Here is a 64,376-nt window from a genome sequence, read left to right on the forward strand (position 1 = left end):
GTCACACAAGATGAGGGATGGAGATGGCTCAAGCAACTTATTAGAAAGATAAGATAGCAAAATCGAATTAGAAAATTTTGAAGAAACACTAAGAATGGGTTGGAGGAGATCTTCTCGTCCTCATCTATTTATCTTAATCTAAATTTATATTTTTTTGTTACATCTAATATTATTTTTTAAATTAATATTATCATCAAGACCATTAATTAAGGTCTTTGACTTCTTGTGATCACTTACACAAATGCTACCAAGAAAGCACTTGAACAAATGCTACCAAGAGACATACAGTGATGCATGCACTTTGTCAGCATAAAGATTTCGTAATCCACTCTTACAATCGGACAAGCCATGATCACATGCTAACACACTGTAGAGAGAGAACCGTATGCAAGAACAAGCATCGCCTTCCTACACAGCAGTGTCTTTGTTTGCACCCGACACAACATGCACTTAGTAGCTTATGGCTTGGGAGACGTAATCTTATCTTCCCCGGTCTCAGACTCCATGGTCATTGTTCATCATGAAGAGATGTTAGCTTAGAGGATTAAACTTAAACTACGTGCACGCATTTGCCCCTCAAACCCTTACAAGAACACATAAATCCATATTGCATGTCATTTAAAACGCCCTCTCAAGTAACCACTCTGGGGCCCACATTATTTTGAGTTTTGGATCCTGTAAAGATCTTATGTGTCGGACCTGTGCTGCATTTGATGTTCCTTGAAACATGCATTAATTACATGAGCAACACGCAAGCAATTACTTTGACTTAATCGAACAATAGGATAAAGACAAAGCTAGTTTGTGCATATTTATGATAATATCGAAGGTGATGCCAACCAATAAGCTCGATTCTGTCATCATCAACAAGATACTAAGAGATAGTTTGAGCATTTGAAGCGTCGTCTACCAACCAATATATTATTACATGCAACTTAAATTCTTAAATATAATATGTTTAGAAATTAGAATAATCTTTATAAAATTTATGGGATACATGTCATATGGGTTTTTGTTTTGGCTTGTAGCGGATAAAGGAGCCAAGGAATGGAACTGACTTGAAGTTTCTTTTACCTTAGCCTCGACTGGCGGCTTAGTTAAGTGGAAGTAGAAGTAATTTGGAGGCCCACCACATGTTTCCTTTGCTTACGGCAGTGGCTAATGGGCATCCACTAAGGAACTGCGATTCACGCCCGTGACCATTGCTGTTTTGACATTGTACGTGTGCCCTTTGATGGTGCAATGCGAAGCTGATACTTGTATTCACTTCCGTCATCCGGTCTGGTATCGTGATCGTAGGTGGATCCACCAAATATGTTTCCATGCAACAGTGCAATAGACAGTAGAATGAGACAAATATGTTCCTTGCGACACTGCCTATTTAAACCCCCTCTCCCTATTCCATTCTCTCACCGGTAAAGAAGAAGAAGAAGAACAAAGACATGGGCAGGGTTAGCGTGAGGGGCTTAGCGACCACCGTCCTCCTCGTGGTGTTCGTTGCATGCTCACGCTTTGCTACCAGTGGCGCGACGAGAGACCTGACCACCTGGTTGGCAGGAAGGAGAGGGAGTGGGAGGTCCCGCCGACCAACGCCGAAGCCGAAACCAAGTTCAGGTCCGTCGCCAAGCCCGAGGTCGTCTCCGCCAGCTCCCCAAGGCGGGGGGGCGTTCAACGTGCTGGATTACGGAGCCAAGGGCGATGGGGTAACCGATGACACCAAGGTGATCGTGGGGCCATTCTTTTTCTTCCATGTTGCAGCAGCACTACCGGATAAGATTCATGATGTTGATGTATCGTTCGTTGCAGGCATTCCAGGCTGCATGGGCAGCTGCTTGCGAGGGATCGCCGTCGAGTGTACTTGTTCCTGCAGACTCGGACTTCCTCGTCGGTCCAATCTCGTTCTCGGGCCCTTGCAAGTCCAACATCTTGTTCCAGGTAAATTGCATCGCTTAAAGAAAGCTGCAAGGAAGAAAGCGGATGTTAAGTTTCCTAATCGACGATCGGCTTATCCAGCAAAGAGTGAGAACTTCTATTATGTCTTGCAGTTGGATGGCAAGATCATTGCTCCTGGTGGTAAAGCTTGGGGCTCGGGTCTGTTACAGTGGCTCGAATTCAGATCGCTGAAAGGTATCAGAATTCAGGGCCAAGGCATCATCGAAGGGCAGGGCAATGCCTGGTGGAGCAGAGACGATCCGGTGAGTCCTCCTCCTTCGCAAATGCCTGGATTCGCAGCCAATTACACCGTGATAACGATCTTGCATGGTGATGATTAATTCCTAGCAGTTCGGCACCGAGCTCAGTGGACGATTGCCGCACGTCAAACCGTCGGTAACAATTCTCCCGATTCATATCTTAATTTCTTGATGATAGATATGGACGAGCCGTCGTCGAATGACTTCTTGGCTCGTATATCGTATATCAGGCCGTGAGGTTCTATGGGAGCTCCGATGTAACGGTGACCGGCATCACGATTCAGAACTCGCCGCAGTGCCATCTCAAGTTCGACAGCAGCCATGATATTCAGGTCTTCGGCGTCACCGTCTCTTCCCCTGGAGACAGTCCCAACACTGACGGAATCCATCTCCAGAACTCCGTCGGCGTCTCCATCCATGATACCAACTTGGGATGTGGTAATTCTAAAGATCAGTACCGGTAGTGAGAAAGGCACAGAAAAGAATGAAACAAATGGAAGATGATTAAATTGTTTTATTGGTGCATGGTTTGTTCCACAGGTGACGACTGCATATCCATCCAAACAGGCTGCTCCAACATCATGGTGCAGAACGTGAACTGCGGGCCAGGTCATGGGATCAGCATCGGAGGGCTCGGCAAGGGCAACACGCAGGCTTCCGTATCCAACGTCACTGTTCAGAACGCCAACATGGTCGGCACGATGACCGGCGTCAGGATCAAGACTTGGCAGGTGATCCACATCTCCTCTGTTCTCGAGGTACAACAATTCTTAGACCTCTTCGGCATCCTCACACGCGTCCTCTTCGTTCCTTGCTGCAGGGTGGATCCGGCTACGTCAAGAACATACGATTCTCAAAGATCAAGCTCTCGCGGGTGGCCACCCCGATCGTCATCGACCAGTTCTACTGCGACCAGAGCAAATGCCGGAACCAAACCTCCGCGGTGGCGCTGTCGGACATCACCTACGACGGCGTCGTGGGGACTTACACCGTCCAGCCGGTGTACTTGGCCTGCAGCGACACCGAGCCTTGCCGAAGCATCCATCTCGACGGCATACAGCTTGAGCTGCTGAAGCAACGTGGAGCTAGCTACGACCCTTTCTGCTGGCAAGCCTACGGCGACCTGCAAGGCCCCACGGAACCTCCCATCACCTGCTTGCAGAATGGAAACTCCAAGTGATGCATCTATCAACGTCTCCATCCCATTGACACGTTACCTTTAGTGTGCGACTATGTAGGATATACAGTAATCTACAGTGGATTTGCATGGTATAGGAATGCAGGAAAAGCTGCTTATTTAAAGGCAGTATATCTACGTGATGATTCATGTAAATATAATTCAAGTCAGCGGCAGTCGCATTTTGCGTTCGTCTTCTTCGTTTGGATCAGATCTCCTGTGTGTTTGAAGTTGGAACAGTATGCACCAACTCCGGTTTCCCCATTCGCGTCGGGTCAGGCCGGACCGGTTCGGATTAATGGATAATCGATTTGGGTCGTTGGGACCCACCTGTTATCCAATCACAAGGAAGGTAGGTCGTTGTACTAGGGCTGGCCTCCAGGTGATGGACGCGTTTAATGGAGCGGGTTTGCTAAGGTATAGGATCCGAAATATAATCCGCAACAAAAACGGGTTTGGTACTCTACCCGTTATTACATCCCTTTATCTCCCTCCTCTCTTTCCGTTGAAAAGAGAGGGCTCGGGCGGTCAGTAACGAAGCAGAGAGCTTCCGAGGTGAGGGTTCCTCCGCCACTTCCATCCCCCCTTTTCCTCGTTTCCTTCTCACTACTTCGCTTTGATCCGTCTCCTTCTCACTTCCTCGACACCTCCTTGTTCTCCTCCAGCATGTATCTCTTCTCTGGCAAGTTGGAACCCTAGTTTCGCTGGCCGCTGATCGTGTTATTCTCCCGTTCGCTCAGGTCTTTGATGGTCTGACTCAGATCGGCTACTCTTTCCAGGATGCACATAAAGAAGGTATATGACATTTCCCGAGTCCGTAATTTTGCTGTTTTCCTGTGGTGTCGAGTCAGTTCTCTCTTCTCGACCGCTCTTTAAGATTTTTGGTGATCTGGTTTGATTTCTATGTTAAATTCGTGGGGTGTACCTCTGAATAATTCTTGGTTTAGGTTATCATCGAAGGTTTTAAGAGCTACAAGGAGGAGGTCTCGACAGATCCCTTCAGCCCTAAAGTAAATTGCGTTGGTAATGCCTTCTCCCGTATCTTTTGTTGAGCTTGTTCTTCCGCGTTTCCTTCGTTCTATTATGCTCTAGGGAGTTATTCTGGGGAAAGCCCTTCATGAGGAACACTTTGCCTGTTCTGGTTCATACTATATATGTCTCTTATGAAAGAAAGGGCAGAAATGGATTTGTTTCTGTGGTGACTTACTGACGAAATGAATGTGTGGTAGCTGAACTCAAATCTCCAAAGCCTGAAACCAAATAACTTTCTCTTGAATATGGCTTACAGTTCTTACTGACATATGTCATTTCCACTTAAAATATTTTTGTTTTCCATGCATATGACTAAGATTTGACATTTTTGAGATGTAAGTAACATGATGTAGTAAAATTTGGATTGAAAATAATGTAGTCACTTGCTGCAAAGAATTGCTTACTGAATTTGCATTTTTTTTGTGTGTGTGCATGTTTGTGTGTCTTTTCAGTGGGTGCCAATGGATCTGGAAAGACAAACTTCTTTCATGGTAATAACTTCAATCATCTTTAGTGTCGTGTTGAACTTTAAGTTAGCCAGTTTTAATTTTATAACTTATGTTTGTTCCTTATCATGCTGACTTTTGCTTGGTTTACTTGATTTTTGAAATGGAAATGCATCTAGCTATACGATTTGTCCTTAGTGATCTCTTTCAAAACCTGCGCAGTGAAGACAGGCATGCTCTTCTCCATGTATGCATTCTTTGTTCTTTCCTTCTCTTTGTTTTTTTTTTTCTGGAACCTGGTGATGATTTATTCTTTCTGCAAAAAATGAACAGGAGGGGGCGGGCCACCAAGTGGTGTCTGCTTTTGTTGAGATAGTTTTTGACAATTCTGACAACCGCATCCCAGTAAGTTTTCCACTGATCATTATTGAATATAGGGAATTTCTAAGATTATGCGATGGTCTCAAGCTAATGTATCCAAGCACCTTGGACCAGGAAAATGGCAAAAACATTATGATTATGCATAATTTCTTCTTGTTATTCCATAATTTTGTTCTTGTTGCCTGGTATGATAGTTGGTGATTAAGACTCTGTTTTGCTACTGAGCACTAGTGAATAATATGATAGCTCTTGGATGAATGTATCTCATCGATCAGGAGTCAATAAGGAACTGATTAAGTATAGCTAATCTGAAATATTTGTGTTCAGGAGTTGTTGTCATGTTGCTACTGATTTTTTCTCTTGTATTTTGTTTATTTTCTTATAAATTATGGGGCTGATATTTAAATTAGTGTAAGATTGGTGTTCTTAGCAATGTACAATACAACCAGGGATTTAGTACTGGTCCTGACAGAGTACAGGGCAGCCTGCAGACTAATATGGTACATTGCCATGATTTATTATTGCCAACAAATAGTTTGAGAAATATTTTGTCAGTAGATGTTGGTATGGTCAGTAGATCCTGTACCAGTTTGACCTTGGCTTGTGAATACAGACCAATATTTGAACGAATGACACAGCATTAGGAAGTGCAAATTTACAAAGAAAGCTATCATGATCTCCAGGTAGCTTTGTTAAACATGAAATTAAAGTGTGTGAAAAAAAATATTACATGAAGGTTATTCTAGACCTATCATCATGAACAACTTTGATCCTTATTTTTTTTCCTACTAAGAACTTCTGCATCAGGTTGATAGAGATGAGGTGCGTCTACGGAGGACAATAAGTCTTAAAAAGGATGAATATTTCCTGGATGGGAAGCATGTCACGTATGTATCCCTAATGTTGCATTTGTCACTTTAAGCATGATATTTCTTTTCAGAACCAAATTAACTTTCTTACGTTAATGTGTTAGAAAGACAGAAGTAATGAATTTGCTGGAGAGTGCTGGTTTCTCTCGCTCAAATCCTTATTATGTGGTTCAACAAGGGAAGGTAAACAAGCTGATAGTTGGTGTTTACTTTATTTCTTATGTTTATATAATTGCCGTAACCCCTAATTCTTTTCTTATCTTTGTAGATAGCTTCTCTTACCTTAATGAAGGACTCCGAACGCCTTGATTTATTGAAGGAGATTGGTGGGACCCGTGTGTATGAGGAGAGACGGCGTGAGAGCTTGAAGATTATGCAAGAAACTGGTAAATTCAGATATATAGTGCTCAGAAGGTTTTCCGCTATACAAATTTTCCTATCTTTACATGTTTCTGTTCTCTTCTAGGTAACAAGAGGAAACAAATTGATCAAGTTGTTCAATATTTGGAGGAGAGATTAAGAGAACTTGATGAAGAAAAAGAAGAGCTCAGAAAATATCAACAGCTTGACAAGCAACGAAGGTCGCTAGAGTATACCATATATGACAAGGAACTTAATGGTGTCAGACAGAAATTAGACGAGGTCTGTTTTATTTAGCAAATATGACAAGAATGCAGATTACTTGTCAAGTGCCAAAGATATAGCTCGTCTGTCTTCATTGCAAAGGAATTTGGCAGTGGGATACAACATTTTGAATAGAATTATAACCATCTGCTTAAGTTGTTGGATACAAGTGGATGAATAGGAAAGTAAAATAACACTATCTATTTCATGAAAAGAAGTAGATCCTGAAAAATACATTTCATATGCTTATGAAAGCAAATTGCTATTCTCTTACGAAGCTTGCTTTTTGGAAGAAATAATGACAATAACCAATAAAACCATCACAATAGTAATGATGTCAGGGATAGAGAACACATTTATTATTATCAGTCTCATGTTTCTTCTTTTCCATCCCTCTCCCTATGTAATGCATCATCATCATCACTTCTATTCTGTTTCCCTGCTACACCATACATACAACTCATTTTCCTTCTTTTTATGGTTGCCTCATAATGCAGAGACTCCACTCCTCTACCAGCCAACGTTGCATATATCAACCATTAACCACTTAGACATTATCAGTTATTTCCCGTCAGAATAGCAACTTAGCTATACATGTAGGCCAAATGTCAAATGAAATGTTTACACCTCAATGATGATTGGAAATCTTAATGATCAGATAGTAGATTAGGTGCTGCATTTTTGTTTGTTGATTGTTCAGCCTTTTTTTCTTTTTGATCTTTGAGAAATAATATTTCTTACTTCTTTTGTAGATTGAAGAATCACGAAAGAAAGTTTCTGAGAAGTCAACTAGGATGCACAACAGTGTGCTAGAAGCGCATGAGAATCTTAAGTTATTAGAAAAGGAGTCCAAGGTTTTAATGAAGGAATTACAAAGTTTGAACAAGGAGAAAGAAGATACAGAGAAAAAACGAACTGAAGCATTAAAAATGCACACACAGATTGAACTTGATTTAAGGGATCTAGAAGAGAGAATTGCTGGAGAAATGCGATCAAAGGTTTGTTTTTGATTGATTGTTAAGTACATAAAGTTCATTGGTTGCAGCAGAGAATATGTTCAGTTAACTGAGTTATATTTGTAGGAAGAAGCTGCAAAGCAGTTGGAGAGCCTGAGGAAAGAGATTCAGGAATCTAGAGACGAACTGAATACAATCAGGCCCTTACACCAGTCAAAAGTGGCTGAAGAGGACGAGATCACCAAAGGGTATAATTAGTGAATCCTTCCTCTTGTGCTTTTAATGTACTATTATTTTCTCAGGAATAAACTAACATTGCTGATTTTCTTTTGAGGATAGCATAATGGAGCGTGAAAAGCAATTGAGTATTTTGTATCAGAAGCAAGGACGAGCTACCCAATTTGCTAGTAAAGCTGCTCGTGATAAGTGGCTTCAGAGGGAGATTGATGATCTTGAGCGTGTGCTTTCATCAAATGTGTTACAGGTAATTCAAAAAAGTTATAGTTTGTACTGAAATTGTTGCAGGTGAAGCTAAATTTTCTATTGAGAGTTCCCTTGTATGACCTAAATCTGTATTCCTTTTATGTGTTTAAACTGTATAATCCATAGCAAGGTATTAGCGTATTGAGCGATATGTTCTGGTGTATCGATCGGTGTGTCTATGTGTGTGTGTGTGTGTGTGTGTATACATTATATATATATATATATACATATATATATATATACATATATATATATATATACATATATATATATATACATATATATATATATATACAAGTTAAAAAAAAAGGGCGATGTCGCCTCGTTTCGCCTCCTCGCAAAGCCTTGGCGACGTCGCTGAGGCTTCTTCTCCCCGTGAGGATGAGGAGAAAACGCCGATGACGTTGAGGCCTCGTCGCCTCAGACGAGGAGGAGGCGACATCTCATCTGTGGCATTCGGCGAGGGAGGGCGGTGACGGATCAGGATCATCGAGGGAGAGCAGTGTCGGATCTCCAGGTTCTTCGTTTTCTTCTCCCTCTTCTTTTTTCTCCCTCGGCTAATACTGCTCGATAGCGGGCTGTCACGGACAAACTTCGAAACAGGGTGTTTGATGTAATGCTTATGTATGTCCGTGTCGTTTGGCATGTTCATGCCTTGTACAGAATGTAAAGGGGCGGCCGAAGGCTTAATAGTCCCATTTTAGTTGGGTTGGTGGCCTATTTAGGCTTGTAAATAAAGGTTGTGTCATGTAGACACGTGCGAGAGCTTTTCGGTCTGTAATGGATCATTTTACCCTTTGTTGTGCCACTGTTCAGAGCTTGTAAAGTCTGTTTGTAATTTGCTTTGTCTATGAAGTGTTTTTCGGACATGTTTGCTTGTGGATCCCGTTTGAGGCGTTCTCTTTAACCCGTTCTCTCTTTTGTTGGTCCTGAGGGACAATGGGAGGCTTCGGGGAGGCTGACCTTTGCGGACGGACGCGCAAGGGTGCCGCACGACTTAGGCAAAACCAGCTAAGTCCGTGTCATATGGTATCAGAGCGGGACAAGCACTCATAGAAACACTTGACATGCAAACGTGGGGGACCTAGCGGGGCTGCATGGAGGGCAGTCAGCAACGCGCGACCGTTTGAGGGAAAACGGGCATGGAGATGTAGGGAAAAGAGTCGCTCAGAGGAGCGGGCATCTAACATTGGCATTCAGAGGAATGGCCAACCCTTCGCGCAAGAGGCACCACGAGAACAGGCAAGCTTGGAAGAATGCGGAGCGCACAAAGGTTGGGATGGCTGAGTTTGAGCTACGGCTCAACGTTGACAACTATACTTGATGGTGCTCTAGGCAAGCGAGGCGCTTGGCAAGAATGAGACCATGCAAGGTGGAATGAGTTGCTCAACGACCAAAAGAGTTATGCAAAGCTCACAGAGGTGAGGGGAATTGCTAACTCGAAGAATTTGGTACTCATGCATGGGCTTGTATGCGGACGATGGAATGTTCGTGGCCATCCCAAGGCGACCGAGACTCGGCGCCATGGAGCATTAAAACTTTCTCTTCGGCTTGTGAAGGATACGTCCGTAGGAGGCTGAAGTGTGCAACGAGTTCAGCATGTTGCTAGGCCTTGAGGGGCACAGTGGGGGCTGTATTGACGGGGAGGTGCAATCTAGCAAGTGCGTTTGCAGGAGGCAGAACAATGCACAGTTTGTTCAGCAGATCGGAGTAGTCCAAGGGGATGGTGGTCTTCGAAACGAAGAGAGATGTTGCTCAAATGAGATAGTTATCCAGGAGGGATAAGTCCCGGCTCTCCAGAGGGAGAATCATGTGCGACGGACTGCACATGTTGAGGAGGAGTACCTCAACAAACAACAACTCCACGAAGCTCGATGGACTGAGCAAGTGGCGAGGAGTCGTCGCATGATCTCGCTTGAGAGAATGCATTGGTGGATGCATTGCGAGATCAAGTGGGGGAGCGACCCATAGCAACTCAAATGAAGGCACACTTAGAGTCGATATGGAGATCGGACTCAAGGGAGGGCTGACCCGTGGAATGGTGGGTGCGAGGGCCACCATCGACTCAATGCAAAAACGAGGAGCGGAGCAACTTGGGTGTAACTTGGCGAAGTACCCAAGCCGCATGAAGGGAGCCAGCATAGAAGTTGGAACATGGAGCAGAGGCACAGCGCTTTCCCTAGACAGAGGTCAAGGACATGAACTCTTGCAGAGGCAGGAGTAGAATCATGCTGTTCCATGGGTCCTTCATTCTGACAGAGCGGACTCATCTTGCATGGTGCCAAAGACGAAGGGAGCTTCGGGGCACATGCACCTTATCTTGGAGGAGCATTTGATGGAGGAACTAAGGCGACTCAATTTGCGGAGGCGGAGTTGAGTTCAGAAGGCCTTAGCACGGGGCAAGAGGACGCAGAGGCGGGTACTCTTGAAGAATATGCCACAGTGTTGTCATTCAAGTTGCCATGAGGGAAGCGGGGCGCAGCGGAGATTGTGCTAGTAGGGGCAGAGGCCCAGGATCCAGACAATGGTGCACAAATTACAGTGAAGTCGGTGGACTTCGGGAGCTACTAGGCGACGGACTGTCCTAGAGCGGTGCTTCATCTAAGTGTGACCCAAGAGTGGGTGGATGAAGGTCGATTGCCAAAGGAGCGAACAAAATCGAAGGTGGTGGAGACCCTGCGATGTATTGGCAGAGGCCACACATGGAGGGTTCACAATTCGAGTTTATTCCACAAGGATCAGAATGCAATGGAGATGTCACCAGGAGGCGACATGGTGCAGCGGATCGTGGTGGAACAGTTCGTGGCAATGCGACACACACGACATATGTCCCGTGAGGGATGAGATCATATGGAGGTATGATCGGGAGCTACTGGGAGCTCCACTTCGGTGAACAACACGACGGCAAGAAGGGCTATGGATTCAAGGAGTGAAGGCCATGGTACCGCAGAGGCGGGTCTTTCGGGCGTGCATCGAATTTTGCATCGGATGAAAACCTTGGTCATCAGCATATGGGGGCTGTGTTCCACTAAGGGAAAAGTTCGAATGCAAGTACCAGTGAGTTCCATGGGAGGGACTTGATCATGCAGAGGTATGATCGAAGCAGCTGGAGAGTTGGACTGCTCCAGAGTTTATATTCGCTTAAGGGAGCCCGGCAAGTCAGAGGACAAGGCCGAGTAAGCGAACGTTGCTACCAAGGAAGCTAAGGAGAACAGAATCGGTGCAAACTCTACAATGTGATGGTAGAGGCCATGCATGGGAGTTGCAGTCTGTCTTTCCATCGACAAAACGGACTGCTTGGAGAACACAGAGGTGTTGAAGCAGGGGGTCGAAAAGGGCGAGGAAGCGACGACAAGTCCAGAGGGACTTAGCTACCCAAAATCAAGCAATCAGTGAGAATGGAGGTGGACTCAGAGGAGTGTCACGAAGGCATATCTACTGATTGTGAAGAAAATGGATGTAGATGCGAGGCGACGGATAGTAGTGCCATGGGCATGGCAGCGCCATGGTACCGCAGAGGCGGGACTTTCGTGAAAGTCATTGATCCCTTGCTCCCACGGAGGGAGAGCGCTTGGTCGTGAAAGGGGCCGAGGAGGTGGAGCATGCAGAGGCAATCTCCAAGTACCGAGACAAGGCTGAAGGGCAGAGGCCAAGAAACTTCGTAAGACCGGTGTCAACAAGTTTCTCATCAAGATAGCCGTAAGTGAAGGACTTCGGGTCATGCAAGAGTGCACGACCAAGGAACGAAGCAGGCAGTACGTGGTGCTGTACCTTTGCTACTCAGTGGAGTAGGCGGCAGGGTTGATGGAGAAGACGGTACAATCCCAGAGGCGACCTCATCTATCAGAGAATTACTCCAAGTTGGGGTGAAAACTTCCTGCATTCCAGAAGTTCAATGGCATTGAGAAGGTGAATCACAGTAGCTAACTCAACGCAAGGAGTGCAAACACTTCAAGTGCTTCAGAAGTGTGAGCAAAGAGCAGGCGAAGGCCAGTAACCAGCTCGATGCATGAAGTACAACCTCGAGGAGGCGGGCGAAGTCAAGTAACCTTTGCCTTCTCAACTCTTAAGAGAATGGGCGAAACCGAGTACCCCAATTCTCTTATCTATCCAGCAGAGGAGCTCTGCACAAGTTCAAAGACCCTTCGAAGATAACGGAAGACAATAGTTGTCAAATCCTCACCAACGGTGATCAGTGCTACTGAGAGTAGATTGTCCGCTTCATTTCCCAACGAAATGCCAATCGAAAGCGGAAGTGATGTGAACCTACTTGGATGTGACAACTAACTGAAAGAAGAGTCAATGAGCAGATTTTGTGGAGGAAGGACCCGAAACTTCAGAAGTTTGCGAGGCGATGCTCGTTAGAGCTCCAACAAGCATCCACCCAGTTCAAGTAGCATGTGGAAATTTTGAGAAACTGGCGCAGTAAGAATGGTCTTTTCCTTCATTTGGTGGATCCGCAGGAATCAACGAGGATCAACACAACTCAGCCAACCCCACACCAGAGTCAGAGTCATTGGTGAGTTGAAGCAGTATGGCGGATCAAAGGTTCGACTACTCAAAAACAGCAGCGGAGAGCAGTTGGGAGCCAGGAGGTGCATTGCAGCTGGAGCAGAAGACTGAAGACTCAGCAAAGGCGAAGAGTTGCAGTGTTCACAAAGGCTTCGACGAGGACGTCGAAGGGATAAGTGGGGGAGAATGTCACGGACAAACTTCGAAACAGGGTGTTTGATGTAATGCTTATGTATGTCCGTGTCGTTTGGCATGTTCATGCCTTGTACAGAATGTAAAGGGGCGGCCGAAGGCTTAATAGTCCCATTTTAGTTGGGTTGGTGGCCTCTTTAGGCTTGTAAATAAAGGTTGTGTCATGTAGACACGTGCGAGAGCTTTTCGGTCTGTAATGGACCATTTTACCCTTTGTTGTGCCACTGTTCAGAGCTTGTAAAGTCTGTTTGTAATTTGCTTTGTCTATGAAGTGTTTTTCGGACATGTTTGCTTGTGGATCCCGTTTGAGGCGTTCTCTTTAACCCGTTCTCTCTTTTGTTGGTCCTGAGGGACAATGGGAGGCTTCGGGGAGGCTGACCTTTGCGGACGGACGCGCAAGGGTGCCGCACGACTTAGGCAAAACCAGCTAAGTCCGTGTCAGGGCGGCGATGGTTGAAATTGACCATTACCGATCGATTTCGGGTCGTAACGGGGCGGAAACAACCCCAATCGATGGTATCGTCTGGTAGCGAATGGTCCGCGTACCGGTCTGCTGGCAGACTGGTGTTTACTGTCCGGTATGGGTGGTATCATTCGAAATTAAAATCCTTGATCCATAGGATGACATGCTATATTGGAGATAGTCATCATGCTAGGGTTTGTAATGCCAGATTAAGCAAAAAAATCTTTAGTACATCACTATAAACGTCACATTTTATTTTGTCTTATAGTTTGGTGGACCATGCACATGAGAGGCTGGTATTTTTAAGTTACTGATAACGAAGGCATGCTCACCAATGTGGACGTTGTGGGCTTGAATAATCTCAACATTTGCAACAATGACTAGTTTCTCCATTTTCCATCCATGCATCCATGTCATATAGAAGGCTAATTTACGAAGCCAGTTGGGAATTTCTACGTAGTACTTCTTTTGTCTTCACACTGCAGGAAAAAAAGCTTCAGGAGGAAATTCATCAGCTTAAAGATGAGGATAGAAGGTTGGATATGTATATACGGGAACGAAAAACCGAGTATGAAAAGCAAGAACTGCTCATAGCCAAGGGCCAAAAGGATTCCGATCATTTGAGGAGACAGAGAGATGAACTACAAGATACAAGGAAGTATGGTTCTTTTTACTTATTGTGATGTTAACCTTTTTTTAATACTTTCGTATGTTCATTGGAGGTGATTATGTTCCCCCCAAGTGTTTGTTTACGGAGGTGGTTGTCTTTCAGATCTTTGTGGAATGAAGAAGCGAATCTCTCGGCTGAGATTGATAAGCTTAAATCAGAACTTATAAAAGCACAAAAGAGCCTGGATCATGCTACACCTGGTGTAAGAAAAATTTGAGACCTGTTCTGTGATAAATAGTGATATCATGAGAAGATTTGAAGTGAATGCTTTATCTGTTAGGTGCATATAAATGGAAGCTGCATCTGCTATTTTGGTTTTAATCTATAACCTATTATTTGCCTATTGCATGACATAACAGTGATTTGATTATTTATTCTAATAATGGTCGCCTTGAGCCATTGTTTTGTTGGAAAATATCTTCTCAACCACTGGATTGCTCAAGTAGTGGCTGTTCTTTCTAAAACAATATATGGTTATAATTTTGGGCCCCATTGTTGCCAAAAATTTTCTTTTTAATGTTCAATTAAGATAATCCTCGTGAAATTAGATCAGTCTATGTTAGAGCCATCTCTATGGTATCAGTTCTGGATTACAGAGAAGTGTACTTATCCTGGATTTGATAGGAAAGCTAGAAATGAACTTAATGATCTGTAAACTAATCTTCTAGAACAGTATGCTAAAAGTTCTGTTGTTCTGATGGTAAATTTTGAAAGCAATTTGAAAGAGCAGGTACAAGTACTTGAGCAATTTAGATTCACGACTGAAGTTGATGAGAAGGATATGTCTTGTTCTATATCCATACTATTTTTTTTCGTTATGCACAATTGAAATTTATATTAAGTGATAAATATATTATACTTTGAGATGAGATTGATCATCTTTTTGATGTGGTGAATAAGAATAGTTGATCAGATTATTGCAGCAAATGTGTTGCTGCTGGATGTGGTATGTGGATCTGTTATGGATTAATGAAAGGGATACTGTTTCAAAAATCATAAAATTATTTACATGACAATTTTAATTAATGAGTCAAATACTACCTTGTTCCACACTCTATTAGATGGATGGGGTATGGTGTGTTGGTGTGGTCTAGTGTACCAATGACTGCATAGGCAGCCACTAGGGGGTAAAAAGGAGAAAGAAAAAGCGGAAAAAAATGGGTTGTATGACAATATCATTTCTTTGAGTCCTTTTGAGCCATGGGTCGCTAACTTTAGTCTCATCTTAAATTGCCACGATTCAACTTGATGGGATAGCTAACCCATTAATTTTGTTGAGCCTGAACTAGCCTAGAATGCGTAAGCCCAGATTATTGGTGGTAGAACCATCAAGCCCCTTGTAAGCTAATTCAAGTTCTTGCGCACTTATGATGTTAGATTAAATCTGGATATTATAATCTTCTCCACTTAATAGCTTGACATTCTTATCAAAGACTGATATCGCTCAGAATTAGATCCTAGTGTGGTGTATATGGGAGCTAACATAATGGTGGCTCTAGGTGGGACAAGACTAGTTAGCTCAGAATTAGATCCTAGCGTGGCGCACATGAGAGCTAACTGACCTATTGCCAAGGTCTTGTCTACGAGTAGTCCTTTCGTACTCGAGTTCTTCACCATGCCCAATACTAGGTTAGTTTTGATATCATTTGTCTTGACTCGATGGAGTAACTGACCTATTGCCAAGTTCAAAATGCTCATGCCAAGCAAATTCAAATTCTTGGCCACTTCTGATATTTGCATAAACCCTTGTCCGAACAAGTCCAGTTGAACAAGTCGTTGTAAGAAATTTTGGTCGTTCACCTTATTATTTGACAAAGGGTGCTCTCAATATCTGTCCCACATTGAACCAGTATGTACCACCAGATACTGATAGTATCAGTGAATTATAAATTGTTGATCATTACTTTATAACCTGGCATTTTGACTTCTTGCATATCATTTTTCACTTCAGCTACATTTTTAATGGTATTGCTACTCATTCTGGATACTACTTTACAAGTCACATTCATGAGTTTGGTCATGGTAAATGACCTACTAACCTCTCATGATGCATTATATCCCTCTTATAGATCCTTGATTATATGATTTTGACTACAGTTTAATGAGCATAGTTTAATTTCAAGGTTCTTATTTAGTCTGAAGACCTTATTCAGCATTCTGATTTTCTTTTCTTAATCAATGAAGTATTTTCTATCTTTGTGTACTCAGGATATTAGAAGAGGATTGAATTCTGTGAATAGGATCATCAAGGATCATAACATTAGAGGTGTATTTGGTCCAATACTAGAGTTAATTGAATGTGATCCCAAATTCTTCACTGCTGTTGAAGTTACTGCTGGAAATAGGTCTGAATTTTTTATTTTTGTAACTCGCTCTCTATCATTTTGATTGTGCCTTGTTGTTTGTCGGTTTGACTTCCATAATAACTTCTCGATTTTCTGATGTGCAGCTTATTCCATGTGGTCGTTGAAACAGATGACATTTCAACTAAGATTATTAGATACCTTACTGCAGAGAAAGGTGGACGTGTAACTTTTATACCACTAAACAGGGTGAAAGTCGCACATATTACTTACCCACAAAGTTCTGATGTAGTACCACTGTTGAAAAAATTGAAATTTCGATCTGACTATGCTCCTGCATTTTCACAGGTAGTACATCTGTCATCCTTACAAAAACTAATGTACATTTTGCCTCATGTATTTTTTTTGATGCACACAGCATCTGCTTGCATTAAATTCCATGGTGCCTCTGTATTTTCTGGGGTGATGTATATGTCAAGCTTTTGATTCTTTTTGTTTCTTTCCTTTTAAATAAGAATGAAACCAGTCAATGAGGCATCTGCTAATGCAGGGTGGGCAGGGCCATTGTATAGGGTCTATCCCATTCTATACCAGTCCACGAGGCATCTGCTAATTCACGACCATTGTATAGGGGCTACCCCTTTTGACTCTTAATGTGACTTTTTCCTGATGGCCTTATAGAGATATGGTCATCTTGATACTCTTTATAGACTGTTCAAACTTTTTACGTGAATTCGATTGGTTATAGTTGTGATTGAACTAGAGAAGAATGACGCATTGTTTAATTTTAGTCATTTTAGTTGAAGCAGAAAGAGTATGGATATGTGATACTAAATCAAATTTTGTTAAATTTTAGTCAGTTTAGTTGAATCTGAAAGAGTATGGATATACGATACAAAGTCTATTTTTATCCTTAATGTTCACTTTTACTGTATGCTTGCCTCTTTAATTAAAAGGTTTCGCCACACTAGAAAAGTTCAATTTGGTGTGTGACTAGACCCCAGAGCATGAATATGTTGCACTCAAGTTTCAAGGTGATATGCTGGAAAAAATTCACTTTAAGTGGTGTCTATGTTTATATTAATAGAGGTCTTATAGACTTCGTTAAATTTCTTTCATGTATAGTTACAAATTTACAACAAGAATAACAGCAGAAATGTGACAAACAGTTGGCAGCATGGTGCTTGGATGCACTGATATTTTTTTTGACCTTTACCTCTATTAAGGAAAAGCATATAATCCCAGAAGTATCATGTCTGTTCTTTGTTGTTTACATGTTGCCTGTTCATTATCTGTCTGTTGACCTTCTGTAGCTTGTCATTGAAGAACAGAATGTTCATTTTGTATCCAATAACATTGTTGGGGTATTATTATTTAGCTTTGATTTACATCAATAACAACCAAGGATCCCTGTTTCACGGTATGGGGGGATGCTGATGCCTCATTGGCATGATGTATAGTTGTATACCACATCATGTCATACCAATTACCAAGTGACATTACTCCTGTGTTTAATGGTGCATATTAAAAATATGTATTACCATGTGCTGAAATAGCCAATATGACATTGCTTGGCACTGCATTTATTTTGTACACTTCAATTTTTTTGTGCATATCTTGTAGATTTTTATTCACTGTGCATCTTCTATACTGTTAAAAGTATCATTCATTTGAAAGTTTATGGAAACATTTTTGGGCACAGGCATCTCTTGAAAAACATTTTTTGTATTTATTACCTTTGACGAGTTCATTCTCAACATGATGTGGTTTGCTAATCAGGTGTTTGGTAGAACTGTTATATGTCGCGATTTGGATGTAGCCACAAGTGTTGCAAGAAACAATAGTCTTGATTGCATCACACTAGAGGGTATGAATCTGACCGTGCACACATTCTGTCATCAATTTGATTTCTGACATCATGCACTGCATCAGGTGACCAAGTAAGCAAGAAAGGTGGTATGACTGGAGGATTCTATGACTTCAGACGTTCAAAGCTAAAATTTGTCAACATGGTTCGGCAAAACAAGATGTCTATCCACAATAAAACTTTGGAATTGGATGAGATTGGGAAAAAGCTTAAAGATATCCTTAAAAAGTCTTTTTAATACTCTTATTTTACTGAATTACTTCAACATTCATGTGGATAAATACTGTTGAAAAGAGATTACCCTGATTTATTAATTTTCTTGCTAGTTTTACTTGCACATTGAAACCTAAGGTTAAAATAGGATGGTTATTGCATTTATTCTTTGTTAGATCTCAAGGAGTAACTCTTTCTGCCACATGATACTTGACTAGAGGCATGCACAACGCAGACATCTTTAAAAGTGTTATGATGAATGCTATTCAATTTGATGCTAGTTGTTCCATTGTGATCTATTAATGTAGTCATTGTCATGTATGGTTTGTGGAAGCAGGACTTCAATGGATGTAGATAGATTGAATCCTCAAGGTATCTGAAGGGGGAAAAATCAGAAGGTGAATGAAGGAAAGTAGATGAGTTTTGAGACGATGAGAAAAGATGAGAGATAATTTATTGGGGTAGGAAAAATCTTTCTAGTGATTGCAGGTGTCGTTCTTGTGTCTTTCACAAGTATTTGAACAGAATTTCCTGGCTTTGTCTAATTTTGGTATATGCAAAATGCAAATAATCAATTATGTAGGAAGGAGAGGATAGAAAGTGGATTGTTGGGATTCAAAGGAAATGCAAGTGTTGAATAGAATATGGACCCTAAAATTGATGAAAGATATCACCTATGCAACTTTTATTAATTGAATTCTTATGATATTTTTTAAAGTAATCTTTCATCTGTAAATGTCTAAGTATGCATGAGAATATGGTGAATTTGAATTTTTTTTTGAAGAGAATAATATATGATCAATGGATTTAAGTTAATTTTAAGTGCGCTATGGCATTGCTAATGCAACTAAATGGAAGCAGTTAATTTGTAAATCTATTTCAAATATGTGTTACAGTGGTGGGCAGAAGAGATGACTAAAGTAACAAAGCATTTGTCCACCTAGCATCATATGCCGGAAATGACTTGTCTGGAATGATACCATGTAGTGCTCTGACAAGGTATTGAGGAATGAACTGGCCATACTGATTGTACCATGCTGGTCGGCTAGTATACAGTATCACCTATATACCGACAATAACCAATATTTAAATTTTTTTCTCTACAATTTAAATCTTGATTGAGTGGCGATTTTAATTGGTGGTCAAACTGGTCAGTACAATAGGTGGTACCATTTTGACTAAAGGAGGAGCAGCAGTAGGAGGAAGAGGAAGCAGAAGAGGTGGAGAAGAAGGTAGCAACCCGGATGAGGAGTGAAAGCAAAGATGCAGCACGATGGAGTTGGCAGCGGTGGCACAGTGGAGAGGCAGCAACGAGATGAAGGTCCATGAGGAGAGACAGATAGAGAGAGAAAGAGAATAATAAGAAGAAACTAGAAAAAGAAAGACAACTATGTGACACTGAAAGAAACTGAAATTGGATTCCAATTGGGTACTGTTCTATACAGGCCAGTAAGCATAATAAGTGACTAGATACAGTTTGGAATCAGTCTGCTTACCATTCAATAAGCTTGGTACATCATGCTTACCAAGAGATGCAGCCTGCATTGAAAGTTTGAAACAAGCCGGTCCACATCTCGGTTGGCTTGTACGATCTGGTACAGGTGATGTTTTAATCCATGTTTTATATAATTTATGACAATCGTTCATGGTACCTTGCTGGTTGGTAGGTAGTAGTTTGACTGGGTTCTGATATGGTTGGTGCTAGTGGTATTTGATCTGTTGCATTGTATGATAAGTGGCTATTGGGCAAAAGATGTTTATGCCTTTTGATGTTTCGAAAAGTAATATTCTTACAAATGCTTGAATGGTTTAGGCCTCTATCATATCTGAGATTGTCGTTGTCTCAATTAGAAATATTGTTATAATATAGCTGCAGAAAATGTTTTCTATTAACTTCCCACACAGATAGACCAGGAAATCACCAAGCTAGTTAGTGAGCAACAGAAAATGGATGCTCACCATGGTCATGTCAAGTCAGAATTGGAGCAGCTTAAAAATGACATTGCTAATGCGACTAAACAGAAGCAGTCAATCTGTAAAGCTCTTGAAAAAAAGGTTCCTCTTATATATTTTTTACTGTCTATTGTATTCCTGTTGGCAATGAATTTTTAGGTAGCTCTTGTTTATCTGGACCTAATGGTATTAGATGGTGTCTTCCTACAGGAAAAATTGCTTACAAATGCCCATAACCAAATTGATCAGATACAAGCTGGTATTGCAATGAAACAAGCTGAAATGGGCACCGAGCTTATCGATCAACTAACACCCGAAGAAAGGGATCTTCTTTCAAGATTAAATCCTGAAATTACAGAATTGAAAGAGAAACTTCTGGCTTGTAAAAATAATCGAATTGAGGTTTGTATACCTGATTAGTAAAAGCTTCCAATATCATGAAATGGGCCATCTATCTTTTTGTAGCTTCTAATTAGCAATATCTTGTATAGATTGAGACAAGAAAAGAGGAATTGGAGACAAATTTGTCAACAAACCTCGTAAGGCGACAGCAGGAGTTAGAAGGCGTCATATTGTCTGCAGATTCTGAGACCTTGCCTATGGAAGCTGAATTAAAAAGGCAGGAACTGAAGAGTTCAAGAGGGTCTATTGATAAACTGAAAAAGCAGCTAGAAGGCATGAATTGCAATTGTTTGTTTTCTCTTCTTAGTCTGTAACGTGTACTTCTTTCTAAATGAAGACAGTTTCTTGCAGGTGTTTTGAAGAATATCGATGGTCTCACACAAAAAATGCAAGATATAAAAACTTCAAAAGAAAGTCTAAAGGTCAGATATGCTTACAACAATGTTACGATTTTGTGGCATTTGTATATATCATAGCCATTGTTTGTGATGCAGATGCATGAAGATCAATATGAGCGCACACTTCAAGATGAAGCTAAAGAGTTGGAACAATTGTTGAGCAGAAGGAATATCCTTCTCACGAAACAGGATGATTGCATGAAAAAAATCAGGGATTTGGGCTCATTGCCATCTGATGCCTTTGATACGTAAGTTTCTTTCCGAGATGAAACATGGATCCCTTGTGTTGCAATAGTTTCTTGCTTTTGAAATCTCTTGAACCTTCCAAAATAAATACTTGCATTGTGTGCAATGCTTAGTAGCTTTTGCAGCCCCACTGTTGTCAATATTTTTGTTTCTCCGAGTATGCCAGCTTTCTCTGAGTTTGCCAGCTTACATGTTATTACTCATCAGTTTAGGATCTATAGTTTGGATTGGTATATGTATGGTTTGAACACTCAGTATAGGATCTGTTGTTTGAGTTGGTATGTATGGGTTGAACACTCAGTACAGGATCGATAGTTTGGATTGATATATGTATGGTTTGAACACTCATATGAAACAGGTGTACCATATAGTGTGTTTTGACTTTCATTCAAGGATTAGAAAATTGGTCTAGTCCAATTCCGATTGGTGGTCATACTGGTATGATTGGTACCTCACTGACAAGAGAAATTGGTGGATGGAGGGACAGATGGGGGGAGGAGGAGATGGCAACACTGCAGATGAGACTTTATTGCCCGGTTCAACTGCAAGTGCAATTTGGGATCAGACTGCATGAAATTGTTTGGCTTGTATACTGGTAGGCTGTTAGACTGTTAGTACCCATCTGTGCCACTGAAAGTAAAATCAGTGCTTTTAATTATGTGGTATATTTGTTGTCCATCTCATCTGCTTCGCCAAATTGAATATTGGTTGTGGGATCACATTTTAATTCTTTCTAACCTCATTGATGCTCTTTCCAAGACTGATTACAGATAATTATTGTACTATCTGTCACTTGTCCATTGCTCTTGGGTAACTAACTTTTTTGGCTGCATATTTTAGGTATAAAAGGAAAAATATTAAAGAATTGCAGAAATTACTTCATGCATGCAATGAGCAATTAAAGCAGTTTAGCCATGTCAATAAGAAGGCCCTTGACCAATATATTAACTTCACAGAGCAGCGTGAACAACTACAGATAAGACGAGCTGAACTTGATGCTGGTGATCAGGTATTGCCTTCATATGCACTAAGTTGGATTTATGCTTAAAAGTATCATTTGAATATTTTCTACCACACTAGCATGAGTTTTTAATCATTGTATTTTGCAGAAAATCAGAGAGCTTATTGCAGTGTTGGATCAACGGAAGGATGAATCGATAGAAAGGACATTCAAAGGTGTGGCAAGACATTTTCGAGAAGTATTTTCTGAGCTTGTGCAAGGTGGCCATGGCTACTTGGTTATGATGAAGAAAAAGGTTTTGTGCTCATTTTATTTAATTTTATTTTTAACCTATTTCATTTATAATGTGTCTAGCTTTTGTATGGTCTAGTTTCTTTTTTCTCAAGTTTTAGAGTGCTTATTGGTTTATTATTGTGCCTTGCTTTGATCTTTTTTTTTTGTTTAAAATACATTGACATTTCATCCTCCACCGAGCTGCATTTGGTGTATAATATAATGCTTTTCTTACATGGTTCTCTGCACAGTCATATGAACTTCTCTAAATAGAAAAGGATGGAGATGGATGGGAAAATTCCACCAGGAAAGAGCTTGTCTGTCATGTACTTTAGAAACCTCTTCCTCAAGGCTTAAAGATTAGGCCTCTTAGGTGAAGGGATAAACCAACTCCTAAGCTTAAGCCCCATTGGTTACCTGAGGAAAGAAATATGATAAGCATGTGAGGATTTGAGTGTCAATGCTCATATTTTTGAAAGATAATATTAAGAATTACTTTATGTAGGATGGAAAGTTGATCTGTGATTGTTGATTGGCTTAAGAGTTACTTTATGCAGGAGGTTGGGTATAAATATTAAAATGATTTCTTAGCATGGATTAAACACTTAATGCTTGTGTTGAAATATGGTGCACATAATTTAATTATGGAGTTAACAGAGCAAATTGCTTGATAGATCAATGGTGTATTGAGTCAAAATGATGTCTACATTACCTGTTAGTTTCAAGATAGATCAGCTGTATGAATAAATGTGGGAATGAAAGCCTGTTGCTGGCTTTTGTTTTGTATCATGGAAGCAAAATGGATTTGCCAAAGAAAAAAAAGGAAGTTTCAACATATTGTCAATTATTTAGCATTTAATCTGATTTAATAGTTAAGTTTCAGGCATGGAATAATGGAATAAAAGCATGTGGTATTCAACATCTGAACAGTGTTATCATGTGGCTGAATGTGTTTTATAGAAATTTTCTTCTTCTGGATAATAGGAATGTAAATCTCCATACTGGCAATAAAGTATCTGAAGATTATGTTTCTAGTAGTTGGATATGCTTGGAATTTTGTCCTTTAGGTCTTTTGCTGATGCTGGTACTTGTTGACCTCCTATTTGTACCAGAGTTACTTTTCTTTTCAGTTATAGAAATTTTTTGCATTAGCATGATTTTGTCTTATGGAAGGATCTTTCCCTCTCTTATCTCTCCTTTTTCTTTTGAAGGATGGTGATCTCGGTGATGATGATCATGGCGAGGATGGACCTCGTGAACCAGATCCCGAAGGAAGGGTTGAAAAGTATATTGGTGTCAAAGTGAAGGTATGAGTCCCCTTTACGTTTATACTTACTGAACTGGCCTAATTTTGTATCTCATAAGTTCTGGTCGAATTTCTGTTAGAACTCATCTCTAGATGTTTCTTTAGTATCTAATTGCTGGCCTACAAACTTCTCAAGAAATGCTTATAATCTTATTTTAAATTGCACTGTTTTTTCTAAAGTTGCTTACTTGATCTTGTTACTCTTTCTCATCCAGTTCCTTGTAGGTAAACTTTAAATGATGAGATTTGAATATGTTACAACTGTTACTGAACATTTCTTCTCCTCACCTAGGTTTCCTTTACTGGTCAAGGAGAAACCCAATCCATGAAGCAACTTTCTGGTGGTCAGAAAACTGTAGTAGCGCTGACTCTGATCTTTGCTATCCAGCGGTGTGATCCTGCTCCATTTTATTTGTTTGACGAGATTGATGCAGCATTAGACCCCCAGTACAGAACTGCTGTTGGAAGTATCCTTGAACTACATTTTCTCCTTGCTTTCATGCATATGCAAAAATGCATGCTAGGATTCATGCACATGGAACTTGTCCTCCAATAATTGTTTATTGTGGTTGATTTGTGTTTGTAATGGTTCTTAACTTCTGGTGTGAAGATATGATCCGCCGTCTTGCTGACATGGCAAATACCCAGTTCATAACTACCACGTTCAGGCCAGAGCTTGTGAAAGTTGCTGACAAGATCTATGGCGTGACGCATAAGAACAGAGTGAGCCATGTGAATGTGGTCTCCAAGGAGCAGGCTCTTGATTTCATCGAGCATGACCAGTCGCACAATGCTGACTGATCTGTAAGCCCCGTCTCTTCTCACACTGTCTTATGTCTCCGCTCCTTGCTCGTTCACTCACCACACTTGTGTCTTATGTATCTTTTTCTTGCTCTCATCACGGTTCCTTATGTCTACTTTCTTAATACTTTGCAGTAGTGCATCAAGATGGAAGCCACAAGGTTGAATAACTAATTAACCACTAGTGAAACCGACTCATGCTTCTGGCAGGTGTAAGCATAGGATTAGTGTGAAATGTTAATTTTCTTTGCTACCAAAATCAAGTGCTACAATTGCCCTTATTTACCCCTGTAATTAAAGATGGTGGTGCTGTGCAACTTGATATTATTGTTGGTCCATGTAACTCTGGAAATGTCTGGCTGTACGTCTTCTGTTGTGTTTGCAGGAAGCAACTTAGCTGCTGGTCTGTGTACGCTGGATGTCAAAGGACCCTGAATAGGCTGGTGTAGAAAAATGTGTATAATGTTTACTTCTGTAATCTTTATGTTTGGTCCACACTAATGGATGGTTGTTGTTGATGCATATTCCAAAAGCCGGCAGACCGGTGAGACTCCTCGTTTATAATGAGGAAGAAGCTGTCTGCTTTAGTCGTCCAATTGGTGGTGAGACTCCTTGTTTACCATTATCTTGCCCTCTTGTGCCTGATTAAACAATAATGGATTCTAACTATATGGTGCGTTCCAACGTCACTTGTAGTACAAGTACATGTTTCTGCTAATATTCTGGCTACAAAGCCGTCTTAATGCAGCAGATAGTGAAAATTATGTGGTTCAAAGTCGCAAGAGTTCCCAAGTAGATATATCTTGTAAGCATGTGTCTAAGAGAAATATTTCTGATTTCATGGCTATGGTCCGCAGATCTTAAAGCCCCAATTTATAGTGCGTCCTTGAAGATGGTCGTCTGGATTCGGGCTTTATTTGGGTCCGAGACGTGTTGAATCTTAGGCTGACATCAGGTTCAACGTTGAAAGGGTTCGGCTCAAGACCAAGTGTCGAGGGGTCGTAGTACATATACGGGACCAGCTCGTTCTGATCTGAACATCGATACGACACGGAACTCGGAAACTCTTAAACAGTAACCCCTCTCATGACGTGGCTTCAAGAATTCAAGTTTGTGTATCAACGATGAAGAATACTTGTAGGGTTTCTTGTCTCTCCCATCCGTCTCATCTGGCAATGTCTCTCGAGAATCCCAAACCCTCTCCCATCTCATCGTTGCTCCTCCTCGGAATCCCAAGCTGTCGAGCTCGGCTCCATGGCAGGTAAACGTCCAATCTAATGTACTATGTCTCATTTGGTTTCAAACATTTTGGGTAGGATTTTACGTTCCACATTCTGTACTCGATCCTATGGAGAGTAGGATTTCACGGCTCTGGTCCTTCGCGGATCTGAAAGCCCCATTTTAGCATCCAATACTTTAAAGACATCCATCTCGATTCGGGCTTATTTGGGCCTGTGATTTGTTGAATCTTAGGCTGACATCAACATTGAAAGGGTTCTGCTTGTCGACGGGCCGAAGTTCATATACAGGACCAGCTCGTTGCGATCCGAACGCCGAAGCCGACACGGTCTCCCGGAACTCGGAAACTCTAAACAGTAACCCCTCTCACAAGGGCGGCTTCAAGAACTCAAGCTCCTATATCAACCAGGAAGAATAGTTGTAGGGTTGAAGGGTTTGTCTCTCCCATCCGTCGACAATGGCAAAAGCCCCCGAGAATCCCAAACCCTCTACCATCATCTCCGCCGTTGCTCCTCCTCCTCGAACCCTAAACGTGCAGAAGTTCGCGGAATCCCGAGCTGCCGAGCTCGATTCGCTCCACTCCATCATCTCCACCCGACTGAACCACGACTTCCGGATTCGCCGCGACAAGCGGAGGCGAACCACCGGCCACAGAGCCTCCACCAAGAATCATGGCCGCCCCAAGAGAAGGAAGCTGGGGTTCGAGGATGGAATCCTGCCCGAGGATAAAGAGGTTCAGACGACCAAGAAGATGTCCCGCAGGACTCGTCGGAGGATGGAGTTCCGAAGCAATCCGTCTTCCGGCTTTTGTACCGCGGGAGATGGTACGAAGAGGTTGAGGACTCATCTGTGGCATGCTAAGCGGTTCACGATGGTGAAGCGCTGGGGATTTTACCTTCCTCTGGGGCTTCATGGCAGGTAAACGTCCTGTCTAATGTATCATGTCTCCTTTGGTTTCAAACATTTTGGGTGGGGAAGATAAAATTTCGGCAAATTTTGTGTTCTGCTGCACTTCTATTGTTGTTGAGTTCCTAATTTTTCAGAGAAAATCATACTAAAGTACTAGAAAGAAACAATATGAGTGACGTTACATTTGAACAACCTAGAGTTAGGAGTGACATGAAGTTCCTAGAAAGAAACAATATATATTCCTTAGGTTTATGCAGGAGGCTGCCAAACTAGATGAGGATACGTTTAACAGGATAAAACATGGTGGCAAAAGTGGTGTAAATCTTTTCATCCAGTTGTACAATCATCGGACTTGTGTAGAATTAAACTATGTGACAGAAGCAGAAGGCCAGATTCTTTTCATGTTGGAAACTATGTGACAGAAGAAAAAATGATCAAATCATTTTTTATTTTAGAATAATGTTATGGTGTGAATCAAGGTTCTGCTTAGAGTTTCCTTGTTTTGCCAACTGCATAGTGATAGACATGTTTTGTCTGTATTCATGTTCCGTATAGAACCATGTTTTTACTTGAATATTCTATCGTTACTTATCAATCTCACTATTATTAATAGGACATGCTCATGAATTTCATTTGATACTGATTGTTTTGAAGTTTAATGGAGTTTCTTAAAATATACATTTATATTATGGTTTTATGCAGAGGACGAGGTTCAAGGGCTGCATTGAAATGGTTCAAATATGGTGCACTCTTGCATGATGCTAGTTATTGTCTTCCCATCCAAATAGAGGGTCCAGAGGCAGGCATTTTCTTTCTTTTTATGAATTTCGGCTGTTAAATCCATCCATCTCATTTCCATTTACTTCACATGATTTTTTCTTTTACTGAACATTGCTTCTACAATTAACTCCTTTAAAAAGATTTTACCCCTTCTATGTGTTCAGGACTCCATATTGGCTGTATTGAGAATGGTTTTGTTCCCATCACCTTATGTACCTTCAACTGCTCCAGAAAAACTATCTAACCAGGTTGCACATGGAGTTTGCTATGGAAAAGCTATGGTAGGTTGTAATTTTTGTGAGCATGATTGATTCAGTTCCAAGAGGTCCATACTTGAAAGAATTATAACATTGTCATTCTGCAGCTTTATCATATTGAAGCTCCAGTTTCCAACTTGATATCTCCAGTTATTTACATGTGGCAACCCTTCCTAAGAGATATTGATCATGTTAGTGCTGAGAAAGATGGAGTTTCCAATAGCTCTGTCAGCACTTATAAAGATGAGTGTGGTTCGCCGATTAGAAAATTGTGGATATGGATACATGCTGCTGCCTTCAATGAAGGTTTTGGTGTAATAGATAATGCATGTCAGAAACAGGTACCATTAAGCAACTTCTCTTCTCTCCCATTTCTCTCTCTCTCTCTCTCTCTCTCTCTCCTTTTCTGGTGCCCCAGTACAATAAACTATATGATGTCTCTATCCTATTCTTTTAATTAGATAAACCTGTTAATAGATGCATCCATATCCTATGATGTAATGTCATCCACATATCCTCTTTGTTTGGTTCACTTAGCAGATGTGCTACCAACGTTCAAATGATATGCTGTTTTGTGTCATTCTCTTTATTTTTTTCTTATTCGGCAGATGCATTTGTTGTCCTTGGAATAACTTTGTGGTCCCAAACAGATTAATGCTCTTGGATTGCTAACAGTACATAATCTTCGGTTGCTAAAATTTCAAGTGGATATGTGCACCAGCTTGAATCTCTAATGGCATTCATGAGAACTGTATCCCCTGTTTTCATTTGTTCAGATGCATGATTGTGGTGTATATGTCAGATGCTTTACGCTTGAGGGGCAAATTGCAAGATTAGAAGTTATGGGGTCCAAGGCAATAAAAATGATAAAGAAGATTCTACATCCTGTGTCCCAGTAAGTTTTTGTTGCCACTGACACGGAGTTTTGAATCTATCAATTATTTATCAATTTAATCTTTGCAATGAGTACAGTACGTCGTATATTCTTTGCAGGTCATGTAGTAGTGCAGATAATTCTCTATTAAATCAATCAAGTCTTACACCTTGCAGCAACTCACAAGTTCAGAAATCTATTCTCCTTTGCCATGCGGAGAAACTTCCCTCCCATGCAATTTTATCTTTAACAGTTCATGATCCACGAGATTTGCCATCTAGCAGAACTGAAGTTACAGATAACGAGCTTTCTACCATCCTTGAGGGTTATTTTCAGGGAGAAGATTCATTGTGGTCAAGACCTGAAACCAATGGCATTTTCCTCTCTGATAGTATAAGTTTGTGGGATTGCAGCAATAACTTAAATCCTCCTGTTCCCGAAAGCATTATTTGCAAAGAGAAGCATGATAGGCGCTTAAAGGACTTCTACCTTGAGCCTTCCAGTCATGCAGGTGCATCAACTGAAGTAAAAGATTGTCCAAGCCGAACCTGCCCTATTTTGCTTCTAAAACATGCTGACTATGGTAGCTACTGTATGGGGTGAGATGCTACCTTACTATCAATTTCCTGCTATGGTAATCATATCATCCTTGTCTAGATTATGTCCATGATAGATGCATGCTATTTTATTTTCTCTTACACAATTTTGTATCTATCTGTGCTTTTTTCAAAATAACCCTTGTCCTTTGCCTTGTTCTGAAGGCTATTTTGCTTGTGCTATTAACTTCTAGTGGCCAGTTCGTTACTAAATGTGAGATCTCTGGCAGGTGGTCTATTATCCTACCACTCAGTTGGGTTAAGACATTTTGGACTTTGTTGGTTTCGCATGGGTGTCACGCAATTGGCTTGAGAGAGAGGCGGTGGGTTGCATCAAATGTAAGTGAATGATATGCATTTGCTTAGGATTCTTGGTAATATTGATAATAAGAATAAGCTGGCTTTTCATACTTGTAACAAATAAAAAGGATTCAAGTTATCACTTGAGTTTGATGTGGATGTTCACTCTAGGTTAGAGTCATGGAAATAGTGACTTTGCTTGCAGGGGTAGGGCTGCATGCATTGACCTTTTGAAACTCTGCACTGAAGGGAACCTTGTGCACCAGGCTTGCCCTTTTTTAATGTTTCTATCAGCCTGAAGCAAATGTTAGTATATTGAGCAGCATCTGCCGTTTTATTTGTTTGAAAATTTTGATCTGTTTTTTTTTTCTCTCGAAACAATTGGATAAAAGAAATATCTCAATCTCTTTTTTCTTCCATTTCAGTTAGAGAAGTTCTTTATCAAAGTTTTGCTCACTCTGTTTTATCAACAAAATCTTGGCCACCACCTAGTCTTTTCTACATTCATTCTGATATATTTATGGTTACTATTATCATTTTTTTTAATGTCTAGTTTTCCTCAGTTTTAACTTTGTGACCGAATATGATAAGATCTCTCTTGTTGCAGAGTGGCTTACCATCTTTTCCATTTGATTTTCCTGATTGCAAAGCGTACACATCTTTCATGGCTGATGAAGCCGCTGCGTTCGATACTGCATCTGAGCTCCGTCCTCTTGCAGTGAGACCTTCAAGAGTTCCAATACCTTCCCCATGGAATAGCATAGTATCTACAGTTATTAAAGGACCAAACATCTTAAGAGGTTTTATGATGATGGATGCTCAGATTTCTTCTGGAATAATTCCTGAAAATTCCATTTTAGATGTGGACTCCAAAGATAAAGCTTCATCACCTGAGCGTCAAGCTGCTGTTGTATTTCCAGGTTTTATAGCAAGAACATCCAAAGTCTTGGACTGGTATTTGAAAAAGCTTGGTTGCAGAAACTTGCTTATATTACCCGACGAACAAATAGCGGAAAACAGTACACTTGATTGGGTCAAAATTAGTGGCAATGTGATGCATGCTGACAGCAAACTTTGCTTTGTAAGAGTTATGCTTCATGCATATAAGGAGGGTGTTTTTGAAGATGGGGCAATCGTTTGTGCACCAAATTTGACAGACCTATCACGATGGACATCCAGGTTCATACATCCAAAAAGCTCCCTCCTCTTTTCATTCTGATTCTAATTACTTGGGAATTTATTATTTTGGTGCAAAATCACCCGTATCACTAGTGACAATTGCTGACAATTGCGGACTTGGAAGTTCATTGTATTGTTCATGATTTAACGAATGTTCCCATATTGCCTACCATAAAAGGTTCTCTATACTGTGGAATTTTCTGTTATTTGTTGAATGTTATCATGCTGATCTTGGTGACACTTCCAGCCAATCTATATCTTCTTCCCTGGACCCAATGTAGAAATTGGAAATCAGATGCACCACATCCAAATATGTGAGCCTGCACATTCGAAATGCATGTGATTATGGAAGTTCAGCAATTCTTATGCAACAACTTAAGAGTCCTTTGCTTTTGTTCTTCAGTTATCTTGTCCTATATGTTTACTTGTATGAAAATTTGATAATCACCAATGTTACAGGATAAATCATGTAGTTCCAGAGCAGCAACAATTGCTGCAGCAAGTGTTTCAGTTCGAAGATTTGATAACCACCAATTTCACAGGATAAAACATGTAGTTCCAGAGCAGCAACGTTTGTTGCAGCAAGTATTTCAGTTCTCATGCATCTTTTATGAGATTGATTACTCTTTACTTTTTATTAATCTGTGGAGATCATGTGTTGTTGATCCTTTTGCTGGTGAAGATGTAAAAATAAATGATGAAATTCTCGGTTTGATGGAAAATATGTTTGTGATGCATCACATGCCTATTCGTGAAACAAATTTACCCCGTCTTATCTTATTTGAAATAGTCCGGAGTCTATTTTTTTTGCTAATTTGCTGTTGGTTTTGTTGTCCATAATGCAGTGCCAGTTAAATGATATGAATGCTTACGTCAACAATTAATTGCATGACCTTTCAGAAGTTGAAAGCATAACCCATTAACAGGCCATCCTTATAAAACATCATCTTTTTCTTGTGCAGATCAGAGGGAGAGGAGGATCTTGAAGAACTTCAAGTTCCTCAATCTTTTGTAAAATCCTGTTTCACAGAGCAAAATTCTGGCAAATGGGAGCTGCAAGATTGTGAAGACTCTTTGGCCTTGCAGACATTTAGGTGGCCCATTGGATTTGTTACAACTGGGTTTGTTCGTGGGAGGTATGGAGCCATTTATGGTTATATTGGAAATCCATTCATGTTTTATGCTTAATGATGTTCTTCAGTGTGTGATTAATCTTTGCTTCAATTATTTCAACAGTTCCAAGCCAGTGGCAGAAGCTTTTTGTGAAGCAAGGCTTCTTGCAATGCTGAGAGGACAACAATCATGCGATACTCAAACAGCAGAGGCTGAGATTTTTGTGTTCGTCAGAAATATGAGATCCACTGCTTACCGACGATCCCTGGCTACAATTGTTCTGGAACAGCAGAATGATGACTTGGAGTTTATGTGAATTGAACACCGGAGTTACATTCCTGTGAATAAAGTTCTCACTGCCGTAAACGGAACCTTGTTTGAGGAGGAGCAAAAAGTTCAGTTGGCTAATTGGGGGGTGCTCTTAGATTGCAGGTTAGCTGTCCTTGTTTGAGGAGGAGCAAAAAGTTCAGTTGGCTAATTGGGGGGTGCTCTTAGATTGCAGGTTAGCTGTAAGCTTCGACCGTAAATCATGGAAATGAATAATGGATCAATCTTTCATGACTAAGTTATTGTTAGTATTTGAGAAATTACTTAATTATTTTTGGTCAAAGGATGGGGAGAGCTTCAAAATTGATGATTTGATCTGTAAATTTTTTTTGGCAAAATAAATTATTATCATTTATTGAATGGTCGAGATGTCCTCTTGGTTTCAAAGACACTATTTTTCTTGAACCAATAACTTAGTACTTTGTATAATGGTTGCCCCTGAACGAAAGTACTTTTCTTACTGCATACAGACTACACTGATAATATTATGCTACTGTAGAATATGAATATTATTTGTTTTATGGTTGCTTCATCCTGTGATTTTATTCTATCACTCCCTCCTTGACACCACCGTACAATAGAAGATTCAGATACGACATAGAGATTTGTCGTAGCAATTTCTGCTTCAGTTGTTTGGTCTGCTTGTTTTCGGCTTGGCCGCCGGTGGCTGATGCTGCCCGGAAAGAACTTAACATGGGTCTTCTTCGCTGTGCCTTCCCTGGCCGATCTTCCGTTCTCTCTCTCTTGTTCTCTTCCTTGTTCGTTATTTAAATTTACTACTTCTTGTGATGATACGGACCGGTATTTGAATCCTTGGATTGATAATTGACAAGCTCGTGCTGAATGTGTTTTCTAGGCAGTCATTGTTCTGCTATTTTCTACTAATGTTCAATATGAAATGTAATTTGTTCACCTACCCCTCCTCGTGCACCTTTGTGATTGATTCAAGCCGCCGCAGAGACACTTCCCACTTCTGCGCTCGTGGGTCCGACGGCAGTCCGTCGAACTCAGAGGGGGTGCGCTCGTCCTGCGTCCAGTTGTTCGAATTCCTCTCTTTTCTTCTTTTTATTTTTTCGGAAAACCCCCTCAAGTTTTAGGTAATTTTGTCTTCCGCTTTCTCGTCTATTTCTTGTGCCCTGTATCCCCTGCAGCGCCCACTTTGCTCCCTCAACCTTCTTCCCAGGGATGGAAACCCTAGAGGCCACCGAGCCCATGTCCGGCGAGTCGCTGGCCCAACCCCAAAGCTCGGGTTCTCCCCAACCGCCACCGGCTCCATCCGAGCGGCGACTCCCCGAATCTAGGTATCTTCCGGACGCTTCTGGAGACGGCGCCTCCGTGGCGGTGAACTCGGCTCCGGTAACCCCCTCTGGAACCGAAGCTAAGGCTGATGTGGATGCGCATTTTGGAAACGGGGGGATGGGTCTAGGATCGCTTACCGGCGGGTCACCGGAAGGAATCCCTTTCGCCGTCGGCGATCTCGTGTGGGGGAAGACCAAGAACCATCCCTGGTGGCCGGCGCTGGTTTCCGATCCCTCCAGCGCTCCCATCGATGCCAAGAAGGCCCACCTCAGCGACGTCTCCCTCCTGCTGGTCTACTGCTTCGGCAGCGGTGCCTTCGCCTGGTGCGAGCCAGCACAGCTGAAGCCCTTCGTCGAGGACTTCCATCGCATGACGAGGCAGAGCAGCTCTAAGAGCTTCGTCGCAGCCGTCGAGGGCGCCTTGGATGAGATCAGGCGCCGCCTCCAGTTGGAGCTCACTTGCGGCTGTGTTCCGCCGGAGGCCGGAGGGAAGACTGCCGAATGTCCAGCCGGGAGACTTCCGGTCTCGAACTTTCAGCCTTTGGAGTTCCTCGAGCATCTCCAAGACGTGGCTTGTGATGTTACGATGGCCGATGTGTTACAAGTTGCAGCTTTGAGAAGTTGGGTGATCGCTTTCGCCAAAGGATGGACTGCTGGTTTGCCTGGGTACCACCCTCGCCGTGAGATAATGGAGCTGGTGGACAAGATTGATCTTGACGTGCCACCAGGAGACCTCGGCGATGGCAATGAGGAGGGAGATGGCGAATGTTGGATCAGCGGGAGCAGGGTCAGAAAAGGTTTCAAAACATCGGACGATAACTTGCACAAGAGGCAGAAAAAAAGGAGCATGGCTGCACTGATTGCTGGGATCGAGTTGGATACAGTTGAGCTCAGCGATGGTGATGAATTTACAGTGGAGGAGAAGGTAAAGGGTGTGAAGAATCAGATGATCAAGAAGGTGAAAGATTTGGATGCGGATGATTGTGGTGTTGAGGCCCAAGAAGATACTGGCTCAGGTAGACGGGAGCGGAAGAAGAGCAAGTACTTGTCACCTCCTTACACTTGCTTGGGTGCATATACCAACACTCTTGACTCGCCGAGGAGTGGTGAGGTGAAGTCGCCTAGGAAGGCTGCTGAAGCATCTCGGGCTCTAAATTCTGACATCTCATCCTTATTGAGGTGCGACTCGGAGGCCGTTGATAAGGAAGAGGATACTAGTAATCCTGGTTTTGGAATTGAGAGCACATCTGTCATTGACATTCTTTTAGAATTACTTTGCACGGCCAGAAATCCACTTCATTTAAAATGGAACCGATCGGCAAAGATGATTAAGAGCTTCTTCATTAAATACAGAAGCTCAATGTACTCAAGTGGATCTGACTTCCTAACCTACCAGAAGCACCATAATGAATGCTGTCAGGTGAGTATAGAATCTCCAAACAAGCTGATTGACAATAATAGCTCTGAACTGGGAAAATCTGAGGGGGGATGGACGGATAAGAAAGATGCTGCTGATTTGCAAGTAGAGACAGGCCTAACCCCTGATTCCAGAAGTTGTTCTGAACAAGGCAAGGCTGGGCGGAAGAGGAAGATGAGAAAGAATGAAGATAACAATGTAACACCAGCAGATTTGGATCCTCGGGTCATAAACATTCCAGTGGAAAGAAAAACATAAAGAGCAAAGTTGTAGCTACTGGAGAAAGTGTAGTTCGGTGCTCTGAGCCTGTTTATTGTATGCAACCAGCTGAAGTTGGAAACAAGATGAATAAGAAGGGTAAGGGAGGCACTAATGGGCAACGGACTGTGGAACCTGGCCATAATCTTTCAGGGTGTTCTCAAAATGGCAACTCTAAACGAAAGAGGAAGAAGAGCAAACGTGCAAATGCTGATGTACCTCTGGTTGATTTGGTCAGGGGCATCACAAATACTTTGGAGAAATTCAAATCTAAGCACACGAGGAAAGATGTGAAACTTGTTACAGTTACCCTGGAGCTCTTCTCTTGACTTTTGCCCCAGGAGTTCCTTTGCCCTCCCATAGCGAACTAATTTCTACTTTTCCCAAGTATGGAGTTGTGATAGAATCAGAGACGGAGTTGCTAAAAGAGACCAGCTGTGTTCGTGTCTTGTTTGCCAAAAGCACTGATGCAGAAAACTGGTGTCTTTGGGCCACCATTTGCAAACTACCATCTCCACTATCTACCTCCAATTGCATGCTCTCCTCATCCAATACCTCCTCTTCCTTACATAAGGGAGAGTCGTGAGAGGATGATATCTACTCTGACTACTATGTCAGTGAAAGAGACAGGGCCATCTGATGGGATGAAGCCGGCTGCAAGGGAAAATTTAGTTGGAGGCTTGGATGGCCTCCTGAAGAAGGTGAACAGGATGCTAAACGGGGCTGCTTATCAGAATATGGTTCTAACATCTTTTAGCTTAGGCATCAGCGATCGGCCCTGCTTTATCAGGCTGTTGAATGATGACCTATAAGTGGGATCAGTACCACTTGCTTTATTTAGGTTGCTGAATGTAAGTGTAATTGTTATTAGTACCATCAGTACCACCTGCTTGATCTAGTTTGCTGAACATTGACACGTTGACCTTATGCATAGCTTAGTTTAGATCATCTGTGTGCATTATAGACTAATTCTTCTCAATGTTTTCTGCCTGATACTGGATAACCTCTTCCGCTTTGCACATAGTTGTTTGGGGTTGGTTTGACCTGCTTAGTTTATTATGTTGTTAAACCTAGTTGGTTGTTATACCTGTGATGAGAACCAAAAGATGGTCAACTCAATCATACATCCTTCTAAATATAAATACCATGAAATATTCGAGATCAGCTATTTCTCTCTTTATTCTTGTAGCATGTCTGCTTTTATGGCAAATGAACAGGATGGAGGCGGTGACCTAGCCGACTGGGGGTTGGATATATGAATGTGGATTATCAAATTAGCAGAAGGAAAGAAAAACAAAGTTTAATAGCCTTCTTTGTTGTCGATGGAGGAGTTGAAAGCTTGATTTTCGATCAATTTCAGTGGGACATTTGAATGAAATGACTGTGAAGTTTATTTGAACACCATGGATTCGATTTAACTTGCGATAAACATTTTATGTCATGGTTCTAGGCCTATTATATCCAAGTCATTAGATCAGTGATATGCTAGAATTGATAGTGACGAAATAGTTAATACAGGTTCCTTATTGTATTGTTGCTCTCTTTTGCTTGCAAACTTAATATGCTTTTGATAGACTGAAGATGGATAGCCGGTCATCAGATAATAGAAATAAATCCACAGTCATCTATACATCATTGTATCAACTGTGAACATCTCTTCTTATATATATATATATATATATATATATATGTACTGCATCCGTTTGAGTTGGTTTGATATCTGTACTGTACTGCTGTTATAACTAAAAAACATTCCCTAATGTAAGAGCTAGAAATGTGAATTTCCTTGTCATGGCCGAATTGCATCCTGAAGTTGGTCCAGAGCTTCGATGTGTGTCGGAGTTGTCATGGTGAATCCGAGTGCTCGCTGTGTCTGGACCTGAGGTATGTGTGGCTTGATCGCTGTGCCACTGCTCCATGTGCTGCTGTTTTTAGTGGTTTCATGAGAGTATGATCTTAATTATTCTGGCTTAGTGTTTTGAATGGATTGCTTTAGTTTTGGTAACTTGTCATTTGTACTCCCTGATTTCATTGGTTCAATCTCAATTTCCCCGAAATTTGTTGCCTATGCATTATGCAGGTAAATGTCATTACTTTCCATTACCTGACACGAGGAGAATGCTAAGCTGGCTTTTGTTCTTTCACTTTGGTAATCTGCGTTGTTTTTTTATATATTGTTGACACAGATCCACTCGTGATGTTATTGGGCACGGGAGATTTCTGGCAATCACAGACTTGTATTATCTCATGAAGTAATCGTTCTTGTGGTAGTGCATACAATATCTTTTGTGAGCTTCGGATGGACCGTTTCTATCTTTCTTGAGATGGATTATTTTCTTCTTTGTTGAGATGGATGATGTCTGTTGGCAATGTTTCCCTCCTTCCTTTCTTCTCTCCTCCTCGAGATGGATCGCTTATTCTTTCTCTTTTCTTCTATCCGAAGATGGATTCTTCTCTTCTTTTTCTTGAGACGAATCCTTCCCTTCTTTCTTGGGATGGTTTCTTCTCTTCTTTCTTCAGATGGATCTGTTGATCTTGGGTTACTTACTTTTTAGCTTTTTAGCATCAGGGTTTTCTTTTCTGGATGTTCTGCTCTTCTGGTTTCTGTTATTTTCATGCAGTTTGTTCCTCGAATCATTTTTTTTTTCTTTTATAGATTTCATTTTTCCTATTCTTCCCTCTTTTGAAGCCATATCATTGTTGATAGCTTAGTTGATTGTACAAGTCTCCTTGTTTAACATTCTATGTCCTGCTTGGAGACAGCATCATAAATCATGCTCCTTGACAAGGCTTTATTTTGTAATTGCACAAACAAAAGGAATGACACAGAGAAAAGCTCACGTTATAATCTATGAGTTCACCTCATCTATGAATTCAACGACTAATTTTCTAAAAACTGAGACAAGCCACTGAAATGAATCATTTAGTCATATAAAGAAAAAATATCAAGAAAGCATAGCTCAATCCACTCAGGTTTCTGTGAATTATTCACTACCTAAAGCATCACAAGGAGATGGTAAGAAATATCCATCTAGACGATGATGTCGAACTTAGGGTTCCTCCTTCTTTCTGTCCCAGATCGGCTAACCTTCCTCTCAATCTCAAACAAGAATCAAGAAAGAACAAACACAGAAATGAGCGGTTACCCACATGAGCAACTGAAAAGGAAACGCGGAACGTAGGGTTCCTTCTTTCGGGTCCAAATCCATCGCCCTTCCCTCTCGATCTCAAACAAGAACCAAGAAAGAACAAACACAGAAACGAGCGATTACCCAAGTGATTACCAACATGAGCAACTGAAAAGGAGATGCGGAACGTAGGATTCCTTCTTTCTGGCCCGAATCGACCGCCCTTTCCCTCTCGATCTTGATAGGGTATATCATGGATTAGCCCACGAGGACACGATCCCCGCAACCCGAGTGCGGCGCCTGAAGAGGAAGACGGAGCGCCACGTCGGATGCGTCACCAGAAATCCAAGATAATAGTTGTCCTCCTCCCGCGACAACATCTGCCGCACCAAGCAGCGTCACCGAGTAAGGACCGCTCCGGGAAGTTTGGAATGGCACCGCATCAAGTCGTCCCACATATCCCCGGATGACGGATGCTCGCAGGTACACTCAGTGCTCAGGGGGTCAACTGCCTCGCAAAGGCCGTATACGACCAACCCCCAGGAGCTACAATAAAAACCTCTTGCCAATATCTGACAGGGGGCATCCGAAATATTAGCAGACCACTGACTTGAGCTTTTTAGGGGCTTAAGCCAGGATCCCCCCATCTCGACTTAGGCCTGTGCGCAAGAATCCGGTGGCAACAAAGGTGGACGGGCTCGCAGAAGAGGTGCATCCCCACCAAATCCGAGCTCGACTCGATCAGGTGAAACCTTCATCCCCAAGACAATCCTGGACGTCGCCAGTCGGACCAAGCCGTACTAACCACGTAGCCACGACCTTAGGTTCATAGAACATTTTCGCACTAGGAGGAGGGTCGATGTCGCAGGATCACTTTGCGACCGACAAAGAAGCTCGCCTCGTCGAAGAACCACCGACGACCCACAACACCCACTGGCCCAGAGGGCAGCCGCCTGTCGCTCATGGGGACGCAGGCATTGTGACGCAGACGCCGGATCGCTATTAGCGGCTATTCAACAACCTTAGGCTCCCCCCCCCCCCTACCCCGGAGACACCTTGGGACCCTCGGTCATCTCGCCCGAGGCGTTCCTCAGTCTTGCGAAGCAAGTACAAACATTGGCAATGATGATGCAAACAGTCGGCCCACTTATCTCGCAACTCATGTAGTTAGTGGCTCCTCCCCCCACCCTACCCACTTTCATCTCACAAGCACCCAATATCCCCCCAATCGACCCAGTGTCACAAAACCCAAATCATAATGAGATTGAGGAACAGGTCGAGACTAAAGGCCTGAGAATGTCGCCCGACCGCAGCGCGCCTACATCTTGCCAGGTCACCCTACCATTTCCCGAGCCCAATACCATATCATCAGACTCGGTTGATGACTCGTTTAGAGTCCAGCTATCCATAATAAACCATTGCCTAGACGAGTTCCAGTGAGAATTCCTCAAGTCCTGAGGCAAGACCGGAGAAAGCAGCGCGTGAGGATCTCCTTTCGCTTAAAAAATCTAGGATAAGCCCGTGTCGCTCAACTTTTGACTTTCGGCACTAGAGATCTACAATGATAGTTCTGATCCAACGGAACACGTTGCCGCGTTCCGAGCCCAGATGTCCCTCTATGGCACTTTCGACGCTCTGATGTGCCGAGCGTTCCCCACTACTATAAGGGGACCAGCACAGACATGGTTCAACCAACTACAGCCAGCATCGATCTCAACCTTTGACCAGCTTGCGAGAGAATTCGAACATAACTTCTTGGCCAGTATGCGGCCCAAATCCTCCATGACCACGCTCCTCACCCCTCCTTGATCATATAAGTGTTTCTAATGGGTCTACGACCCTCAAGGTTCTTTTAGTCTCTAATCGAGAGGCCCCCCGTGACCATCCCTGAGATGCTCCACCGCACTAATTAGTACATTGCTGCTAAGAATTTGTTGGCCGAAAAGCGAGAGGACAACAAAAGGCCACGAGTGTTGTAAGCTTGAGGAACGATCTCGGGCCCACCTACGACGCAACCCCGAAGAAGAACCGAGCATCCCAAGATACCACTCCCAATGCCCCCTCCTATGCCCTTGAACACTTCTCGCACCAAAATCTTTCTCCAGATCAGGGAGAAGGGACTCCTATGGGAACCCAACCCATTGAAAACCACTCATAAAGATCAGTCTAAATATTGTAGATTTTACCGAAACTACGGTCATGACACGAAGGATTATCATGACCTCCGGAATCAGATCGAGGAGCTAATCTAGAGAGGACATCTCGGGTGCTACCTTCAAAAATTGAGAGAAGCATCTCCACGCCCCAACAGCCCGATCAAGAAGCAGATTAACATCATTTTTGGCGGGCCAGCTTCCGGAGGCAGCAATGCCACAGCACGAAAGGCTATGCACGTAGCATGATGGAGAAACGATCGAGATTGGAGCCCGGGTCCCAAATCACCTTCAGAGTAGAAGAAGCCAAGTTCCCGAACCACGACGACGCACTGGTGGTCTCGGTCCGTATTGCCAACGCACGAGTGAAGAGAGTAATAGTTGACACCGGAAGCTCCGCCGACGTGCTATACTTCGAAGTTTTCAAAAGGCTGGGTATCACAAAAGGAGATCTCACACCACTGGCATCATCACTCACGGGATTCATGGGGGATTTCGTTTCTCCACTGGAGACTACCTTGCTCCCCATTACCATCGGGGAGGAACCAAGGACCGAGACGATAATGACCACCTTCATAGTGGTCGATTTGCCTTCTGCCTACAACGTCATTCTCGACCGACCAACCCTCAACAAGCTGAAGGCAGTTATCTCCACCTACCACCATGCCTTGAAGTTTCTGACTTCCTCTAGGGTTGGAGTGGTCCGAAGCGACCCAAAAGAATCCCGACAATGCTATCTGACGGCAGTTACTATGCCGAAAAGGCCACGACCCATCCAACCTCCCCTGGACCCCCGCAATGACTTCAAAACACCACGACACTCGGAATCGACGGAGCAATTGGTCGAGGTCCTCCTGAGAAGAGGTCGACCCGACAAGGTTGTTAAAGTTGGGATGACATTGCCAGAAGCGGACCAAATACAGCTTGTCAATTTTTTGAAAGAAAATGCTGACGTATTTGTGTGGTACCCGGAGGACATGCTTGGGGTCAACCCACAAGTCATGCAGCACCACCTAAACATCTGCCATGAGGCACATCCCATAAAGCAAAGGCCGAGAAAATTTGCTCCAGATCGGCAAAAGGCGATCGATGACGAGGTGGACCGCCTCATGGGCGCAAGGTTTATATCCGAGGTGAGATATCCTCGGTGGTTGTCAAATATAGTCTTAGTTAAGAAGCCGAATGGAAGCTGGAGGATGTGTGTCGACTATACTGATTTCAACCGAGCATGCCCCAAAGATTGCTATCCACTCCCGAGGATAGACCACCTTGTGGACGCCACTGTAGGACACGAACTCCTCACATTCATGGATGCATTCTTGGGCTACAACCAAATTCAAATGGCACCATAAGACCGAGTGCACACTGCTTTCATCACTGACAAAGGGGTATACTGTTACAAAGTGATGCCCTTCAGCCTGAAGAATGCTCGAGCAACATATCAGAGAATGGTCAATAAGATGTTCAAGTAGCAACTCGGGAAAAATATGGAAGTCTACGTCAATGACATGATTGTCAAGAGCAGGTCGGAAAGCACGCATCTGACCGACTTGGCTGAAACCTTCCGTACCCTCAGGCAATTCAACATGCGCCTTAACCCTTCGAAGTGCACTTTCGGGGTCGGTTCCGACAAATTCCTCAGATTCATCATCCACCAAAGGGGAACAGACACCAACCTAGATAAAATCTGGGCCATAATGGAAATGCAGTCCCCACGATCGGCCAAGGAAATACAGCAACTCACCGAGAGGCTAGCGACACTCAACCAATTCATGTTGCACTCTGGAGACAAATGTCTTCCTTTCTTCCGAGCCCTACGCCAAGCTGACGTATTTACATGGACCCTAGAGTGCGAGCTGGCCTTTGAGAATATGAAGGCGCACCTTAGATGACTACCATGCCTTGCCTCGCCTAAACTGGGCGAGACCCTTGGCCTATACTTAGCAGCTTCAGAACAAGTCGTTAGCTCGGTGTTGGTTCAGAAAGCACGACAAGCTGTCTACTATGTTAGCCACGTCCTTGCCGGGCTCGAGGAGCGATATTCCCTGATCGAGAAGTTGGCGTTGGCACTGATAAAAACATCTCGAAAGCTACGACCATATTTCTAAGCTCACACGATAAAGGTGATATCCGACCAATCACTCCGACAAATCCTCTCCAAATTCGACACATCGAGAATTCTGTTATGATCGAGCTCGGAGAATTTTGTTAGAATTGAGTCGGCACTAAGAGGGGGGAGGGGGGGGGGGGGGGGGGTGAATTAGTGTAGCGGATGAAAACATCGATTTTGAAAGATCTTCATTTCGATTACAACCGATCTCAGAAGATATTAACTTGAAAGCATAGTGAGAGTAAGAAATTAGTTTGCAATGTAAAGTAGATTGCAATAAAGATAAATAGCAAAATAGAAATGCAAACCGATTTATAGTGGTTCGGTCATCGTGACCTACATCCACTCCTAATTCCTCTTCACTCGAGGCCATCAACTTCCACTATCAATCTTCTTTCAATGGGCAAAGATCAACTACCCTTTTATACTCGATTCTCCTTTTAACAGGTTTAGGAGAGAACATTTACACCCCCACTTACTCCTCTCTTAAACCACAATAATACTTAGAACTTGAAAGGAGTTCTCACAAGATTACAACAACGTTTTTGTACTCGATGCCATGATGTGCTCGAGTAGTCCACCTCGACCAAATAGTACCTCAATGGTACACCTCGGTCAAACAATGTTCAAGTTGTGCACCTCGGGCAAACAGTGCCTCATTGGGGCACCGCGACAAAATAACGTCTGAGTGAAGCACCTCGGCCAAACAGTGCCTCAATGGTGCACCTCGGTCAAATAGTGCCTGATTTGTGCACCTCGACAAACAGTGCCTCAATAGTGCACCTCGGTCAAACAGTGCCCGAGTTGTGCACCTCGGCCAAACAATGCCTCACTGGTGCACCTCGGCCCAAAAGTGCCTTAATGGTACATGTCGGTCAAACAGTGCCTGAGTTATGCACCTCAGCCAAATAGTGCCTCAATGGTGCACCTCGACCCTCGGCCAAACAGTGTTTCAATGGTGCACCTCGGCCAAACAATGCCTCGTTAGTGCATCTCGGCCAATCCAATGCCCGAGCCACGCCTCGCGGCCAATCTAATGCCCAAGTCGCATCTTGGCCAATCCAACGCCCAAGCCACGCCTCACGACCAGTCTATTGCCCGAGTTGCATCTCGGCTATTCCAACGCCCCGGCCATGCCTCACAACCATTCTAATGCCCAAGTCGCATCTTGGTCAATCCAATGCCCGAGTCACGCCTCGTGACCAGTCTAATGCCGAAGTCACATCTCGGCCAATTCAATGCCTGAGCCATGCCTCGCGGCCAGTCTAATGCCTAAGTTGCATCTCGACCAATCCAACGCTCGAGCCACACCTCACGGCTAGTCTAAGGCTTGAGTCGCATCTCGACCAATCTAACGCCCGAGCCATGCCTCGCAGCCAGTCAAATGCTTGAGCCACACCTCATGGCTAGTCCAATGTTCGAGTTGCATCTCGATAAGTCCAACGCCCGAGTTACATCTCGGCAAGTCCAATGCCCAAGTAGTGTTGCTTGACTAGTCCATCTCCCAAATAGAAGCTCACAATCAACCGACGATCGAACCACCACTCCTTGTACGATAGCCAACCCAGCCAACAAAAGTCACCAAGCCATGCCCCGAGCCCCCCCGCGCCCCCCCACCCCTCATGTGGAACCCGGGGCACACCTCTTTGGGGGTGAGAGAATGATAGGGCATATTTTAGCATTGCCCACGTGGACCCAAGCAAGCAGACACAACGATGCAGACGTGGAACCTCAAGTACGATGTAATGCCCAGCACACACGTGGCGGGCAGCCACTTGTGCCCCCTCCGTACGAACGACATCATCATGGTACAACTATCTCGGAAAGCTCGGGGCGGTGCCACGCGACACCGATTCGTGTAGTCGATCAGCGCTTATACAGAAGCTTAAGTCGACCGTCGCTTGAGGAGCCGACCACAGTAAATTGACCCCGTACGACCAACTCATCCCCACAAGTATAAAAGCTAACGCTCCTTAATCAGGAGGGAGAGGCACTTCAAACACAGAAACAGAACTCTCTAAGAGAGAAGACCATGCTCGAAGGACAATGCTCGAACCATCGGACACTCGCCCTCACCTCCCAAGCGTAAAAGTTCACTGACAATGTGTATACTGAAATACATCAAGCGACGAATGAAGTGCCAAATCACAACACACACATTTTAAAAAAAAAAAAATATATTTAGATAAATTGACAGCTCGTCGGTTTTGAAAAATCTTCATTTCGATTACAACCGATCTCGGAAGATGTTAACTTGAAAGCGTTTGAGAGCGTAGTGAGAGTAAGAAATTAGTTTGCAATGTAAAGTAGATTACAATAAAGGTAAATAGCAAAACAGAAATACAAACCGATTTATAGTGGTTCGGTCATTGTGACCTACATCCACTCCTAATTCCTCTTCACTCGAGGCCACCAGCTTTCACTACCGATCTTCTTTCAACGGGCAAAGATCAACTACCCTTTTACACTCGATTCTCCTTTTGACAGGTTCAAGAGAGAACATTTGCACACCCACTTACTCTTCTCTTAAACCACACTAACACTTAGAACTTGAGAGGAGTTCTCATATGATTACAACAACGTTTTTCTACTCGATGTCATGATGTGCCCGAGTTGTGCACCTCGGCCAAATAGTGCCTCAATTGTGCACCTCGGTCAAACAGTATTCAAGTTTTGCACCTCAGCCAAACAATGACTCATTGGGGCACCGCAGCAAAACAAGACTCGAGTGAAGCACCTCGGCCAAATAGTGCCTCAATTGTGCACCTCAATCAAACAGTGCCCGATTTGTGCACCTTGGCAAACAGTGCCTCAATGGTGCATCTCGGCCAAACAGTGCCCGAGTTGTGCACCTCGGCTAAACGGTGCCTTACTAGTGTACCTCGGCCCAAAAGTGACTTAATGGTACATGTTGGTCAAGCAGTGCCCGAGTTGTGCACCTTGGCCAAACAGTGCCTCATTGGTGCATCTCGACCAATCCAACGCCGGAGCCATGCCTCACGGCCAGTCTAATGCCCAAGTCGCATCTCGGCCAATCCAACGCCCAAGCCACGCCTCGCGACCAGTCTATTGCTCGAGTTGTATCTCGGCTAATCCAATGCCCGAGTCATGCCTCGTGACTAGTCTAATGCTCGAGTCGCATCTCGGCCAATTCAATGCCCGAGCCATGCCTCGCGGCCAGTCTAATGCCCAAGTCGCATCTCGGCCAATCCAATGCCCGAGCCACACCTCGCGGCCAGTCTAAGGCTTGAGTCACATCTCGGCCAGTCTAACGCTCGAGCCACGCCTTACAGCCAGTCAAATGCCTGAGCCATGCCTTGTGGCCAGTCCAATGTTCGAGTTGCATCTCGGCAAGTCCAACGCTCGAGTAGTGTTGCTTGACTAGTCCATCTCCCGAATAGAAGCTCACAATCAAACGACGATTGAACTACCACTCCCAGCACGACAGCCAACCCAACCAACAAAAGGCACCAAGCCATGCACCGAGCCCTCGCCATGCGGAACCCGGGGCACACCTCTTTGGGAGGGAGAGAATGATATGGCATCTTTTAGCATCGCCAAGCAAGTAGACACAACGATGCATATGTGGAACCTCAAGTATGATGTGGCGCCCAGCTCCTCTGGCGACAAACACAGAACTCTCTCTCATTCCACCAAAAGCTAATTTAAGCTTCGGAGGGGTCAAGTCGAAAAATCCCTCTCTCGAATCCTATCCAACCGAACACTCGCTCTCATCTCGAGCGTAAAGGTTTACTAACAATATGTATGCTGAAATACATCAAGCGACAAATGAAGTGCCAAATCTGACCACACACATACATTTAAAAAAATCGGACCAGAGGCTAAAACTAGCGTCTTAGACCACTCACCCAAACTGCCATCAATGTTGGTAGCTTCTCTTGTTATTTATAAATATGAAAATAGTATAATTTGACGTCATATAACAATATTCTCTACTTCTTTATAGTAACCCTCTCTGAAGCTTCTGATGCAGAATCCGAGAGTAACGCAACTCAGAAGCCTCTAAGAAGAGTCTGTTGCTTAAGGGCTAAGGATAAGGAAATGTCGAACATCACATCGATCCTTCTGCCATAAGGAATTGTCATATGGATTCTGGTATACTTGAAATATACATTTGGTGCGAAATTGATGCTGTGGTGCAATGCATCGCTTTGATGAACCGATTTGTGAATTGAGATATTGACATAAGTGCTTTTCTCTCGATCAAAAGTATTCCAGAGACTGCCAATAACTGAAAGAACATTTAAGTGCCTGACAAGACACACTGAAAAAATAAAAAGGATAACAATTAATTAATTTGACAGCTGTGGGATTTGAACCCACGCCCTTTCGGACCAGAGCCTAAATCTGGCGCCTTAGACCACTCGGCCAAACTGTCTCTATTGACAATTTTTCTCTTAAAATTAAATATAATCACTCTATTTACTATCCTAAATGCACGATATTATCCTCTTCTTTGTAGTTGCAACGGCAGGACGAAAAGATTACGGTCATTCATCCAAGGGCATTCTACCCAGACCAGGGCAAGAACCAGAGACATGCAACAGACCACTTGTGTGTAGCGGATAGATATGCTTTCCTTTCTTGTAACAGCAACTCTCTCCGGCCAAAACGTAGCGGGGAACAGAATGTGAAGTCTGAGAGGGAAATGATAACTCCGGCTTTCCATCTTCTACTCCCACTTTCTTGTTTCTTCTCCTCTAAAAAGAATTCTACTTTGGATAGTGGATTCCTGCTCTCTACATCATTGTTCCAACTTGGATTCAAAGATTGCAATCATTTACTTCACCTATGTAACACGATGATTGACTGATGTTTTCCTCAGAAAGGACAAAAAAGATCATTGTCCATTGTGAGAAAGTATTATTCTGTAATGCAACGTTCCTAGTCAATGAGCATGACATCAAGTAGAACAGATACATATTAAAATGTATATGTAAAGCGGAAGGATGAAAGTAGCTAAAGGTTTCTTCGAGTTCCACACCATTCTTGATGGTGTTCTTGCTGGAACTGTGGAACACAATCTATATTGGCTTCTCAGGAATCGACACAGTAATTCTATAGCATGGCTGAAGGACATGCAAGTCCAAGGCGAAGGGGAGGTTTACAGGTCACTCTGCTTTTAACCCTCCTCTCTTTCCAAAGAGTTGGCCCCTCACGGAAGCAAAGAATACTTTTGGTGGTAAAATCCCATGTTGACATCCAACTATTCATGGCTTGGAATTGGTGCAAACAGTTCTCGTCGGTGGCGGTCAAAGGATCCACAACTTTTGTATTCCTATTAGGGATGACCGGGGATAATATTGGTGGTAGAACCCACTACAATGGACGGATATATTCTACTGCTTTAAAGAGAGGAGCATCTACCAGCTTCCTTCAATCACCTGCGAGGACTGTGTCTCTTAGCATGCAATGTTGGTAGCTACCAGTTTCATTTTAGTGTTTACCGTCCAATATCATTACTTCATAAACATTTTGATCATGTAAGATCGACAAAATTTGAGAGGCTCTGCACGCACTTTGTTCGAACGAATCAACATTTACTGTAAGAGCAAGAACAGATGCAGATTAGAGAACATGATTACTAGTTATAATACATACACTGTAATTGAAACTGAGGGTCAAACAGCGCCTCCAAAAGGCAGAGGTAAATTGTGTCGATGATAAGGTCTGGAATAATCAAGTGAACAAAAGAAACCACAAGGTTAATGATGAGGTAGACATCTCTCGGCGATGTGCAGCAGATGTTCTTTATAATGCAGGAATATAATGCAGGACCTGCTGCTTTATCCTCCACATCTGACTGCATGTCAAAAGCAGATATCCAGTGCTCTCGAGATCCAAGATGAACCACTTGCGCATGCAATTGGACTGCCTGCTTGGGTGATTAACAGATTAAAATCACGACAGTGGCGAGATGACAGTCGACTACAAGAACAAAGTGTGCAAGCTCTATCATCAAGAGACGTGATTCCAGGTAAGGAAAGAATCTGACGAGCTGCTGCCATAGACACATTTGCATGTACACAAGGTCTGCGATGCAGGACAGCACAGTGCAACATGGACATCCATAGAGGATTCTACTTCTCCGACATTAAGAATGTCTTATGAATTTAGCTGCATCTTTTTGTCTGACATTTTTACTGTAGAGGATCTAATAGTCAAAGATATTATACATGATGTGGACATGGAATCCTGAACCCTTTAAACCTTATTCTTTTCCACCATTTCTTTTGACCGGGTATCTGTCAAAGACAAGAATCCGGTGGGACCATAATGAAAAGGTTGCATACGGTGCACAAAGAACTCTCCGAGTCAAAACGCTTTACCCATGTCTGGAGCAATGGTGCCCTTCTCTTAAATCCGACATCGTATAAGGTTGATGATCCTAATTCCAGTTCAACTAATAGATCCACTTAGGGATTCGAACGATCAAGACTACACCACCTAAAATCTATGGAGATGGGAGATCTCCGGTTTAATTGCTGATGCACTCGTACCCACTAGTTTCTAGTGAAGGCTGTACCTGAAGGCCACTGCCAACCTTGTATATAAATACGGAACCAACACTCCGTCTCTTGGCCAACCTTGAGCCATTTCCCTCTGGCAGTTCAGAGCTACGCAGATCAGCCATGGACAATAGGCATGACTCTGAGACTGTTAGGTACACCACCAATCCTTCTTCACGTACACTCATCTTTTATGCATCATGCATGTGCACGTTCCTGTTTCTTTTCCTAATGGTCATACTTTATATTGTGTTATTTGAAGTTCTTTCGTATATTTCTAATCTGGCTATTAAATGCGGTACGAGCAGAAACAAATGCGCAGCATGTTTCAGGCAATACAACAAGGTGGAGCATCTGGTGGAACATATGAGGGTTTCATTTCACTCGGTGCATGAGCCAAAGTGTGGGGTATGCCAAAAACACTGCAGGTTTTTTGAATCTCTCAGGGAGCATCTGATAGGTAAGCGATGTCTGAAGTTGAAAGCAGCTCTCATCGCTCGACATTTGTATTCTAAGGATCAGATGATATCTTTGTTGAAGGACCACTGCCGAAGATTGAATGTGCCAGGGTATTCAGACCTCGAGGATGTAATCTATGCCTCAACATCTTCGAAAGTCCAAATGCTCTTAGGACTCACCGTGCATCATGCCAACTCTCTCGCGATGCTTCGGTGAGTGACCTAAATGATAGAAATCATCTCAAAACAGTGCATCATCTCCTTAAAGGAAGAAAGAAGAACTGTCATGCAGGGCTGTGTTTCATGTTCTCATGTTGTTTTTCTTTGTATGGTCTGAATTAAGTAGGAGTTGGAGATTTTATATGTGAGAATAAGATTCTTTCCAGAACTGTATAGGTGAGAATTTGATGTACTTAATGGATCATCTGTTGCTTCTCTCGAGTCTCCAAGTGCATCTTAATCATAGTCCATAATTATAGTCGAGCCAGCATACCCATTATTATCTTCATTCTTCTTTCAGGGGCTTACCTCTCGGATGTCGAGGATGAGCTTGCAAGACACGTCGGGTTACGGCACGCGAAATCAAGGTTCCCAGGTAGTTGCTTTGGCTTGCAAGATGGTCGGAGGAGGAAGCGATGGATCACTAGACCTGTGTGCCAGGGTCTGCCTGATCGGCGAGGACGAGAACGTTATCTTCCAGACCTACATCAAGCCCCAAATACCGGTCACAAACTATAGGTGCCTTTGTATGCCTTCTTTATTTCCTGTACTTCTCTGAACAAACTCGGTGATCAACATGGAACTCCTTATCACACGAATAGGAGGAGCACCTAATACTTCAAATCGGTCCAGGTATGAAACGACAGGGATAAGACCTGAATACTTGAGGGACGCAATGGCGCTGAAGCAAGCACAGAGGAGGATTCAGGACTTCCTTAGCAACGGAGAACCCATCTGGAAGATACGCTCTCGGGGTGGAGAGGCAAGAATCCTCGTAGGGCACGGTCTGGATCACGACCTCGAGTGCCTTGGAGTTGAATACCCTGAATTCTTGATCAGGTACCAGCTGTATCCAATCTGAGTTTCAAGCGATCATCTTTCTGAGCAAGCGATCATCTCTCTCTCCGAGCGCATGCAGGGACACAGCAATCTACCCACCGCTGATGAGGACTAGCAAGCTCAGCAATTCGCTCAAGTATCTGACACAAGCCTACCTCGGGTGAGTGAACGAACACAAGTAAGGTTCATTTATCATGCTTCAGCTAGCACGCACTTGTTCACGTATACATATAATTCATCCGCAGATATGACATTCAAACTGGAACGCAAGACCCGTACGAGGACTGTGTGGCTGCGATGAGGATTTATATCAGGATGCGATCACAGAATCATCCGCGCGACTACGCCTCAGGCTGCGGCGAGAGCCGCAACAATTACCCAGCGTGGAGGCAACGGGAGCTGGAGAAGATGACACCTGATGCGTTACTGGAGCTCTCGGCATCCGATTACTACTGCTGGTGCCTGGACTCTTAAGCAAGTCGTGAAAGATGGTGCATGCATGTATCCTACGTCTGCAGGACTACGAGCAATCTTATCTAATCTGCTGTACTTAGAAAAGACTGAAGGGAGTAGATTATGTAAGAGTTTTATAGATTGCTAGGAGTCGCAACTCATGCAACTCTGTAGCTTTAAAGGTGTGCAATGAAGTCATTAGTATGCTATTGACTGCTACAGATGATTTACTTTATAATAAGTGTGTAGTACATACATGAGTATGCTATTGACTGCTGCATGCATGCGCATCCCTTGTTTTCATATTTATTTGAACAAATCAAAATTTCCATTTTTTTAAATATAATTAATCGATTTAATCTTCATTGCATTGTGCAAATTCTATAGCTTAAATACTGTAGTGCTTTTAAAAGGATGCTATGATGTGTCTAAAGGTGCCATACCTTTTTTCATAAAACGTATATTCTTAAATAACATTCGTTGTTTTCAAATGCTGTAAAATGATACTAAACAAAGAAGGCTATAAATTTTATTGGACCATTGGAAATTTAATGAAAATAAAAGATAATCAATCAAATCATTAGCTGGTTGATACATAGAACAACTTAAAAATAAAAGAGAGATTTATGTGAAAATATCGAGTTTCAAACTTCACTAATTACAGCACCGTAACCATCTTATCTCTGGTAATTAATCAATTCATGATAATTAGTGTCATTATTATCAAAGTCAATCTGCACGATGGAGAGACCAATTAACCATAAACGTATCGGACGGAAAGTTTGAATTGAACGGTCGAGATTAGTTGTCTGTTTGACGAACTTTCCAATCATTTCGAGTAGCTGACTAAGCCATGTCACAGTAGCATGGTGAAATGGATTGAAGAATCCTTGTTTCTACAAGATTGTGATACGCCATGAGCCACGTCAACCATACGGCGTTAGCATGGTTGTCCCACCATGTCAATATGGCATTAGTGTAACAGTGACGGCTACCGCGCAACGGCAAAATAGCGGAGGATTAGAAGAGGGCCAAAAGTAGCAATGGCGACGGCGATTGGCGGCGCTCGAAGAGCCCTCGCAGGCCGAGGGATCCCTTCTTCTCTGATCTCCGGTGCCGCAACTTCGAGAGCTTTCCCATCTTCTTCTGCTCGAACTCGGGCCTGCTCTTGGCTCTCGCGCCGCAAGCTTCCTTCTGGAATCTCGAGGTACTGCTACTCCGCATCTTTCTCCATCGTCTTCGATCTTATCCCATTCATTTATTAGTTTTAACTGAGAACTTGGGTGATCTGATCTGGAGAAGTTTACATCTTTTGTACTTACTAATCTACTCTTTTCATGTGGAAGCGCTCACTAGTAAAATAATTTTTGGATCATCGACGCATTCAATTTTTTTCAGAATTAAGAACTTCAAAGTTTTGTTTTTCTTTTTTTTTTCCTCTCGTTTTGCATCATCTTTCTTTTTATTTGAATATTTTTTGTGGCTTCTTGTTTTATTGTTGGATTGTGTGTGGCAAAAGTGGTAGCTTTGTTATTGTAATGTGAATGGTATGCATTACTGACGAATTAGGTTCCGCAGGTCCGCGGTTGAGTTGGGTTGTGCACAGTCTTTGATGCCTTTTCACAGCGTTACTGCTACGGCATTGCTCACTTCTATGCTCTCCGCAAGGCCTGGAAGCTGGACTTGGCTTTCAGAAGGTAATCCATTTATCCTCTCTTCTTTTCTGTAGCTCATCATAATTAGCAAATATTATATGATAATTTGCCTGTTTTACTTTAAAACATAATTGGTATGATTCCATGAATTCGATTGAGAGGCTACGAGGGTATCACTTGTTGTAGCAAAAGTGTTTATTTTGCTTTATGTTTGCTTAGGTTAGTTCTGGTTAGTTTACTTGTTTTAGCTTTGTCCAAAATGTTAGGACAGATACTTCAAATCTAGCAAGTTTAGATCTTTCTTTATATTCTTCCGAACTTCTGAAGTCCCACACATACTTTCAGATCCTAATTTAGTTATGAATTGGAACTGAACTCAAAGATGTTATCTGTGTTTTCCCCTTTGTGTTTATAGAATATTTTAACACAACATACTTGTTTGTTTTAGTTTTCTTGTAATTGTATAGGTAATAGGTCCATCAGGACTTCTGTTTGTTTGTTTTTATTTTCTGTTTGCAGGTCTACTATCACATTATTTAACTTTCAACAGAAAAATCAACTAATTATAGACAAAAATTTTAGGAGAAAAGGTAGGTTGGGATATATTTTCAACCACAAACTTTTAACTTCCCTAGCTACTGTTTGATCAGTTACATTGGAGTTTGTGGTTTTTTCTGTTTGTAAGAAATAGGTCCAGTGTAATATTGTTTTTATTATTCTAGTAATCTTTAGAACTCTGATTTTGGGTTTGAGAGTTTGTTCTTTGGTTAAAGAAGTTTATGGGCATACCAAAGAAAAACTCTCAATCCCAAAACAGAGTTCTAAAGATTACTAGAATAATAAATCCTTTTAACCCCCTTATTTGTTGGTATGGTATGCCCATAACCCCCTTATTCATTGGGTTTGAGAGCTTGGTATGCGCATATATTTTCTTTTAACCCCCTTATTCGTTGAAGTGTTTTGCCTGAATTTTGAAAAATAAAAAACTTAATTTAGTTTTCCTCTATGACATTTCGAAAACCAAACAAAACAGATATGCTTTGTGGCCATCACATGCTTCCATTACAGAGTGCTTAAACTTGTTTGTTTAAGTACCATGTTATATTTATTTGAGTCCTGCTGATCCTTTGATAGATTGTGGCATTTTTGTCGGAACTCAAATGAAAGAAAAGTGTTAAACTCTTGTTTTTATTTTGCATGCTGTTGGTGCATTTGGTTCAGGGGTATTAGAAAAAAGAAAAAAAGAATAAAGGAGGATTAGTATCTGACAGGCACCAATAATCATACTTGATAGAGGGGTTCTTGTATTGTTTGTTGCTCATATTTGTCCATATAATATAAGGTCAAATAAGGATTTGCTGTAGCTTGATTGATATTTTGGAATTTCTGATATATGTACTGTGATAAAAGTTGAGTGTGCCAGCCCATATCTTTTTGAACTGTTGTCTCTTCTCTCCCTTGTTTCGCCTTATCTTTTCATTAATTCTTTGTCGTTCATCCCTGATTTGTTATGGGAATCTATCCAGCAGTGTACTTTTAGCTTCATCCATGCTTGTCAACCTTTGACTCGGTGAAATGTTGTGCCATGCCTCATCAATTTATTCAATTTCTGAGTCATGTGCTAGGGATCCTGTATAGAAGTATTTACAGAATCAGGAACAAGTTCGAGGTGAATTGTATAGCATAAAATTTCAATATGAAAATGCCAGGTCAAGCAAACTGGATCATGGTGGATTGAGTTATTTTTGAAATAATCAGATATTAATTTTGTTTGGTACTGACTGGTGTTAGTCAGTCTTTTGGGGGTTTCGAGGCCCATCTCTGTGACGAACAGCCAGATCAGATCGGACCAAGAATACTATGGACCTTATTAAGTGAGAAAGTTGATATGTATCCACCTGTTATATGATTTGCATGGTATAGCCTTCACTAGCATGCATGGCATGTGTGGAACTATGTTTCATGGTGATAAGCAACACTTGGTTTCTGTCTGCTATCATTGGCAGTGCCTTTCTGTATCTCTTCTACAACATCATTCATTGGTCATTTCTGTAGGCCATGGTTTGCTTAAGGTTATAAATTAGTGTTATTGTTATCATTGTACTTATTTGGCATGCGCTTCTTCTATTTTCCAATAACTTCATCACGAATTTGACTCTGTTGCTTTAGGAAACATTTTTCTAATGTTCCTAACCCAGCATTGTTCTTATGAACAGTCATTTATTTTGTTGCTTAACAAACAAGACAATGAGTGACTTCTGCTGGTTTAGATCATATTTACTCATGTTAGATTCCAAATATATCTACCTTGCTGAGTTTTTTTTTCCCTCTTGAACAATGCATCACCTTATGTTATGAACCTTTGTTATCATCGCTTGAACATGTAAATCATCTGGTTGTGTTAGTGAAATGTTGGCTGATATTTTATTTGCTTTGCATATGTAACATGATAACTTTATGTAGGATTTGCAACGCCTCTATGACGTCAGAGATAAACATGAAACAAATGCCGTGCCGAGGATTGCTGGGTTTGTTTATTGATCAATGTGCTTACTAGAAGGCACCATTGCTCTAAACGATGATCTTGGATCTTCTCTCTTCTAAAAGAAATGTTATGTTGGATTTCAATTCTTGCACAGCAGAAATATCTCAACTGTCCCTTTCCGGTCTTGTATTATGAAAGTGCGTCGCAACCTCCTGGCATAGTCATTCTTATAGTGGTTGAAACTTCTTATCATATTCTCAGGAATATCCATCTGCAGCTGTTTTCCTTTTTGTTATCCGTTTCACGTTTCGATCACTTTTTCTAGACGCGTGTTTTTATTATTCGGATGCGCAAATGTTAACACAGCATTGCTATTTAAGGTGCTGTCATCTGACCAAACAATATGATGTTTCTAAGTTAGGTAAGCAGTCGATTGCTATTTTGTGAGTTTGTCAGCCATCAAACCTTTAATTCAGTCAATCTAGTTGTTTGATTGGTTATAAAAGTCGAGCTTGTCGGAGTTTTGGTTTCAGATCTTTTTTTTCCTACTTGGGATATGTCGAAACCATGTTAGTATCATGCACCTCAACCATGTAAGGTGTTTTGTGCTTGGAGAAGGATGATTAAAGTGCATTGCATCAATTATCCAAAACCCTAGGATAGATGTTGAGTTAATAATTGAAGAGAAAAATGTAGTAAACCTCATGCTGATTCACACTTCTTGTCTAATATTGTGCAATTCTGCTGTTGAGATAAATAGTGTGCGACCACAAACTTACGATGGACCCATTTCTTCGGATTCCTTCAGCAAAACATGCAGGTAGAAAGCAGCATCCAACTACAGTCAGACTGATCTGAGTGCTTACAAGATGTTGCAACCAATTATATCACCTCTCAACTGGACAATATATTCTTAGTTCATGTGTTGTTGTGGTCATCAGCATCGATTGAATATTGACGAGATTGAAGCTTTGACATTTCCGGAGGATCATCCAAATTCATTTGAGATGAATGATAGTTTGATTAGATGTAAACCAAATTTTTATTTATTTGTCGATTGGATCAATCATATTACTCTGATTTATAGTTTTCAATACTTCCAAGTGCGACCAAAATGAATCAGAATTTCTAGAAAGATGAACAAATCAAGTCAAACCATGCATATTAAGTCAACAAATGGATCATTACTTTGTGTGTATTTGGTCCAATACCCACAAAGTAGTCAATTGCAATTGATTTTTTTCTCTGCATTAAGTCCGATTGGGAATCGCTTGACCGACCAAAACACCGGCCTTGTCACTCCCAAAAGATGTAATCTAGATTTCGAAGTATGCACGCAGTGAATCGCCCTTGCTTGATTCTTCCACCACTAGAATGTCGGCGAATTAAGCTTACTATTCCTCGACTCGAATGTGAGGTTCCGAGCGGAAGTGACATACCATTGACAACATGTCGACGCGTGAAGGCAATGGGCATAGTTGATAATTGGTGGCTGATGGGGCTTCACATGTTGTCATCTACAATTATCAGCAGTCCACAGTTGGTACTGAGATGGGGACATGATGATTAACACGTTTTAGAGACTCCAATAATTGAGCTGAAGAATCGTACAATCGTGGATGATTTGATTGTTCCGAAGGCTGATAATAATGATGCTAATGCTGATGTTTCATCTAACTGCTAAGGCATACAGTTATCAAAGATTCCTTTAGAAATAGAAATATTAACTCTCATGTGAATCTTTCGATGTTCAAGTTAGTAATTCATGATTACGAGTGGTTCAAAATTATCTCTTTTTTTTATATTAAAAATAATTTTTTATATTTAGTCAAAAAAAGGATAATATTTTACGATGAGGTAATCCTTAACCACCTCTAATAATCTATTCTATTTTTACTCTTTTCTCCACATAACTAACAAAAAGAGGATAACTTGTAATCATTTGTATTATTCTTATTTACATGGGCAAATCGATGGGATAGTCTCTGTCTCTTCTTTTAATCTAAAATATCATACAAAAATCATATAAAAATTATATATTAGATGACGATCGACTAAAAGCCTTTCAGTCTTGTTGCCAAAATAATTCGTAAGGCATGACGAGGGTTTGAACGCTCGAATCGAGTAAAAGGATTCAAATACATGCACACACACCAAACTTGACTGAATTCTCCATGCCCGCTTCTCTTGAAATTATTGCTCCTTTATGCATTCTTTCCTACTGTTTACAGTACGAGAGACTGATTCCAGTCTTTATTCGTTGCATCTCCCCGTATTATGGGTTGACTGCTGCGTTCATTGAGCTTCCCAGTATCCGAGTTCGGAAGCTGTACCGAACCGAGTCTACTGTCGAGAGAGAAACGTGGGATAAGATGACTATTCCAACTTGGTTTGTCCTGTTCACCGGATGAGATGACTCTTCCTCCGTGAAGCACATACACATGGAGGAGAACTCCACCGGGCTCCGGCCATGGGCACAGCTGTGAGTCTTAAGAGCCCCAATCAAGTTGTTGGCAGTTTACTTCATCGAATGAATTTATTAGATGTTCCATCGTTGCCCATCTTCGTTAAGATTTGAGTTCGATCTCTATCGAAGAAGACGTCAGCTGCATGGATTCAAGATGCACATTATTCTCTCGTGTTGTCATCTTCCCAATCCCGCCAGCAGACCACAGATTTCATTCCTCCTCCTCCTCCTCCTCCTCCTTTACTGGCAAAGAGCTGTTGGTTGGGCCCACGCGAAACACGACTCCTCCGCCCACTATATATTCACCAGGCGCTATGAATCATCATCATCAGGCCAACGGAGGTTAAGACCTTCATTTGGCTGCTGCTGTCGGTGTTGGCTGGTGGCAGACAAGGTGCGTGCAGAGAGTTGCAGAGATAATTAATTGCCAACAGGAAGAGAGACCATGAGGAACTGTCACCGTGGTCGAGCAGATCTTAAGGTGGAGAGGAAGATGGCGGAAAAATATAGGAGACTGCACATGAAGACCCTGTACTTGAAGCTTTCCTCCATCATTCCCGCGGAACACAGAACCACGGCAAAGGTAAGCATCTTGCTTCTTCCTGCGCTTCTATTTCTTTCTCGGATGTTTTATCTCCATCAGAACCCTACTGCCTGATGAATGGGTTTCTCTCTCTTTCTTCTTTCTCTTACATGATTTGATTGATCGCAGAATGCGTCATCGACATCATCCACGTTGACATTCCTTCCGATCACAAAGTATTCTTTAACTAATAATTGATGGACAAAATAATTGCAGTAATCGTATATCCTGAGATAAAGCCCAAGACTTGTCTACTTTTCTTCCATCATCTGTGATACAAGAATTGCTATCGAGTGTATCGCATCCTGCAACTTCTAATCTTAAACCTATTATGTTACAGGATGCAATGACAAAGCAAGACAACTTGGATCAAGCCACATCTTACATCAAATATCTTCGTGCAAGGATCGAAAAGTTGAAGCAGAGAAGGCTCGTGCAGACCAGCGCGGTCAGAAATGAGATGGGAACGGGCTATCTATTGCCAATCATTGAAGTAAAATACCAGGATCTGAACCTGGAGATACTTCTGATAAGTGGTGTGAACAAGAGCTTCATGTTCCATGAGGTGATCAATGTTCTCGAGGAAGAAGGTGCCGAAGTCATCCATGCTAGCTTCTCAGTCGTCGGTGACAAGATCTACCACACAATACATTCGCAGGTGATCACGATCCTTCTCTCTTTGCTCTTTACTAGTTTGGGCAGCTCGAGCTAAGGCAGATGATGATTTATGTCCAGGCAAGGGATTTTGTTTATAGGATCAGGACACCTTACCTTACCTAGGTTAATGAAATCCTTCCCAAAAAAACATGGTTTTTTTGTGTTTGCAGCTACGACTCCAATCGATCAGGGTGTGTCGGTCTTCCTGTTAGCCTACAGCATTTAACCTACATGTGTGATGAGCTGTTATTACCTGTGTTTGCAGGCTGTCAGCACCAGAATTGGCTTGGAGGCTTCGAGGGTATCTGAGAGACTGAAGGAGCTGGTTAAGTAATCATCTAGGAGACATGGTTTTCCAGATTCCTGAGGACATATGGACGTGTACCATGCACTTTTTTTAAGACTGCTATTGATATGGATCGGTTTCGTCGGAGGAGGAAGAAGAAGATGATCCCACCACCACGAACAGACGTACTGCTTTCCTCTTTCCTTTTTTTGAGTTGAGATTGATGCTTGGAGCTTGCACGATTGTTGTACCCTCTGTAGTCTGCAGACTATTGACTAATGGAAGCTTCTCTTGTTTCAGTGGCATTTTAGTTCTCTTAAACACGTTCTTAGCGCTCGTATGGGAATCTTCCTCGTACTCACCAAACATTTTCTTCGACCGTGTCGGCGATCCGACAACCCTTCAATAGAAAACTGGCGGCAGAATGAAACCCTTAAATAGAAAACTTTTAGTCATCAAATGCTCCGTGTTACGTCGTTTTACCATCACCGACGGTGAGCGGATTCCCCTGCATCTTCTTCGTCGCTACCCCGGGAATCGGGACATCAAATCGACGGCGCTTCCTCACGTGTGAGTAAAATACTGCCTCCTGGATTTGGATATAGTCATCTTCTTCCAAATCTAGTTCTTCTATTGCTGCAGCTGTTGAGATATAGGGCAAAGTGTTAATAGTCGTTAAGTTTTTGTAAAACGTAACCGTGTTACCTTCAATCCTAACTCCTCCTTGCATTGCCCTTATAAAATTACATCCTATTATCATTTGAATATCATCCCCAAGCTTCATTGAGAACACATAGGTGTAAGGAATCCTGAAAGTGTTGTTCCCAATAGTCATTTTGCCTCCCCTTAATTTTTTGTTCGCTGTCGTTTTGGAGGTGATCCCACTGAAATGCACCACATAAGGGTTTTCTTCTATTGCAGCTTTTGGTACAGCCTTCTCGTCTATGCAACAAGTGGTAGCACCTGTATCTAGTATAGCATTAACTTCAAAAGGGGGAATATTCAGAATTTCCATATGCACCTTTAAGTTGAAGAGCATATTCTTAGATCTTCTTGATCCTCCCGTTTCCTTTGTTTCCATAGAGAGGATTTTCTGAGTTTCTTCCTCCAAGAGAACAAGGGCCTCTTCATTTTCTTCTTCTTCTTCGCTTTCTTCAGTTTTTCTTTTTCCAAGCCTTTGTATTTTTTTCAGGAGATCGGCCTTCTCTAGCCTTAACCGATCTACTTCCAGTACTTCCCCTTCCAATTTGTCATATTTTTCCTTTAGCTCTACCACTTCGTTTTGTAAACGGAGGTTTTCCTGAGCTATGGCTATAGATTGAATATGCATTTCTTCTAGCTCCTTGGCCTTTTGTCGTTCAAATTCAATCGCCATTTCGAGCCTCCTTATTTCTACTTCGCAATGATTAATAAAGTCTTGTTGTGTTTGAAGCAAGTTTCTAGGTTCATACCTTGGGGGTTCCTCCATCATGACGGGGGTCCTTTTGTCAAAGTAATATATGCTACACATTCCACACGAAGTGATCTTGCATAAGGGACAATGTCTCCTATGCCTTCTTTGCGACGTTCTCTTGCAGATTTGCACTCTTCCAATCCTGGCGGTAGTTCTGTGTTGATTTCCCATATGTGTCTGCATTCAGCTTGTTCTTGGGAAACTTGTATTCTTGCTCTGTATCCTGTTTTAGGTCCTATCCACCAAGTTCTACTATCTTCTATTAGAGCGAAAATTTTATGGGTGAAGGAGTGAATACCATGCTGTAGATCTTCTATGTCCTCTCCTTCAGAAATTGAATAAATTGCGTCGCTTTGGTTTTCTCCTTCTTGTACAGATAGTATTTCGTATTCATCTGGAATATCCAACTGTTCAAATATAGCAACTCTTTTGATATTCTTTCGGTCACTGGGGCACTCTCTTGCAAAATGCCCTTCTTCTCCACAAAGGTAACACTTACATTTCTTATTTCTTATCAAGTGCTTTCTCTTCTCAATCCTTGCGTGGGATGAGTGAGGTTTACCTTTATAGGTCGTTGATCTTCTTACCCCATATTTTCTTTCAGGTTTGTTGTAGTATCCTGGGATAGAAATTTCACTGCAAAAGGACAGGTCCTTTAATGCTCTTCTAAATGCAGCATCTTTGCATTCAGCTTCTAAGTATTTATAGGAGAAGAGTATTCTCGGGATCACTCCTATAGTGTTTCCCCTATACTTTGCTTCAAATGCCTCTTTGATTCTCTTTCCTAGCTCCCCTGGCATTTTGGACCATAGCTTTTCAGATAATTCAGGGCCCAAGAACATCCTTCCTGTTTTGGATGCCAACCTCATATAATCATTTAAGAATTGAATAATATATTTGAGGTTAGTATAGGATAACCTTTCAAGGTCTCTGTAGGCTTCTTCTTGCGCTGTTGTGGATCCCTGGAATGGATCTTTTAGTATGAAGATCGTCCTTAGTTGTGAGAGGATATTTTGTGTTCCTCCCGTTCCGTCTCCATTGGCTAGAAGTAATTGGTATTCTTCTGGATAAGCCATTCGCCATTGGATCCATGCCAATTTTTCAGCTTCCCCGAGCAAATTTTCAATAAACTCCATTTTTGCTAGAGGATCTGTAAATCCTTGTGAAGATACCAAGTTCTTCGTTATTGATTCCCACCTCATAAATACTTCATCAAACATTCCCAATTGGGATGGGATTATAAATATTGCTCCCTGCTGCTGAAAGACTGAAGGGGGGTTCCAGGCTTCTGAAAAGTTCTTTGCCTTGAACCTTGGTTGTCTTGAATGCCCTTCATATTCTGGCCTTTGGCTTATGGATTCTATATTCACAGCCGGAGGGTAATTTACTGGTCCCATAGTTGAGTCCGCCGGTGGCCTGTAATTTGACACAGCAGATGATGAATATACCTGATGAGATAATTTTGCTAACTGGGGGTATTCCATTACTAGTTCTTCTTCCAGTCCTGCTGCAATTAATTCCCTCTGAGGCTTTCGAGGGTACGGCATCTCTACTTTCTCTGAGATATGGGTATCTTGAAAATAGGAATTCAGGCCTTCGCGTAGTTCTTCTGCTTCATCTTCACTACTACTTGATAATTGAATATTGACAGCTATTGTGTGGCTTCGTATTTCTTCTTCATCACTGAATGTTTCATCATCCACAGTGTTATAGTGGATCCTGCTGGATGTCGATGCTGCTTTATAATTATCAAAACTGATCGAAATCCTTCCGTCAATTAGGTTCCTACTCCTGAGCTCAGCAGGTTGCATGGGGATTGAGACTTGCATCGGTCTAATCATCCAGTCTCTCCCTCTGATTTCTGTTGTGGAATAACCTCTACCTGGTAGAGCCCTTATGCCATGGCTTGTTAGGTAATCCACCACCCCTGAGATTTCATAAGCAAAGGCGACATTCGGGGTATTTGAAAGCCGCCCTACCATTCCTCTGGTAATTAATAGATTTGCTTCTCCATTCTGCCATGTGTCATATCCACGGGTTAGTATAGAGAGTTGTATATTGCGGTAAAAATCTCCTACCGTCATCATAGTATCTGGTACAACATAGACCAGTTGACTTCCTCTGGTCAAGTCTACTTCCATGGTAGCAATGATGGACCTATCATCGGCCCATCTGTTGTCCCGGAACACTAATAGTGCTAGTGTCCCTTCTTCCTGCCTGTGGAGTGTCTGAATCCTTGTTTGTAGGATTCCAAGATGAATATATCTTATCCCGCTCCTAATTAGTTGGTCAAAGCTTTGTTCTTGTATGAAGGCCCTGTCTTCTTGGTTATTGGTGACCAACATAGCTTCTTCCGATCGATGCGTGTAAACCCTGTGGTGTGCATCGTCCCTCCTTGAGTGATACAGTATTTCAGCTGGTGCTATTGCAGCTCTTTCCCTCATGGATAATTGTAGCTGTGCCTGAGGGTCTATTTGTTGCTCCAGAACTTGTATGTTTGGGTTTGGGTTTCTGGAAATTAGTTGTCCCAGTCGTCTTCTAGCGTTGAATATTCTCCTCTGGTTTCTCCTGTAGTTTCTGATCTGATCTTCTATAAGAGGAGTTGACGTGGATACCTCTTGGGTTCGCGTCCTGGAAGTCATCCTTTTGCTTCCTGAAAGATCTTTATAGGATCCTTAAAAACCAGGATTTTTCCTTTCGTCTCTTTAGGCCTTTCTGAAGGACCCAGGTTGAGATTTGCCAATTTGGTAATAAGTTCGTCTGGTACTACTTGGGATTGTATTATTTTTTATTGTTGCAATTCCCGTATTGTTTGTAGTTCTGTCCGTATTCCTTTTATGTCTTCAGCAATTTGTATCAGAAGTTGTATCTGAACGTTATGCTGCTTGATTACGGCTACCTGATGGCTGAGAGTTCCAGGGAAATCACTTGTTTTGAGAAAACCAAGTGATGGAGGTTCAATGGATTCAGTAGCTTTGAGGGCCTCTTTGTAGGATTCGGTGCCCCTAGAGGATATATGGCTCATCCAAAGATCTGTTTCTCTATTTTGGATAATAGAATTTCAATCCTTTGGAGTTTTTGATCTAGGTCTTGTGATAATCGTAGGGTCTTCTCTTCAATAAGTTTGGGTTGCTTAGATATTTCTAACACTAATTTCTGTACCTCGGATTGGGTGAGGGGCTTATTTTCAATGAATAAAGAGGATAGCGTTTTTACTGAAGATTCGAGATTTCTAATCCTCTTTTCAAGGTTATGGTTTTCTTCAAGCAAGAGTTTGAAGTTTCTCAGGTTTACTCGGCTTGATAGGCAGGTTCTGTCATAAATAACAGAGATGTTATGAGCTAGTTCTTTCTTAGTGGGTTTTGTGGTCTCTGCTAGATTCAGATAGTCAAGATGAGAGGTATGCGAATCTGTATACCACTTTTGAATAGCTTCTTCCCAAAGTTTAGACATATACTAAATATGCATTGTTTTGGATCTACTTACGTTCTTAACCCTGAGGGCTTGCGTCAAAGGTCTTACTGAGGTTCCCTGACCAGATTGCCTTCCTCGGGCTCCTCACAGGTTTAGATTGTAAGAGATATCATTATCAAGCATATTTTAGCATAAATGTCATGATAGTTTGGTTGGAA

The 64,376-nt window shown here is 42.2% G+C and overlaps 8 protein-coding genes and 1 non-coding gene across 15 annotated transcripts; 8 read left to right on the forward strand and 1 right to left on the reverse strand.

The window, feature by feature from the left end:
* The first annotated feature begins 1,400 nt into the window (after positions 1 to 1,400).
* On the forward strand, positions 1,401 to 3,560 carry LOC135613011 (polygalacturonase At1g48100-like). Of its 2 annotated transcripts, none has more exons than XM_065109891.1 (7): positions 1,401 to 1,721; positions 1,807 to 1,935; positions 2,046 to 2,195; positions 2,281 to 2,328; positions 2,423 to 2,630; positions 2,733 to 2,923; positions 3,013 to 3,560. In XM_065109891.1, the coding sequence occupies exons 1-7, from the start codon at positions 1,443 to 1,445 to the stop codon at positions 3,370 to 3,372; spliced, it is 1,365 nt and encodes a 454-aa protein (XP_064965963.1). In that variant the 5' UTR covers positions 1,401 to 1,442; the 3' UTR covers positions 3,373 to 3,560. The 2 variants fall into 2 exon arrangements, with proteins under 2 accessions (XP_064965963.1, XP_064965968.1); XM_065109896.1 differs by having other exon boundaries at positions 1,402 to 1,721; positions 2,284 to 2,328.
* Positions 3,561 to 3,862: 302 nt separating this feature from the next.
* On the forward strand, positions 3,863 to 25,242 carry LOC135606719 (structural maintenance of chromosomes protein 3-like). Of its 5 annotated transcripts, none has more exons than XM_065097861.1 (30): positions 3,863 to 3,924; positions 4,035 to 4,164; positions 4,317 to 4,392; positions 4,854 to 4,892; positions 5,027 to 5,094; positions 5,181 to 5,252; positions 6,036 to 6,115; positions 6,202 to 6,280; positions 6,366 to 6,483; positions 6,564 to 6,739; positions 7,474 to 7,719; positions 7,804 to 7,925; positions 8,017 to 8,161; positions 13,813 to 13,985; positions 14,100 to 14,199; positions 16,206 to 16,342; positions 16,447 to 16,648; positions 18,080 to 18,167; positions 18,233 to 18,382; positions 20,284 to 20,435; positions 20,544 to 20,735; positions 20,825 to 21,008; positions 21,087 to 21,157; positions 21,230 to 21,381; positions 22,220 to 22,388; positions 22,489 to 22,635; positions 23,825 to 23,920; positions 24,212 to 24,386; positions 24,530 to 24,723; positions 24,856 to 25,242. In XM_065097861.1, exons 2-29 carry the CDS (start codon positions 4,150 to 4,152, stop codon positions 24,718 to 24,720), a joined length of 3,615 nt encoding a protein of 1,204 aa, XP_064953933.1. In that variant the 5' UTR covers positions 3,863 to 3,924; positions 4,035 to 4,149; the 3' UTR covers positions 24,721 to 24,723; positions 24,856 to 25,242. The 5 variants fall into 5 exon arrangements, with proteins under 5 accessions (XP_064953933.1, XP_064953934.1, XP_064953928.1 ...); XM_065097862.1 differs by having other exon boundaries at positions 4,110 to 4,164; XM_065097856.1 differs by lacking the exon at positions 3,863 to 3,924 and having other exon boundaries at positions 3,931 to 4,164.
* A 1,018-nt stretch (positions 25,243 to 26,260) lies between these two features.
* LOC135606740 (ribonucleases P/MRP protein subunit POP1-like) lies at positions 26,261 to 32,654 on the forward strand. 2 transcript variants are annotated; one of them, XM_065097904.1, is made up of 10 exons: positions 26,261 to 26,877; positions 27,571 to 27,667; positions 27,813 to 27,929; positions 28,013 to 28,246; positions 28,682 to 28,800; positions 28,878 to 29,378; positions 29,606 to 29,714; positions 30,283 to 30,854; positions 31,817 to 31,990; positions 32,091 to 32,654. In XM_065097904.1, the coding sequence occupies exons 1-10, from the start codon at positions 26,417 to 26,419 to the stop codon at positions 32,281 to 32,283; spliced, it is 2,577 nt and encodes an 858-aa protein (XP_064953976.1). In that variant the 5' UTR covers positions 26,261 to 26,416; the 3' UTR covers positions 32,284 to 32,654. The 2 variants fall into 2 exon arrangements, with proteins under 2 accessions (XP_064953976.1, XP_064953984.1); XM_065097912.1 differs by having other exon boundaries at positions 26,263 to 26,877; positions 28,899 to 29,378.
* Positions 32,655 to 33,241: 587 nt separating this feature from the next.
* Positions 33,242 to 36,431, forward strand: LOC103976262 (PWWP domain-containing protein 3-like). The gene has a single exon (XM_065097874.1). The coding sequence runs from the start codon at positions 33,480 to 33,482 to the stop codon at positions 35,265 to 35,267; it is 1,788 nt and encodes a 595-aa protein (XP_064953946.1). The 5' UTR covers positions 33,242 to 33,479; the 3' UTR covers positions 35,268 to 36,431.
* A 4,365-nt stretch (positions 36,432 to 40,796) lies between these two features.
* On the forward strand, positions 40,797 to 41,900 carry LOC135611986 (uncharacterized). The gene has a single exon (XM_065107669.1). The coding sequence runs from the start codon at positions 40,797 to 40,799 to the stop codon at positions 41,898 to 41,900; it is 1,104 nt and encodes a 367-aa protein (XP_064963741.1).
* A 5,077-nt stretch (positions 41,901 to 46,977) lies between these two features.
* On the reverse strand, positions 46,978 to 47,057 carry TRNAL-UAG (transfer RNA leucine (anticodon UAG)). The gene has a single exon. It is a non-coding gene; the product is annotated as a tRNA-Leu (tRNA).
* Positions 47,058 to 49,233: 2,176 nt separating this feature from the next.
* LOC135613017 (uncharacterized) lies at positions 49,234 to 51,316 on the forward strand. Its single transcript, XM_065109902.1, has 7 exons — positions 49,234 to 49,343; positions 49,497 to 49,648; positions 49,729 to 49,859; positions 50,167 to 50,384; positions 50,499 to 50,705; positions 50,785 to 50,865; positions 50,951 to 51,316. The coding sequence occupies exons 1-7, from the start codon at positions 49,312 to 49,314 to the stop codon at positions 51,177 to 51,179; spliced, it is 1,050 nt and encodes a 349-aa protein (XP_064965974.1). The 5' UTR covers positions 49,234 to 49,311; the 3' UTR covers positions 51,180 to 51,316.
* Positions 51,317 to 52,162: 846 nt separating this feature from the next.
* LOC135606730 (protein NUCLEAR FUSION DEFECTIVE 6, mitochondrial-like) lies at positions 52,163 to 55,550 on the forward strand. The gene is made up of 3 exons (XM_065097884.1): positions 52,163 to 52,365; positions 52,737 to 52,855; positions 55,277 to 55,550. Exons 1-3 carry the CDS (start codon positions 52,202 to 52,204, stop codon positions 55,294 to 55,296), a joined length of 303 nt encoding a protein of 100 aa, XP_064953956.1. The 5' UTR covers positions 52,163 to 52,201; the 3' UTR covers positions 55,297 to 55,550.
* A 2,408-nt stretch (positions 55,551 to 57,958) lies between these two features.
* Positions 57,959 to 59,590, forward strand: LOC135613021 (transcription factor bHLH162-like). The gene is made up of 3 exons (XM_065109911.1): positions 57,959 to 58,348; positions 58,689 to 59,006; positions 59,271 to 59,590. The coding sequence occupies exons 1-3, from the start codon at positions 58,211 to 58,213 to the stop codon at positions 59,337 to 59,339; spliced, it is 525 nt and encodes a 174-aa protein (XP_064965983.1). The 5' UTR covers positions 57,959 to 58,210; the 3' UTR covers positions 59,340 to 59,590.
* The last annotated feature ends 4,786 nt before the right edge of the window (positions 59,591 to 64,376 follow it).

Source organism: Musa acuminata, chromosome BXJ1-2, assembly GCF_036884655.1.
Source record: "Musa acuminata AAA Group cultivar baxijiao chromosome BXJ1-2, Cavendish_Baxijiao_AAA, whole genome shotgun sequence".
Classification (NCBI taxonomy): Eukaryota; Viridiplantae; Streptophyta; class Magnoliopsida; order Zingiberales; family Musaceae; genus Musa; species Musa acuminata.

What these genes read in the sequence shown, in the direction of transcription:
- LOC135613011 (XM_065109891.1), top strand. Translation starts at nt 1,443, where the DNA reads ATGGGCAGGGTTAGCGTGAGGGGCTTAGCGACCACCGTCCTCCTCGTG. An exon ending in AGTCCAACATCTTGTTCCAG is followed by an intron (nt 1,936 to 2,045) that starts GTAAATTGCATC and finishes TATGTCTTGCAG; the next exon opens with TTGGATGGCAAGATCATTGC. An exon ending in TGATACCAACTTGGGATGTG is followed by an intron (nt 2,631 to 2,732) that starts GTAATTCTAAAG and finishes TTTGTTCCACAG; the next exon opens with GTGACGACTGCATATCCATC.
- LOC135606719 (XM_065097861.1), top strand. An exon ending in CCCTAAAGTAAATTGCGTTG is followed by an intron (nt 4,393 to 4,853) that starts GTAATGCCTTCT and finishes GTGTCTTTTCAG; the next exon opens with TGGGTGCCAATGGATCTGGA. An exon ending in TTTCATCAAATGTGTTACAG is followed by an intron (nt 8,162 to 13,812) that starts GTAATTCAAAAA and finishes TTCACACTGCAG; the next exon opens with GAAAAAAAGCTTCAGGAGGA.
- LOC135606740 (XM_065097904.1), top strand. Translation starts at nt 26,417, where the DNA reads ATGGCAAAAGCCCCCGAGAATCCCAAACCCTCTACCATCATCTCCGCC. An exon ending in TCCAAATAGAGGGTCCAGAG is followed by an intron (nt 27,668 to 27,812) that starts GCAGGCATTTTC and finishes CTATGTGTTCAG; the next exon opens with GACTCCATATTGGCTGTATT. An exon ending in ATTCTACATCCTGTGTCCCA is followed by an intron (nt 28,801 to 28,877) that starts GTAAGTTTTTGT and finishes CAATGAGTACAG; the next exon opens with TACGTCGTATATTCTTTGCA.
- LOC103976262 (XM_065097874.1), top strand. Translation starts at nt 33,480, where the DNA reads ATGGAAACCCTAGAGGCCACCGAGCCCATGTCCGGCGAGTCGCTGGCC.
- LOC135611986 (XM_065107669.1), top strand. Translation starts at nt 40,797, where the DNA reads ATGGAGAAACGATCGAGATTGGAGCCCGGGTCCCAAATCACCTTCAGA.
- LOC135613017 (XM_065109902.1), top strand. Translation starts at nt 49,312, where the DNA reads ATGGACAATAGGCATGACTCTGAGACTGTTAG. An exon ending in TCTCAGGGAGCATCTGATAG is followed by an intron (nt 49,649 to 49,728) that starts GTAAGCGATGTC and finishes TCTTTGTTGAAG; the next exon opens with GACCACTGCCGAAGATTGAA. An exon ending in ATACCGGTCACAAACTATAG is followed by an intron (nt 50,385 to 50,498) that starts GTGCCTTTGTAT and finishes AAATCGGTCCAG; the next exon opens with GTATGAAACGACAGGGATAA.
- LOC135606730 (XM_065097884.1), top strand. Translation starts at nt 52,202, where the DNA reads ATGGCGACGGCGATTGGCGGCGCTCGAAGAGCCCTCGCAGGCCGAGGG. An exon ending in CTTCCTTCTGGAATCTCGAG is followed by an intron (nt 52,366 to 52,736) that starts GTACTGCTACTC and finishes TAGGTTCCGCAG; the next exon opens with GTCCGCGGTTGAGTTGGGTT. An exon ending in CTGGACTTGGCTTTCAGAAG is followed by an intron (nt 52,856 to 55,276) that starts GTAATCCATTTA and finishes AACTTTATGTAG; the next exon opens with GATTTGCAACGCCTCTATGA.
- LOC135613021 (XM_065109911.1), top strand. Translation starts at nt 58,211, where the DNA reads ATGAGGAACTGTCACCGTGGTCGAGCAGATCTTAAGGTGGAGAGGAAG. An exon ending in AACACAGAACCACGGCAAAG is followed by an intron (nt 58,349 to 58,688) that starts GTAAGCATCTTG and finishes ATTATGTTACAG; the next exon opens with GATGCAATGACAAAGCAAGA. An exon ending in ACCACACAATACATTCGCAG is followed by an intron (nt 59,007 to 59,270) that starts GTGATCACGATC and finishes CTGTGTTTGCAG; the next exon opens with GCTGTCAGCACCAGAATTGG.